Source organism: Mizuhopecten yessoensis, unplaced genomic scaffold (assembly GCF_002113885.1).
Source record: "Mizuhopecten yessoensis strain PY_sf001 unplaced genomic scaffold, ASM211388v2 scaffold10661, whole genome shotgun sequence".
NCBI lineage: Eukaryota > Metazoa > Mollusca > Bivalvia > Pectinida > Pectinidae > Mizuhopecten > Mizuhopecten yessoensis.
In genome coordinates this window covers 238,254-310,342 of record NW_018408658.1, presented here as the reverse complement: position 1 = coordinate 310,342, position 72,089 = coordinate 238,254, and the positions used below count along the sequence as shown (strand labels likewise).

General features: G+C 36.8%; 3 protein-coding genes across 6 annotated transcripts in view; all 3 read left to right on the top strand.

Moving 5' to 3' along the window:
* Nucleotides 1–19,074, top strand: part of LOC110461778 (inositol hexakisphosphate kinase 2-like) — a 26,164-nt gene extending 7,090 nt beyond the window's left edge. For all 4 annotated transcript variants that reach the window (XM_021515432.1, XM_021515435.1, XM_021515433.1 and 1 more), the window contains exons 2-6: nt 2,463–2,667; nt 5,725–5,824; nt 6,459–6,562; nt 8,166–8,341; nt 14,178–19,074. In XM_021515432.1, the coding sequence (XP_021371107.1) occupies nt 2,481–2,667; nt 5,725–5,824; nt 6,459–6,562; nt 8,166–8,341; nt 14,178–14,735 (1,125 nt within the window). In that variant the 5' untranslated portion in view covers nt 2,463–2,480 and the 3' untranslated portion in view covers nt 14,736–19,074. The remainder of the gene's footprint in view (nt 1–2,462; nt 2,668–5,724; nt 5,825–6,458; nt 6,563–8,165; nt 8,342–14,177) is intronic.
* Nucleotides 19,075–33,813: 14,739 nt separating this feature from the next.
* Nucleotides 33,814–59,115, top strand: LOC110461775 (multidrug resistance protein 1B-like). The gene is made up of 25 exons (XM_021515428.1): nt 33,814–34,115; nt 36,261–36,696; nt 37,880–38,028; nt 38,743–39,039; nt 40,538–40,709; nt 41,080–41,204; nt 42,873–43,050; nt 43,246–43,470; nt 43,770–43,895; nt 44,365–44,568; nt 45,571–45,903; nt 46,505–46,532; nt 46,996–47,129; nt 47,967–48,134; nt 48,222–48,323; nt 49,157–49,234; nt 49,425–49,508; nt 50,489–50,692; nt 51,518–51,618; nt 51,947–52,087; nt 52,701–52,857; nt 53,096–53,293; nt 53,589–53,795; nt 54,266–54,412; nt 54,529–59,115. The coding sequence occupies exons 2-25, from the start codon at nt 36,412–36,414 to the stop codon at nt 54,733–54,735; spliced, it is 4,050 nt and encodes a 1,349-aa protein (XP_021371103.1). The 5' UTR covers nt 33,814–34,115; nt 36,261–36,411; the 3' UTR covers nt 54,736–59,115.
* A 7,429-nt stretch (nt 59,116–66,544) lies between these two features.
* Nucleotides 66,545–72,089, top strand: part of LOC110461776 (multidrug resistance protein 2-like) — a 23,963-nt gene continuing 18,418 nt past the window's right edge. The window contains exons 1-4 of the mRNA XM_021515429.1: nt 66,545–66,614; nt 69,295–69,591; nt 71,593–71,764; nt 71,888–72,012. Of these exons, the coding sequence (XP_021371104.1) occupies nt 66,598–66,614; nt 69,295–69,591; nt 71,593–71,764; nt 71,888–72,012 (611 nt within the window). The 5' untranslated portion in view covers nt 66,545–66,597. The remainder of the gene's footprint in view (nt 66,615–69,294; nt 69,592–71,592; nt 71,765–71,887; nt 72,013–72,089) is intronic.

Genomic DNA, 72,089 nt, shown 5'->3' with positions numbered 1-72,089 from the left:
GTCGGAGTTTTGAGTTTTGAAATCATCCGTGATTGGATATGCTAAGCAACTGACGTAATTCATAATATACAGCGCCCTTCGAAGTACATGTACATATGTATGATTCTCACATTTTCTACTACACACTGCTCACTGGTCAAAATGTACTCCACCAAATAACTATGTAATACACAACTGTCGGTATAATGAATATCCCAGTATGTTATGTTTTTGTTCATTATGGGTGAACGAACGATTGTCAACATTTACATGTAGGATTATTTATTTACATGGTAAAATGTTGATGCGGTAGGCGATCAAGCGAGACCAACACAAAGTAAAATGGTAAAATACAAGAGAAAACATGAATACTATTTTGAGAGGTCGATGTCTGGTTTTCTCTACTGTATTTTATACACTTTGTTTACGAACGCAAGCACTTATATTTAATATCCGAATAGAAGGAATGTGCTTTCGAGCATGAAATAATGGAAGGTAACGCCAATAGTCTGTTTTCTTTATCACAGCTGCGTGAAACTATAGAAAAATACTATGTAAATCCGTGTTGAAACGTTGACCTGACTCAATTTAGATATATGAATTGAGGTCGACGTCACCGCCGATTATGATCTACAGGCCAACAGCGATCTGAAATCTATATGTAAGTTTCGCAACCTGTACAGTATCAATAACGTCTAAGTGGATTGTTATTTGTCTATTTTAGCGAGTCACTTCGCCATGTAGATATAGTATATAGCAATATACGATTACTGGGAGCCACTAGGCAGAACATTAAACCAAGTATATATTTGTGAACGAGAACAGCAAACATGTGTCTCTGTTGAAATCAACGAAAGGATTGAATGATTTGTTTTCAATGAACGCAAGGTAATTACTTACATGAATAGATTTACATTCCAACTTGATACTTGTTTGTGACTTAAACTAGAATTATTCCCTATTATTTTAGATCTTGGAGTGTCTTTGTTGTAACAAACGATATTCCAGGAAAGTTCTAACGTCATCTAAATGTTTGATTCTTATAGTGATTCGTCGTCATGCGTGGCGGGGAGAGAAGCGTCATTGTGACACTGACTTCACTGCGTTCATGACCTGTATGAAAGCCATTTCTTCTGGTTATGTTGATATATACGCTATATATCAGTGGAAATGGAAATTACACGTGGAAACACTTATAACTAGTTAATGCTGCTATATTATGTTTATGACGATTATACGCTACTGCAGTTACACTCACTGCTTCTAATTCATCAAGAAATAACAAATTCAATATAACTGAACCACAAGAACTTATGATCAACTTGAAACGTGATTATTTTCTTCTTGTATCTTTCCATCATACTCCCTAGCTGCTATTCGAGCATGGACATTTAAAAAAGTGATGACGTCATTGTTGCGGTATTTGTAATTCTAGCTTCTGATTGGTTAAAGTTGTTTGACAAAGAAATAACAGTCTTTTCCGTATTTTTGAAATTTTTATATCAAGGAATTTATTACATACAGACTGTACAAATGTAAAATGTGTGTACTTTAGTTTATAAACTTCTACTTGAAATTATGCAAAGTGCGCACAGTTTTATATAATTACTGTATAAGCACCTTAATCAATCTTGTTAATTTCTTAAGCATTTTTACGGACAGAGTGGTAGCAATTACCATATCTGTCCACTATGTATTCTGTCATGCAGGTCATACGTTTTTCCGATCCGTTAAATAAAAATGGAAGAAATACTGAACTATGAAATAAATAACGAAAATGAGAAAGGCATAGGATACAAATTCTTTGTAAGATTAGAATGAGTATATACATGTATTTTGGTTATACCACGATAATTGACAATTTACAAGAGTATAACCTAAAAAAGGAAGGGGCATCAAAACAGTGACGTCATATACCGGAGCTACTTACATACGCTGTACACATCGCCTTTCAATATGGATGTTAAGTACATATTGAAACACAAGTCTGTTAAAAGTTTGACCATCGGACCTGTTTTAATAGGTTCATGTTGTATTGACAGTCCGTGTCCTTTGTTCCGTAAGTTACCTTAGCCACTGGAATCTGAGTAATTGTTGTTACCTCATTAATGTACGTTGACAAAAAAACTGTTTCATTGTTGTGAAATAAAGTTTACTCGAAAAACACCACGGATGAAATTCCATCTGACTAAACCCCAATTGAGATAGGCTGGTCTGTTGAGAGAAAACGTCACATATGCCCATATGTTTTGCACGATTTCTCACTTGAGTAAGATATTGGTAGGGGTGAGGAACCGTGTTGCGAACAAAACCATTATACACGATTTCTCACCCCGACACGGTTTCTCACCATAAACCTAAGTTGTTGGTGAACAAATGTACTATAGGTAACTTGCCTTATTAGGGACCCTCTGTGAACGGGTTTAAGAAACATATTTGTTTTTATATCGATATCTACATTTTGTATGTTTTATTCCCCCCAGGTATGCGAGGTGTTCTGTATGATGACGTATTACAAGAATGATGACCAGCTAGTGATACTCAAACCCTTTGTCCACCAAGTCGGTGGTCACACGTGCTTGTTTGAAATCACACAGGAAACAATATGTAAACCGTACCAGGAGCGGGAGTTCCAGTTTTATCAGAACCTACCCGAAAATATGAAGGAATTCACGCCACATTACAAAGGTAGGTACACATTTACATATAGGACTATAGTAAGTTAACGTCTGCACACTGCACCTGTGCAGGCTCGGGAAAACATTGGCCTGCTACATCCCACTGTATTTTGTTTGAGGCGACTTATGCCTCCCCCGTTTTGGTTTTTCTCTGTGTCTTCTGCTTAGAGGGCACTCGGGACCCCTCTCTGTTTTTCTTCTCTCAAGTTTGTTTTGTTTGCTGTGTTTCTGTAAGCTCCTTTGGTAACCTCTTGTCAGATAGATATTTTGGGCTGTGATTCCATAGGCGCCTTTGGTAAGCTCTTGTCAGATAGACATTTTTGGGCTGTGATTCTATAGGCGCCATTGGTAAGCTCTTGTCAGATAGACATTTTCGGGCTGTGATTCTATGGGCGCCATTGGTAAGCTCTTGTCAGATAGACATTTTTGGGCTGTGATTCTATAGGCGCCATTGGTTAGCTCTTGTCAGATAGACATTTTTGGGCTGTGATTCTATATAGGCGCCTTTGGCAAGCTCTTTTCAGATAGACATTTTGGGCTGTGAATCTATAGGCGCCCTTGGTAAGCTCTTGTCGTGTTAAAAGTTTCAGGATGTAGCATCAGTATGACGTCATTAATTATGCTATTCGATATTCCAGTTCTTCACTTTTTGAAGTATGGGTTGTAATACGACTGGAGATGAGGAAGCTGGAAATTGAAGAAACAAAATACTTAGTTTGACTATCGGATTTGACTTTTAAATCAACGAAAACTTATAGAAAAACAATTACGACACCAGTTAAAACCATACCCTTTGTTTATCACACAATAGAACATCATACACATGAGTAAAGAGATTTGTTTGAAACTTCCCGAACACTGTTAACAGACGTCTGCGAGTTTAAACCACTCTGTACGTCGCTATACACGCGTATACGGCTTTCAAACATCACGTCTATCGGTGGGGCTCGATACGGGCCCATTGCTCACACCGATGCATACATCGCTTTGATTCGAATCTAAAACTGTTCAGTTGTAATGATAACAGAACTTTCAATTCATATGAACGTAATAAAACGTTTCTTACCAGAAAAGTGTATTGATCATATACTTATCTAAGTACATGTAGATGTAGTTTATAAAGTTTTGTAAAAGAATTCTTAAAGTGAGATCTACAACGCCTAATTTTATGATTTATGGCGAGCTATAGGGTCGTGTGCCATTGGAAATAAATGTTAAACTAAGAATGCTAGGTTTTTGGAATAGAATAATTAGTAATGAAAACAAACTCAGCAGCATATTACTACGACTGGCTTTACATTTGCAAAACGATGATACTCTGCCGTTCAAATGGGTTAACTATATAAAAGGCATTTTCAATGAAACGGGATTTTCTTACATATTTGATAATGAATTACAGATGCCTGATGGATTTTACAAATGCATGTTAAAACAACGGCTTATTGATCATTTTGTACAGCAATGGTTCGATGACATTACTATAGCTCATCTCGTGGGCAGTACTCACTCTATTTAAAACGGAATTTGGTATAGAAAAATATTTATTAAATTTACCAGAACATATTAGAACACCAATAACAAAACTGCGCACTTCGAATTTGAAGTTCCGCATTGAAACAGGTAGTTGGTATATAACATACCCCGAGATAATCGACTATGTAATTTGTGCGCCGAAAGTGTCCGGGATGAATTTCATTATCTATTTGAATGCAATAATATAACTATATCCACCTTATGTAACAAATATATTCCTCGTTATTAATGTACACACACAAATATTTACAAGTTTAAAGGTCTTTTATCATTATGCAATCAACGAGTTCTGACAGGTTTATCTATTTTCCTTACCAAAATGGCTCCTCTTTTGTGAATGATGCATATGTATAACTGTTAATAGTTATATAACTTGGGAATTATATGTATGTTTATTTATGTTTGCTATGTATTTTCCATTGTATGTCATATCATGTTACTATACCGTACCGGTTCTAAATGGAACTGTCCATTCTTTCAGTTATTGTACTTCATTTTCCATATCTGCAACTTTATTTCCTCATGTAACACATACTATGTGTCTTGAGTGTTAATAAAAATCTAAATCTAATCTAAAATTTCTGAAAGCAGCATCAGATTTCTAGGTCCGACCTTATTTCATAAACGAACAACTCTGGTCCAACCGGTTAACCCTTTCACCACTGTAGACCAAAATAGACTCATCCACATCAATGCATGGCAGAGTCTACTAAATGTACATAGGGGTGAAAGGATTAAACCGGTTGGATCGCGATACACGAAAGCGGTCCATACGTATTATGAGACTCCATTTAAGTCTCCCTCAGAGAAAGTGTAGAACTACCTGCCTCTCTGTCTCTATCATACTGCATGTGTATTGTAAGAGGCGNGGGGGGGTGTTCTGCTTTGTAAAGAAGAAAAAAACAATCAAGAAACCAAGCTTGGTCTGCTTCGCCCACTACAGCACCAAAGGTCTCGTTCTGATCTACCGTACTCACCATTTCGGTCTTGTCCCGCTTGGCGTCTTCCTAATGTCTTGGCTGGTGCGAGGACGTTAAACCCCAAAAGTTGACTTTACCGCATTCTGCGTTTCTTCCACGCATGCTTCTCAGTCGTGATAAGTCAATACGTCGTCTAGCTACTGAATATTCAAACCTATCTCACTGTAACGAATATGAAAATGATTGACAGTCAAATTTATTATGTATGTGCTCTATTATTTTGTTACGTAAACATTTTATCCCGACACCTCTCTTGCCAAATAATATACTATTTGGCATTAACCATTGACACACATGATAAAACAAATATATGCATCAGTAACTTCCCGCTACGGTACATGACTTATCAGATTGCCATAGATAACGGAAAACTACCAGTGCAAAAAGAGCCTGCTTTGTTGGAATATATTTGCAGCTGTGTTCTTGCTGACGAAGATTGTAAACTGTCTCGCTGAAACAGTAACGAGTAAGCTATCGTTATACACTGTGATCGATAGCTCGCCTCTCATTATGTCCTTATTAATCACAGTCATGAATTATTTGTATCTCTTCAGGCCTCGTGTGTGTCAAATGTAGCCATGACAACGACAGTCCCACGTTCTACGCTGAAGTACCCGGATATATCCTTCGGAACACAGAACATCAAAACAACGAGTAAGTCTAGAGTTATCCCGAATCAACAACGAGGTGTGCGATGAATAATGGATTGATTGAGTATTGATTATCTCTACTTTAGTCCTTTGTTTATTAAAATGTTGATGGGCTGAAAATAGGATTTCGGTTATGTTCCGTGTGCTTTAAATTGTCATTGTGTAAAATAAGTCCCTTCCCAATGTTGATATTAGTACAGATATGTAAATCGTAAACATAAGTCTATCCAAATACGAATGTTCAAAGAAATTTGCTGTTTAAGTTATGGAACGTATATATTAGATTTTTGGCTAGCATCAAAACGTATATTAAAGGACAAAATGAGTTTTTTTAATGTGTCTTTAACGTTATACTTCTATAAACCTTTAACTGTGTAGTGTATAGATTAACTGCACAGTAAACCGCAATATAATGCCACCAAGTCTACCTCCAACATATTTTAATATTTCTTTCTCATTAAAGCATCCAACTTCCTTTCAATGATTTCTTGATATATATATATATGGCTCAACATATATGACAGTAAGTATGGCGAGGTTTTGCTGTATATATCCCAAAAGCTCCATTTGTTAAACAATAATCTACGGGGCATTGGTTGTGTTTTTGTGTACTAGTTGTGATTGTTTTGTATCTACAGAGGGAGAAGCGATGAGGTGAAGTCGGGGTTAGACAATTGGAGTGTTTCCTGTATAGACCGCCAGATGCAGCGTAATGGCTTCTGGTCAAACAACGTCGACCAGAGTATCCTTTACTTTACGTAAATCAATCTTATTGCAAAACAAACGTATATTTGACAGTTTATTCACATCTCACATCCTTTGCATTACAAATAAATACATTTTGTTAGTATCAGCAACTTTAAAAACCTTACATAGAGTGAGTGTAATGAAGTTACAGGTGTGGGACCGCACAACGCACCAAAAATAGCGTGCGCACACCGTGCATACATCTGAAAGAACTTGAACGTCTAAAACTTGAACATCGTTCACACACCGTCCGCACATCGTCCACACATGGTGCGCACAACTGTGCGATTGAGCAATCGTTCGCCCCGTTGTGCGCTTCTCTCCGCACAACTGTGCGATTTGGTATCAATTGTAGATCAAAATTACGGAATGACAAAAATACGGAAGGCTTGTATCGGATTATGTGCACTGTGTATATATCTGTAATTTCTCATCACAATAATCAAGATTATACAATTTCACAATGCGTGTTACACAGTATTACAGCGACCGTTAGGCTGTCAAGAATGGGTTTGGCTCCAAGGTAACAGAACAGGTAAATAACAATTTTATGAGTGTCCGGAGTTTTACCTGACCAGTGCCTGACACACAGAGCTGATATGCGATACCGTTTGACCGTAATGAATAGTATTTGTTATTTGCATTCGTTTGTCTATAGCTCTCCTTCACCTGGATTTTCACACCCCCGGCCTTACCCGACGAGTTACGTAAGTGCCCCAGGCGGGGAGAAAACTACGGTCCAGGTACATGTACAAAGTGGTTATATTTACCTGTATACGGGATTGTGTTGTAATTTTACATGTGTCGATTAAGTTTGTTTAAAAACACAGAAAGCACAATTTCTAAATATCAGAATGTATAGACAGAAAGATAAGTTTATAGATGTTGCTAGAATATAGAAACATACGTAAACATCAAGTTTATATGTTTAACAACAGATCAAGATAAGGTAAAGAAAAGTTCGAAGCATCAATGGTTGACTTTGTTAAAGTTTTGGATGATTTAAATGGACTTTCTACCTGACAGGGTTGTGGTTAATCTGTTGACGCAGGCCTAATAGATCTATATGCAAGGGGTCGCGGTGGCCATGTGGTTAAGACATCTGACATTCTGCTAAATGTACCACTAGCCCTCCACCACTGGGTCGCGGGTTCGAGACATACGTGGGGCAGTCGCCAAGAACTGGCCGTTGGTCGGTGGTTTTTCTCTGGGAACTCCGGCTTTCCTCCACCACCACCACCATCACCACCACCTGGCACGTCCTTAAATGACCATAGCTGTTTTTAGGACGTTAAACAAAACAACCATTTATGCAAGTAACTTTGATATGGCGAATAGAAAATAAAATGCTGCGCGATCATCACAGCAGGACAGAATCATACAACTCAAATACAAAAACAGGAAAGAGGCGGAACGGAAGCGAATAGAGTCCTTGCAAAATTGGAGCGAAATTAAATAACCATTTTCCATTTTTGCATAACAAATCTCTTCATTTCTTCATAAAGCTGTTATGTTTTAAGGTATGCTATGTGAACAGAAGTCTTCAGGTAAAGCTATCCTACTGTTCTATCTGTACGTACATCCTTAACCTATCAAAGAGTTTATCATGCTTGGTAATCTGGTCGGCTCACTAAGAATGCCCTGTATACTGGACCTCAAGATGGGAACCCGACAACATGGCGACGATTCTTCAGAGGAGAAGAAGAAGCTGCTGGAAGATCGATGCGCACATTCAACTTCCGCTTCCCTAGGTCTGCGCATCTGCGGCATGCAAGTAAGTTATCCAAACCGAACGATGTCGAACCGTTTTTAATGTTGTAAATATAGAGATTTTTAGTTGCGTTTTTCGGAAATATTGAAAGGAGAATAAGGTGTTGGGGGGGGGGGGGGGGGGGGGGGGGGGGGGGGGGGGGGGGCTGTTTTAAATGGACACATCAATGTTAAATGGACATATCGAGCTTGGCGAACGTGATTGAGTTGATATCCCATGGATCATGGGGCCGTGTCCATTCAGACGGTCAGGACCGACAACTTTCTGTCAGCGGGTTATAATTCATGCAATGTCATGGGATTACAACCAAGTACCAACCAGCTATACAATACAGCGTTACATTCTTTGAGTATGACCGTTCAGCTGTAGTGTTCACTGTCTGACGGAGACTTGTGTAGGGTTATAATTACCCCACGACAAAGTAATCGGAAACATAATGACGGCCAGGCTTCCTGTCTACTAGGATGGATGTGTATCGAAGTGTTAACAACTTATGTCAACGGTTTCAAAATTTTCATTAAATGCCTAATTTGAAAGAAATATCGCTCAATCTTTTCTTCCTTTACGGATCGTCATTGATAAGTTCGTATAATGGGTCTCGATCTATTTAACGTGGTGTTAATGTCGGACACTGTATGGTTTGTAAGGAAGCATTTATTCATGAACTGTTTAATTTGCAGTTTTGTGGTTGTAAGGTATGTAGTGTTATTGGACTAAAACTGTTTGCTTTGAGATTGTAATGCTGTAGTGTAACTGGTACTTGACTCTAAATAATTGCTGTGAGATTGTATTACTGTAGTGTGACCGATACTTGATTAAATAATTGCTGTGAGAATGTATTACTGTAGTGAAACTGGTACTTGACTCGAAATAATTGCTGTGAGATTGTTATACTGGAGTGTAACTGGTACTTGACTATATAATTGCTGTGAGATTGTAATGCTGTAGTGTAACTGGTACTTGATACTAAATATTTGCTGTGAGATTGTTACACTGTAGTGTAACTGGCACTTGATTCTAAATAATTGCTGTTAGATTGTATTTCTGTAGTGTAACTGGAACTTGACTCTAAATAATTGCTGTTAGATTGTATTTCTGTAGTGTAACTGGTACGTGACTAAATAATTGCCGTGAGATTGTATTACTGTCCCGTAACCGATACTTGCCTAAATAATTGCTGTGAGATTGTAATACTGTAGTGTAACTGGTACTTGATTCTAAATATTTGCTGTGAGATTGTATTACTGTACCGTAACCGATACTTGACTAAATAATTGCTGTGAGATTGTCATACTGTAGTGTAACTGGTACTTGACTCTAAACAATTGCTGTGAGATTGTATTACTGAAGTGTGACCGATACTTGATTAAATAATTGCTGTGAGATTGTCATACTGTAGTGTAACCGATACTTGACTAAATAATTGCTGTGAGATTGTATTACTGTAGTGTAACTGGTACTTGACTCTAAACAATTGCTGTGAGATTGTCATACTGTAGTGTAACTGGTACTTGACTCTAAATAATTGCTGTGAGATTGTATTACTGTAGTGTAACTGGTACTTGACTCTAAATAATTGCTGTGAGATTGTAATACTGTAGTGTAACTGGTACTTGACTCTAAATAATTGCTGTGAGATTGTATTACTGTAGTGTAACTGGTACTTGACTAAATAATTGCTGTGAGATTGTATTACTGTAGTGTAACTGGTACTTGACTCTAAACAATTGCTGTGAGATTGTCATACTGTAGTGTAACTGGTACTTGACTCTAAATAATTGCTGTGAGATTGTATTACTGTAGTGTAACTGGTACTTGACTCTAAATAATTGCTGTGAGATTGTATTACTGTAGTGTAACTGGTACTTGACTCTAAATAATTGCTGTGAGATTGTATTACTGTAGTGTAACTGGTACTTGACTCTAAATAATTGCTGTGAGATTGTATTACTGTAGTGTAACTGGTACTTGACTCTAAATAATTGCTGTGAGATTGTATTACTGTAGTGTAACTGGTACTTGACTCTAAACAATTGCTGTGAGATTGTCATACTGTAGTGTAACTGGAACTTGACTCTAAATAATTGCTGTGAGATTGTATTACTGTAGTGTAACTGGTACTTGACTAAATAATTGCTGTGAGATTGTATTACTGTAGTGTAACTGGTACTTGACTCTAAACAATTGCTGTGAGATTGTCATACTGTAGTGTAACTGGTACTTGACTCTAAATAATTGCTGTGAGATTGTATTACTGTAGTGTAACTGGTACTTGACTCTAAATAATTGCTGTGAGATTGTAATACTGTAGTGTAACTGGTACTTGACTCTAAATAATTGCTGTGAGATTGTATTACTGTAGTGTAACTGGTACTTGACTCTAAATAATTGCTGTGAGATTGTATTACTGTAGTGTAACTGGTACTTGACTCTAAATAATTGCTGTGAGATTGTATTACTGTAGTGTAACTGGTACTTGACTCTAAATAATTGCTGTGAGATTGTATTACTGTAGTGTAACTGGTACTTGACTCTAAATAATTGCTGTGAGATTGTATTACTGTAGTGTAACTGGTACTTGACTCTAAATAATTGCTGTGAGATTGTAATACTGTAGTGTAACTGGTACTTGACTCTAAATAATTGCTGTGAGATTGTATTACTGTAGTGTAACTGGTACTTGACTCTAAATAATTGCTGTGAGATTGTATTACTGTAGTGTAACTGGTACTTGACTCTAAATAATTGCTGTGAGATTGTATTACTGTAGTGTAACTGGTACTTGACTCTAAATAATTGCTGTGAGATTGTATTACTGTAGTGTAACTGGTACTTGACTCTAAATAATTGCTGTGAGATTGTATTACTGTAGTGTAACTGGTACTTGACTCTAAATAATTGCTGTGAGATTGTATTACTGTAGTGTAACTGGTACTTGACTCTAAATAATTGCTGTGAGATTGTATTACTGTAGTGTAACTGGTACTTGACTAAATAATTGCTGTGAGATTGTATTACTGTAGTGTAACTGGTACTTGACTCTAAACAATTGCTGTGAGATTGTCATACTGTAGTGTAACTGGTACTTGACTCTAAATAATTGCTGTGAGATTGTATTACTGTAGTGTAACTGGTACTTGACTCTAAATAATTGCTATGATATTGTAATACTGTAGTGTAACTGGCACTTGATTCTAAATAATTGCTGTGAGATTGTAATACTGTAGTGTAACTGGTACTTGACTCTAAACAATTGCTGTGAGATTGTAATACTGGAGTGTAACTGGTACTTGACTAAATAATTGATGTGAGATTGTAATACTGTAGTGTAATTGGTACTTTACTAAATAATTGCTGTCAGATTGTAATACTGTAGTGTAACTGATACTTGACTAAACAATTGCTGTGAGATTGTGTTAATGTAGTGTAACTGATACTTGACTAAATAATTGCTGTGAGATTGTAATACTGTAGTGTAACTGATACTTGACTAAACAATTGCTGTGAGATTGTGTTAATGTAGTGTAACTGATACTTGACTAAATCATTGCTGTGAGATTGTATTACTGTAGTGTAACTGGTACTTGACTCTAAACAATTGCTGTGAGATTGTAATACTGGAGCGTAACTGGTACTTGACTAAATAATTGCTGTGAGCTTGTAATACTGTAGTGTAATTGGTACTTTACTAAATAATTGCTGTGAGATTGTAATACTGTAGTGTAACTGATACTTGACTAAATAATTGCTGTGAGATTGTAATACTGTAGTGTAACTAGTACTTTACTCTTAATAATTGCTGTGAGATTGTATTACTGTAGTGTAACTGGTACTTGACTTTAAATAACTGCTGTGAGATTGTAATACTCTAGTGTAATTGGTACTTGACTTTAAATAATTGCTGTGAGATTGTATTACTGTAGTGTAACTGGTACTTGACTCTAAATAATTGCTGTGAGATTGTATTACTGTACCGTAACTGATACTTGACTAAATAATTGCTGTGAGATTGTAAGACATTTGTGAAGTAGTACTAGAAATGTTTGGCGTGTGTATTGTCACGTGACAAGAAACATTTGCTGTTGTTTTGTCACACAGTTTTACTTTACTAGAAATATTACTTGTGTTATTGTACTATGTTACTGTACTAGAAATGTTCCCCGTGACCTTGTTAGCTTTGAGTATGAAGTGTTACCGGACTAGAAATGTTGCCCGTGACCTTGTTAACTCTGAGTATGTAGTGTTACTGTACTAGTAATGTTCCCCGTGACCTTGTTAACTCTGAGTATGTAGTGTTACTAGACTAGAAATGTTGCCCGTGACCTTGTTAACTCTGAGTATGGAGTGTTATCGGACTAGAAATGTTCCCCGTGACCTTGTTAACTCTGAGTATGAAGTGTTACCGGACTAGAAATGTTCCCCGTGACCTTGTTAACACTGAGTATGTAGTGTTACTAGACTAGAAATGTTGCCCGTGACCTTGTTAACTCTGAGTATGAAGTGTTACCGGACTAGAAATGTTCCCCGTGACCTTGTTAACTCTGAGTATGTAGTGTTACTGGACTAGAAATGTTCCCCGTGACCTTGTTAACACTGAGTATGAAGTGTTACCGGACTAGAAATGTTCCCCGTGACCTTGTTAACTCTGAGTATGTAGTGTTACTGGACTAGAAATGTTCCCCGTGACCTTGTTAGCTTTGAGTATGAAGTGTTACCGGACTAGTAATGTTCCCCGTGACCTTGTTAACTCTGAGTATGTAGTGTTACTGGACTAGAAATGTTCCCCCTGACCTTGTTAACACTGAGTATGTAGTGTTACTAGACTAGAAATGTTGCCCGTGACCTTGTTAACACTGAGTATGAAGTGTTACTTGGGTAGAAATGTTCCCCGTGACCTTGTTAACACTGGGTATGAAGTGTTACTGTACTAGAAATGTTCCCCGTGACCTTGTTAACACTGAGTATGAAGTGTTACTTGGGTAGAAATGTTCCCCGTGACCTTGTTAACACTGAGTATGAAGTGTTACTGTACTAGAAATGTTCCCCGTGACCTTGTTAACACTGAGTATGAAGTGTTACTTGGGTAGAAATGTTCCCCGTGACCTTGTTAACACTGAGTATGAAGTGTTACTGTACTAGAAATGTTCCCCGTGACCTTGTTAACACTGAGTATGAAGTGTTACTTGGGTAGAAATGTTCCCCGTGACCTTGTTAACTCTGAGTATGAAGTGTTAATGGACTAGAAATGTTGCCCGTGACCTTGTTAACACTGAGTATGAATTGTTACTGGACTAGAAATGTTGCCCGTGACCTTGTTAACACTGAGTATGTAGTGTTACTGGACTAGAAATGTTGCCCGTGACCTTGTTAACACTGAGTATGAAGTGTTACTGGGGTAGAAATGTGTCTTAAAGATTGTAAATTATGTGGCGTCACGTTATTTGTTGAATTTACGATTTACCATAACACAAAAGCCACGAAACTTACACTACACTGTCGCATATGAATTCTTGATTTATTTAAGCTATTAATAGACCATGCTATTCGTGCTATATTTTACATTCTCCCACACCTCAGAAGTATCATATTAAGTATTGGTAAAGTCATGTCGCGGTTGTCGTTAATCGCTGACTTTTGCTGAAGGTACTGCAATATAATTACACACAAAACAGTTTTATTCCTACATCCATTTTTGACACATGCGTTAGGTAACGCAAGTGTCTTGGGGATCGCGCATGCTACGAAATTTGCTTAACGTGGAACTGCACTATCGATACATACGCCATCTATGACTATATTTACCTTGGACGCTTAATATTAAGAGTTTTGTTGTTGACAGGTATACCAGGCGGAAACTAACAGTTACCTATCTTACGACAAGTACCACGGTCGGGCCCTAGACGATAATGGTCTTCGTCAGGATCTTCGGCAGTTCTTCCACAACAGCCAAACCATAAACATACGTGAAATTTCTCGGATGATACAGAAACTGCGCAGACTGCATCACGTGCTATCTACACAGGATACTTTTTACTTCTTCTCATCGTCGTTACTACTGTTTTACGACGGTTACATTGAAAATTATCAGTGTTCCGACCAATCAAAACAAGCAAATGAATCTTCCGAACGAAATTCTGACCAATCAGAAGAGGATTTATCCAGTAACAACTCGTCACATGATTTCCCCGATCAAATTAAAGTGGAGGAAACTGAGGACGGAAAAGTTGACCAGTCTGGTTGTGATGACGACATGGCCACTGCAGATGCCCGGATGATAGATTTTGCTCACACGGTGCTGAAGTCGGACGTAAAGGAACACCAAGGCGGTGTGGAGGAAGGCATTCTTTTTGGTCTTGTCAACCTTATAGACATATTACAATCAATCGCTGAGAGTTAAAATACCTCTCATTTGTAGGAGAGTAAAAAGTTTCTAGTTTGCGGGATTTACATTCTATATTTTGCCGTTGAAATCTTTGATTTAACCGACAGGTTTTTTCGACTATCGAATTTAAATCCTTGCAAATAAGCTTGGTGTAATTATTCCGAAATTGACTAATCGCAAAGCATGAATGATATCCAATAACCTTTTTTGAAAAGGAAACATTGAACAGTCATGTCAGGGAATGCCGACCTAACCTTAAATAGCATTGATTAGATAATCGTCATTATATTGTTTGCTCTGTGAGAAACAATATATCTGGCATTGTTAATCCATGTGTGTAGCTTAATCAGTCCTATCTCGTGTATTAGATCACCATTTTTAAGGGCTGCAACGATATATATTCCTCACGATACGATACGAATCGCGATACGATGCTTTCGATACGATACGTATCACGATACAAATATCTGCTTAAAAGGTCAACTTCATAATGATTGAGTGCAGGATGTTGTCATAGACTTCAATAGTATATACTATCGAAATATATTTTTGTATTCTTTGTAGTACTTTTGGGTATGACTGCACAGTTGACCACATCTTTACTGAAGGACATTTTTAGGGGTTTGATAAAAATTAATTCAAAATTTAAGTGCTGCTAGTGTATCAGGAGACAGGCAAACAAAACAATTCGGTACGATACACAAGAAAGTATCGTGATACGATACAATACGATATATCGTTGCAGCCCTTCCATTTTATCACAAAGCTGTATTTTGGTTTATATAATTACCGCATTAGGAGAGCATCCCCGTTATGAAACCAACCACTGTTTTGCCTTCCCTTTGGTGGTCTTTATAAATACGTGTTTACATATCAGTAGACAGGGTTTATACATATCACGTGTACAATGTGATCACCACAAACCAGTGTTCTGGACATTTATGTGTCTATGTTACTAATATACTTCCACCACTAAATGTAATACTAATAGTGTGGGCAGCATTGATGATGTATTTTTCGCATATATACGTTTTGTTAGTATTTTGAATTTCGCCACGATCTATTTTTTTTACAAGATTTTACCATCTAGAGTAAGGCTATGTTTTATTGATAACCAGACACAACTGTACCATGTCAGGTTAAACCAGACACAACTGTAACATTGTCAGGTTAAAGTTGTTTGTACGTTTTTTGTTCACTGGTTTACTAACTTTTTGCTATCTCCCTTTTGCCGATGGTGCATGTCACACGAACCAGTCTATGTACACTATGCCACTGAACAAGTAACTACTCCTATAAATCTATTGATACTTCATTTAAATCTTAACACCACTTTTAAAAACTATTACTTCGAACATCATAGATTTGTTTAGTTGAGACAAGCTTTGAAAAGCTTGGCTATCGATGATATCAAAAACATCTGACTGCCTTAACATGCCCGTGTCTGGTAAAAGTTATAAGTGATGTCCTGTTGACTTAATTCGTTTGTAATTCGTCAAACTTAAAATTTTACGCAGAACGTTACAAATAGTGAATATTAAAAAAAAAAAAAAACATGTCTAACCTGCCAATATGGGCCTGTTACGAATCAATAAAGTTTGATTCGTACCAACCTATGCCTTTTCTAAATTACTTCGTATAAGTCTGCAGTCATTATTAGTTTCTAGACCTCGTATAAAAGGTGTTGACGGTGTTGTAAAATTGCTAATGACCACCAGTTCTTGCCCTCTATGACGATTTCTTATGCTCTTTGGGTGACTTTCCTTATACCAACCAATGTTCGTTTCTTAAGACGTCCTAATTCTAAATAAAAGATAGGTTATTCACCTGAAGGTCATTGTAATGCTTAGAGACTGTAGTTACCTGGGTTACAAGTGTATTAAGCTACAGGAACCCTCTATGTAATATTGACAGGTACGGCCTTTAATGACTTTCGTGTTAACGTTAAAGTGAACATTAATACTTATACCATATATAAACCCTACCTTACCTATCGTTGATTCAATCAAGGGACCATCATATCTAATAATAATACATATTATATAAGAATGTATATCGTACGTGTTCAAATATTAAATATTGATATTTTTATTTTCCAAAGTCTTAATACATGTGATGCTATCTATCTATACACACGCTGTTATTCCTGTTGTTAGTGAGATCCGATTTTTAACCATGATATTTCAGTGTCTATCATAATTAAGTACATGCCCCCCGGTAGGGTCAATACTGACCTTCATCCATTTAACGAAGCAAACACCTTTCCTACAAAAACAAAAAGACTTTATTTTGTCGGTAATGTCTGTCCTTTTTTGTGTCTCCGCGATGGCGGTACTCTTCTGGAGACCACTTTGTCGTTATGTGCTGACGCTGTGGGAATTTGCCCTCACGTGATGATGCTGAGGGTTTGTTGTCCTCGTCTGGTGACGCTGTGGATATTTTGACCTCATGTGTTGACGCTGTGGGAATCGTGTCGTCGTGTGTTGACACTGAGGGTATTTTGACATTTTGTCCTCATGTATTGACGCGGAGGGTATTTTGACCTCATGTGTTGATGCGGATGGTAATTTTACCTCGTGTGTTGACGCTGAGGGTATTTTGACATCATGTGTTGACGCGGAGGGTATTTTTACCTCGTGTGTTGACGCTGAGGGTATTTTGACCTCGTGTGGTGGCGCTGTATTTGTACTCGTATGTTGACACTGAGAATATTTTGTTGTCCTCGTGTGTTGACACTGTGGGTATTTGTTCTCGTGTGTTTATGCTGAGGGTATTTGTTCTGGTGTGTTGACGCAGAGGGAATTGTGTCGTCGTGTGTTGGCGCGGAGGGTATTTGTCCTTAGTGTGTTGACACTGAGGGTATTTTGATCTTGTGTGTTGACGTTGTAGGTCTTGTTTCCTCGTTTGGTGACGCTGTGGGTAGTTTATTCTCCTGTGTTGACGATGAGGGTATTTTTCCTCGTGTTGTCGCTGTAGGTTTTTAAGTGCAATATATAACAAACAGTATAAATTAGCTGTCAACGATACCACTGTGGATCGATTCACATATATTTTTCAGAATGATTTTTATATGAATTTAGTTTGCTTGGGAAATTCATTGTAAGACACACTGTATATGTCAGAATCAATATATGTTGATCCGTTTATTCCTATGTTGTACGTACATAATTACATTATTACACACACAAAAAAATACAAAAAGATATCTGTTTTATCGTGGAATGGGTAGCTGCTTTCTGTAATGTATGTGTTAGTAACACGGGCCTAGGTCTGCCAGAGTTGTCTCCCGTTAATTCAGCTGTTAACTGTATTATATGTTTCGCACATATATATCCAGTTCAACCTTCCAATACATGTCATACAGCTTGCCTCTTCTTATTCGAATTAATTGATATGACACATGTTTAATTAATTCTTTGGCTCATGACCTACTTTATATACTAACCGTTCATTTACGTTGCTCTACTAAACAGGGTTATCCTACCAAGTGTATTTTTGTTAAAACTTGGATGAGGTTGTTTAACAATATAGAATTTATTGATATATAATTTTCTTTTCTATTTACTTTCGTGATGTGTTCTTTATCTTAATGTCATATTTTTAAAATTCAACTTTATGAACTTACTTTCTGGTACCAAGTTACTTTTAATAAACCCAACTTATTCAGCATCATTCCTCCCAGAAAGAAATGTATTATATTATTAGGCATGTTTATAACCTGTGATGTGTTTTTTAACTGACAAAACAACCTGAAGACTTACATTAAATTTTGTCGATAATGGTTATATAAAAATTTGTCGAATGAATAGATCGTAGGTATTGTATGGAAAAAAATAATAAAACATTTGTATCGGCCTGATCGATGCTTTAAAAGGGGTTCGTAATATAAGGTAAAAATGTGATGATTTATATTCACACGGAACATCTTGTAACATATAGCTGTAAGCAGAGAAGTTGTTATGTTAGACACGCCACCATCCTCGATAACCAGGAGTGACGCTCACTTTCACCCTCTACACCCCTGGAATAAGTCATAGCAAAAATGAAGGCATGCGGCTAGCTATTTGATTGGTGTCAGGTAATAAAAGAAACTGAACAATCATAAGACCGATACTTATCCTTTGAAGATTACAAAGGAGCGACGCCCGACTTCAAAGCCTGTCATTTTTTACCATTACGCGACCGCGGGATCTTTTGATTTACATCAAAGGACCCAAGTAGACTTCTTGTCTCAACAACAAGGTGGTGCACATTGAGACTTCAGCTTTGCTATGACTTATTCCAGGGGTGCAGAGAGCGAAAGTGAACGTTACCCGTGGATATCGAGGATGATTCCAGGGGTGCAGAGAGCGAAAGTGAGCGTAACTCGTGGATATCAAGGAAGATTCTAGGGGTGCAGAGAGCGAACGTGAGCATAACCCGTGAATATCGAGGATGATTCCAGGGGTGCAGAGAGAGAAAGTGAGCGTAACCCTTGGATATCGAGGATGATTCCAAGGGTCCAGAGAGAGAAAGTGAGCGTAACCCGTGGATATCGAGGATGAGTCCAAGGGTGCAGAGAGCGAAAGTGAGCGTAATCCTTGGTTATCGAGGATGATTCCAGTGGTGCAGAGAGCGAAAGTGAGCGTAACTCGTGGATATCAAGGAAGATTCTAGGGGTGCAGAGAGCGAAAGTGAGCGTAACCCGTGGATATCGAGGATGATTCCAGGGGTGCAGAGAGAGAAAGTGAGCGTAACGCGTGGATATTGAGGATGATTCCAGGGGTGCAGAGAGAGAAAGTGAGCGTAACCCGTGGATCCAGGGGTGAAGAGAGCGAAAGTGAGCGTAACCCGTGGATATCGAGGAAGATTCTAGGGGTGCAGAGAGCGAAAGTGAGCGTAACCCGTGGATATCGAAGATGATTCCATGGGTGCAGAGAGCGAAAGTGAGCGTAACCCGTGGATATTGAGGATGGCACGCCACAAGTGTTCACTCTGTCGTTCATAGTGTTATATTGATGGTATATGTCTTTGTCATGCAATGTAGCAAATATCATTTTTAATATGTTTTAAATTTTTGATGTCTTTTTACGGAACCAGATGTTTTAATATTATACAAAATTGTTAAACTCAATATTTTACAATTTTCCTTTTGTCACTATTTACTACTATACATCGCCTATTTTTCAATCAGTAAACTATATTAGGTACAAACTATTATACGCATCATCGTACCATTGTTCTGCTGACAATGATGCCATTGTTATTAATTGTTTGTTTTGGAAACATCCAATATTTTTTTATATTTCCTAAGGTCATGTTGCGATATTATGTACAGTGTCGCACGTATTGCCCGACTTGGTAAGTATAGTACTGCCAACACGATGCCTCTATTCGCTTTAGACAAGTACAAGTGCTTTCAAGTGCCTGAATTGAAATTGATGGATGGTTTATTATTTTAAATATGATAACTTCTATGTCTATTTTCTAACTGAAGTGAAATAAAGTCTCTAATAAAAGTCGCTGCGTTATTTTTGTCCTGGTCGACTGGTATGTTGGAACAACCCCAAATGGCTGTCTGCATCTCCTAACCTAACTGATCATACCGATGTTATGAAATTTAGGCATTTGCCAAAATAACATTACTGGATTGAACGCCTTGTTAGCTTGTCCAAATCGTGTCAATCCAGTGAAAAAAACAGTTAAAATGACATAAATAGGCCCTACGATCTATAAACACTGACGTCATGAAACATAAACTACAGTATTGGCGTAACGTCTCAATCCATCCTCCCGTTATAGATGTCTCCCTGAATATAAGGATAAATTAAGCTCCGCGTGACCTACTAGGTACATGTAAGTTATGAAATTCAGATAATGTCATTTTGTTGCATTCAGTTGCATTAGTTATCAAACGAGATTGACGTGTTTTAAATCCGGTGAACTATTTTTATGAAGACCTCGGCCTTCATGCTTAATTATTGTCTACGTAAATCTTGCTATGTACCATTTTAATAAAATATTGTACAAGTGCTTTACATTCAAATTGCATATAAAAGTTCCGATTTTAAGTGGGGGGTCGGGTTGGTTGAATGAATAGCTCCGGTCGAGGATGCTGTCGATGACTCGTTTTTATTTCAATAGAAGAAACATTTTATCTTAAGACAAGCGTGCAATGTCGACACAGTATTATTATTATCATTATTCTCTTAATTCCACCATTAAGAAGATTTTACAAACAGAATAGTGTAGTTACAATGATAAATAAGATAAGCAATGCAAATTCAAAGAGACGGTAAGGCAAAATAAGTTTACAACATAATTAGTAAACGCAATAGGAATAGGGTACAGTTTACAAAAGAGTACATACTTAATAATGTTAAGAATGAAAGTAGTATGCTTTCTTTTGGACATGGCTGTGTTTCTCATTAAATGATATACACGAAAGTATTGAATAATCATTCGAAGTATGCCTTAAGCATTTTCAACTTGGATGTTTGACAAAGAGGGGATTGGCATGTGTAGTACATGTATATTTGAAAATGAAATTAAACCCGCCCTCACCATTTGCTTGACTCTGTCGATTTCGTGATCTATTAGAGTTGCTGTGTATCCCCTGCATCGTAGATGGGACATAAGATCCGCACAGCGCTCTGAGAATACCGCATCATCTGAGACAATGCGTCTTCTTCTCAGCGCTCGGGATTATGGGATACTTTTTGTTGTATGTGGTTGGTAACAACTGGAGGATAGGAGGTACTGATGGGTGTCAGTAGGTTTGCAATATAGATCTGTGCTTATTTCTCCCTTAGTGAGTGTGGATCACGTGTCCAGAAAGGTGTTGTTTTCTTCCGAGCTGAAAACTTGTGTGTCCTGTGAAACTCGTTCGCAAAACTAATGAACTCCTCAATGGAATCCCAACCGGATACGAGTGTCCACTTAATCTCGATGTCATCAATGAATCTTAGCCAGCTGAGTGGTTTCGAGGGGGAAGCTGCAAGTAGCCTGAAATCCAAGTGTCCCATAAACACGTTGGCGGATGATGGTGCCCATGACCGTACCAATGACCTGCAAGTAGTGTTTACCCATTGAATGTGGAATTGTTCAACGTGAGAACAGGCCTCAAACGTTCTACCAGACTGTCTGTAGAAGGATGTTTGGTATCCCGTGTGTTCCACGCAGCAGGGCATGCTAAGATGCCGTCCTCGTGTGGGATATTGGTGTAGAGGGTTACAACATCCATGGATACCAAGAATGTATCATCAGGTAGATTACTAAATGGTGTCTTGTTGATATAGTCTGTAGTGTCTTTTAAGTAGGATGGAAGTTTTTCTGCATGGGGCCTCAGGTGGAAGTCAATGAACTTTAAGAAAAAAAAATATGTGGGATGGTCGAGTAGATGATAGGTCTACCAGGATTACTAGCTTTGTGGATCTTGGGGAGGAGATAGAATTTCCCTGCCTGTCGCCATCCCGATATTGTAGATCTACGGGATGTTTTTCTTACTAAATTTGTGAATCATTATCCAGTTGCTGTATATGTATATGTTGACACTTTATAACGTGATTGTTTTATTACTACTTTGCCCTTTAGAACTGCAAGAGTTGTTTACTAAAGAAAAAGACCTAATATCGTTTAGATTGGACTGTTTTTCGTTTATTATCAAAGTGTCAGATTTAACATTTCAATAATGTTTGCTGCAATCCTGAACATATCATATGCTTATTTGCTGTTAAAAAGCTATAATGTTTCGTAATGTGGCATCTTTTTGATATTTTATTTTATTTTTTGTTATCCCTCTTTTCCTCGAGTAACTTTATATGCAGCACATTTACTGTCAATGAATTAATTCTACTTTTTTGGTCATATTGATTTCTTTTGTGAACGTTTTTCTGTTCTAACTCACTATTTATTCATTATGCATATATATACATGAAGCTCTTCAATTATGGAGGAATAAAGATATGAATGAATGAAGTATCCTGCTAAAAGCTGCGTTGAGGGGATATGCAATTACAACGGCATATTTAATTTGTAACTTCTGTTTGTTTATGTATTTTGTAATATGTTATTGTCTCAGTGTGATTGTTTTTCTCTGGGCCATGCTGTGATATGTAAATTGTCATTTTCCTGTCCTGATAAAGAGGCAGATCGCCCTGAAAATTTGAAAAATGTCTTTGTCTGCACTGTCGTTATTACTTCTTTGCCCATATATATATATTATATATGTGACGAAACGTAATAAAACGACGCGAAAGAAATAATGTTATCTCTGCATGCACTGTATTTCAGGAACTCTGTAATATGGTTTTTATTCACCAATACTTAATACACATCGAATTTTTACTACCGGGAGATTAAAATACGCTAACCAGTTTCTCAAATAAGACCGCGAACATTAATCTTTCTCTAAATACCTTGATTTACTGCAGTATCTTGTAGTTACCCAAGTATAATAATGTTATGAGTGCTTCATTATTTAGCAAGACAGTTATATTTATTATTACTGCAGGATATGACTTACAACAGTTACTGTTCTGCAATTTGATTGGCTTAGACCTGCTTTGCTGCACCTAGTGTAATATTATTTAGGCTCCGAGACACCTAGAAGCTGCTGTAACATTATATAAACATGAACACACACACACACACCCACTCACACACACACACACACACACACACACACACACACACAAAAAACCCACCATAAAACAGGCATTTATTTGGGATTTCACTTACTTATATACACTATCTATTTTTAACTCACCGTGTTACTTTTGCCTGTATTGTTGTTTTTTTCCGGAAAGTTGTTCGGACTTATTTCAAATTTAGTGTATTATTTACATTTGTACCCGAAGGCGCGTGTGTAATAGCTGATCACTTAAGGTAAGTAGAGTACCTTATATTGCTTGAATTTTATTTAGGTCTTTACTCTATTCATAATACGATCGATGTGCTACGTTATCCAGTCAAAGCATTAGTATGGCCACAACTTCCTTCAGCATTATTACAGCGTGACAAGTACTGGTAGTACTAATGTACTAATGGGAACAAAATGGCATAGGGTTGTTTAAAGGAACATTGCAGTATAATTATGCGTGAATATGTCGACCTAGAGTTATCTTTCCTGATCCATAGACTTTAAGATCTTTGAAAGGTATTCTAACCTATACCTTTTGTAGTTTTCATATAAAGTAGTTTTATATAAATAAATATAATTTCCAGTGCAACCGTAATGGTATGGGATAGGGAAATTCCACCCGAGGGGTTTTCAAATTTGGTAAAACCCGAGGGGTTTTGCCAAATTTGAAAATACCAAAAGTGGAATTTCCCTATCTTACATCCTTGGGTATGAAAGAGTATTTTTCTCTCATTTGAACTACCAAAATAAGCTCAGAAAGTATGAAAATGCGATCGAACTGGCTACCATTTTGTAAATATTAATCTTTCCCCTGAGCCATTTAGATGAAAACGAATCATATAGTACCTCGTATTCGCAAACAAGGCTTGTGCAAAAAAAATCATCTTTCTGATATTTACGGTTAATATCTTGTGAATGGTTTTAATTTCATCACGTCACCTTTTTCGCATTGCGGCAATGGAATTCGTGACGTCACGTCATTGTTGAGCCATTGTGACGTCACGTCACGTGAAATGGGGTGTAAGATTTATAGATTATCACACTGCATTTTCAGGGTTTGTCGTGAGAACCCGATAATTTTTCTCATCGCGAGCACGTTGAAAAAACCGGGAGGCCACTGCAGGTGGACTCGAAATTTTATCTATGTGCGAGCGATGAGAAAATTAGTCGAACGACATACACTGCAAATACTATATGATCCTATCGTCATTGGCTTTTCCATATGCACATTCTCACAATATTTTTCCGTAACATTGTGTTGATATGTTTATGACGGACTATTTCCTTACACGGATCACCTTTGTGTGGACACTATTTCCGGTTTCGGACGTCATCTGGCGCGAGCAGACGTTCTTTTTTGAGGAAAATACGTTCCCAAGTTTTTCTCAAGTTGTTCTCAAGTCGTTCTCAACTTCTTCTCATACTGACCACTAATGCTAATGAATTTAGTATGCTACCGGTAGGTGCTATTAGGTAGTATATAGATGATAAAGAAATTCCCTACACCCCTTTCTTACCATGGACAGCTCTATCTTACACACACGGAAATGAAAGAAAAAGATACATTTAAAACTTATTCAAATATATATTTCACATTCATTCAAAATAAGCCAAGTTTTAGAATCAAAAGCATGCTGGAGATTATTCTGTTGTATGATATACAATGTAGAATAGTAGTTTGCAAATTCCATTCCATTAAAGCATTCGCCTTTAACAGTCATCACTCAGACGATTCCAATGTGGACATTGTGATTCTTGTGTTTAACAAAAGGAGTAAAAGGAGTAATTTTAACTATAGAAGTACTAAAGATACCACAGCATTGATATTTCACATTCCCTTCTTACACTCAGTATGAACTATCGAAGCTGCTTGTTTTGAACCTTCAGATGTGACTCATTCAATTGCAAATACTATTGGGTTGGGGTAAAAAAAAAAACGAATTTTAAATTCGGTCGTCTAACCTTTAGTGTAATTGTCAGATATTGGGTTTTTTTCCAGAAATCAAAATCCCTAAACCCTATTCAAAAATGAAAAAGTGATTTTAGTCAAACAATACATGTGTTAGACTAATGACAATGTAAAGCCAAATTACAAGTTGAGTAGAATCTATTAATATAGGATCCGAGTATCATACATTTCACATGAAATACAAACGAGTGTAAGATCCCTTTTATCACATAATCAAGTTAAGAAGAGCTTCGGTTGAATAAACATCGAATATATGCTTCCATATTTAAACATGCCGATGTATGTTTTACAGTTCAAAGAGTGCGCCACATAAATATATGTGATTTAAACTTAAGATTTGAAATACTTATCGTTTTCAGTTCAACCTATCTGCGAGAAGTATATTTACATAGAAACATATTGCTATTTTTTCTTTACATTTTACACCTATAGGATTTAACCAAGCTACCATGCACCCCTGGTAGGGTGTAGGATTTACGTTGCAGGCAATAACAACCTTAAAGCTTAGTCAACGCAGCCAGCATTCTTTAAGTGCTAAGGACAGTTGCTCTCAAACGTCTAACACAGTCTTAATCTGAAGAGCCCGGCTGTACCAATATTTTGACCTCCTTATTTGTGTGCTGCGTTACATATGTATGTGTTTTACCTAAGGCTCTTATCTTTGGTTTCGTGTACCGAGTTTTTGACCTGTCAGTCTTTTTAAAGGTAATGACGGTGACCCAGTTTTCGATCTAGCGAGGATTTATTGGTGAAGTATCATTAGGTATAATAGTGTAGTTTTATTATCCACGGTTGGAAATATAGGATCAGGAAATTTACATATACTACTGACCTGGTCAGAATTAATGGTCCTAATAGTTATATTACCGTTTTGTGGACCAGCTGTGCCCTGGTGGCTAGTAACAGGTCCTGATGTGTCACTGGTGTAACCTTGTGAGGTACTGATCCTGATTGGTTACTGGATACAGTGAGCTACTGAGCTTCATGAGTTACTGGTCATCATGAGCTACAGATCTTGGTGAGATACTGGTACATGTGAGAAACTGATGATCTTGGTGAGTTACTGGCCATCATGAACTACAGATCTTGGGGAGTTACTGACCATCATGAGCTACAGATCTCGGTGAGTTACTGGCCATCATGAACTACAGATCTTTGTGAGTCACTGGTACATGTGAGCAACTGATAATCTTGGTGAGTTACTGGCCATCATGAACTACAGATCTTTGTGAGTTACTGGTCCATGTGAGCAACTGATGAACTGGGTGAGTTACTGACCATCATGATCTACAGATCTTTGTGAGTTACTGGTCCATGTGAGCAACTGATGAACTGGGTGAGTTACTGACCATCATGAGCTACAGATCTCGGTGAGTTACTGACCATCATGAACTACAGATATTGGTGTGTTACTGGTACATGTGAGAAGCTGATGATCTCGGTGAGTTACTGGTTTTCATGAGATACAGATCTTGGCGAGTTACTGGTACATGTAAACAACTGATGATCTTCGTGAGTTACTGGTCATCGTGTGCTACAGATCTTGGTGATTTACTGGTACATGTGAGCAACTGATAATCTTGGTGAGTTACTGGTTACCGTTTTGTGGACCAGCTGTGCCCTGGTGGCTAGTAACAGGTCCTGATGTGTCACTGGTGTAGCCTTGTGAGGTACTGATCCTGATTGGTTACTGGATACAGTGAGCTACTGAGCTTCATGAGTTTCTGGTCATCATGAGCTACAGATCTCGGTGAGTTACTGGTACATGAAAACAACTGATGATCTTGTTGAGTTACCTGGCCATCATGAGCTACAGATCTCGGTGAGTTACTGGTACATGAAAACAACTGATGATCTTGTTGAGTTACCTGGCCATCATGAGCTACAGATCTCGGTGAGTTACTGGCCATCATGAACTACAGATCTTGGGGAGTTACTGGTACATGTAAACAACTGCTGATCTTGGTGAGTTACTGGTTACCGTTTTGTGGACCAGCTGTGCCCTGGTGGCTAGTAACAGGTCCTGATGTGTCACTGGTGTAACCTTGTGAGGTACCGATCCTGATTGGTTACTGGATACAGAGAGCTACTGAGCTTCATTAGTTACTGGTCATCATGAGCTACAGATCTCGGTGAGTTACTGGTACATGCGAGCAACTGATGATCTCGGTGAGTTACTGGCCATCATGAGCTACAGATCTCGGTGAGTTACTGGTTTTCATGAGATACAGATCTTGTTGAGTTACTGACCATCATGAACTACGGATCTTGGTGAGTTACTGGTTACCGTTTTGTGGACCAGCTGTGCCCTGGTGGCTAGTAACAGGTCCTGATGTGTCACTGGTGTAACCTTGTGAGGTACCGATCCTGATTGGTTACTGGATACAGAGAGCTACTGAGCTTCATGAGTTTCTGGTCATCATGAGCTACAGATCTCGGTGAGTTACTGCCCATCATGAACTACAGATCTTGGTGATTTACTGGTACATGTGAGCAACTGATAATCTTGGTGAGTTACTGACCATCATGATCTACAGATCGTTGTGAGTTACTGGTACATGAAAACAACTGATGATCTTGGTGAGTTAGTGACCATCATGAACTACAGATCTTGGGGAGTTACTGACCATCATGATCTACAGATCTTTGTGAGTCACTGGTACATGTGAGCAACTGATAATCTTGGTGAGTTACTGGTCATCTTGAGCTACAGATCTTGGAGAGGTACTAGTCCTAGTGAGATCCTGATTCTTATGAGTTACTGGTCCGGCTTAGCCACTGTTCCTGATATGATAGTTGTCAAACTGAGTTACTGACCTAGTGAGGTACTGGTCCTGGTTAGCCACTGTTCGTGATGAGATAGTTGTCGATCTGAGTTACTGACCTGGCGAGGTACTGGTCCTGCTAAGCCACTGATCGTGATGTGATAGTTGTTGTACTGAGTTCTGACCTGGTGAGGTATTGGTCCTGCTTAGCCACCGTTCCTGATGTGATAGTTGTTGTACTGAGTTCTGACCTGGTGAGGTATTGGTCCTGCTTAGCCACCGTTCCTGATATGATAGTTGGCGAACTGAGTTACTGACCGGGTAAGGTACTGGTTCTGCTTAGCCACTGTTCGCGATGTGATAGTTGTAGAACTGAGTTACTGACCAGTACCTCACCAGGTCAGTAACTAAGTACGACAACTATCACTGCTGGAACAGTGGCTAAGCAGAACCAGTACATCACCAGGTCAGTAACTTCAGTAACTCAGGTCGACAACTATCACATCACGAACAGCGGCTAAGCAGGACCAGTACCTGACCAGGTCAGTAACTCAGCTCGACAACTATCACTGCAGGAACAGTGGCTCAGCAGGACCAGTAACTCAACAGGGTAAGTAACTCTGTACGACCACTATCGCATCACGAACAGTGGCTAAGCAGGAACAGTAACTCACCAGGTCAGTAACCCAGTTCGACAACTATCATATAAGGAACAGTGGCTAAGCAGGACCTGTACCTTACCAGGTCAGGAACTGAGTTACTGACCGGGTAAGGTACTGGTCCTCCTTAGCCACTGTTCCTAACTGGTGAGTTACTGGTCCTTCTAAGCCACTGTTCGTGATGGGATAGTTGTCGAACTGATTTACTGACCTGGTAAGGTACTGATCCTGCTTAGCCACTGTTCTTGATGTGTTAGTTGTCGAACTGAGTTTCTGACCTGGTGAGGTATTGGTCCTGCTTAGCCACCGTTCCTGATATGATAGTGGTCGAACTGAGTTACTGAGCTGGTAAGGTACTGGTCCCGCTTAGCCACTGTTCCTTATATGATAGTTGTCGAACTGAATTACTGACCTGGTGAGGTCCTGGTCCTATTAAGCCACCGTTCCTGATGTGATAGTTGTAGAACTGAGTTACTGACCTGGCAAGGTACTGGTACTGCTTAGCCACTGTTCCAGCAGTGATAGTTGTCGTACTGAGTTACTGCCCTGGTGAGGTCCTGGTCCTATTAAGCCACCGTTCCTGATGTGATAGTTGTTGTACTGAGTTCTGACCTGGTGAGGTATTGGTCCTGCTTAGCCTCTGTTCGTGATGTGATAGTTGTCGTACCGAGTTACTGACCGGGTGAGGTACTGGTCCTGGTTAGCCACTGTTCGTGATGAGATAGTTGTCGATCTGAGTTACTGACCTGGCAAGGTACTGGTACTGCTTAGCCACTGTTCGTGATGTAATAGTTGTCGAACTGAGTTTCTGACCTGGTGAGGTATTGGTCCTGCTTAGCCACCGTTCCTGATGAGATAGTTGCCGAACTGAGTTACTGACCGGGTAAGGTACTGGTCCTCCTTAGCCACTGTTCCTAATGTGATAGTTGTCGAGCTGAGTTACTGACCTGGCAAGGTACTGGTACTGCTTAGCCACTGTTCTTGCAGTGATAGTTGTCGAACTGAGTTACTGACCTGGTAAGGTACTGGTCCTGCTTAGCCACTGTTCCTGATGTGATAGTTGTCGAACTGAGTTACTGACCTGGTGAGGTACTGGTCCTGCTTAGCCACTGTTCCTGATGTGATAGTTGTCGAACTGAGTTACTGACCTGGTGAGGTACTGGTCCTGCTTAGCCACTGTTCCTGATGTGATAGTTGTCGAACTGAGTTACTGACCTGGTGAGGTACTGGTCCTGCTTAGCCACTGTTCCTGATGTGATAGTTGTCGAACTGAGTTACTGACCTGGTGAGGTACTGGTCCTGCTTAGCCACTGTTCCTGATGTGATAGTTGTCGAACTGAGTTACTGACCTGGTGAGGTACTGGTCCTGCTTAGCCACTGTTCCTGATGTGATAGTTGTCGAACTGAGTTACTGACCTGGTGAGGTACTGGTCCTGCTTAGCCACTGTTCCTGATGTGATAGTTGTCGAACTGAGTTACTGACCTGGTGAGGTACTGGTCCTGCTTAGCCACTGTTCCTGATGTGATAGTTGTCGAACTGAGTTACTGACCTGGTGAGGTACTGGTCCTGCTTAGCCACTGTTCCTGATGTGATAGTTGTCGAACTGAGTTACTGACCTGGTGAGGTACTGGTCCTGCTTAGCCACTGTTCCTGATGTGATAGTTGTCGAACTGAGTTACTGACCTGGTGAGGTACTGGTCCTGCTTAGCCACTGTTCCTGATGTGATAGTTGTCGAACTGAGTTACTGACCTGGTGAGGTACTGGTCCTGCTTAGCCACTGTTCCTGATGTGATAGTTGTCGAACTGAGTTACTGACCTGGTGAGGTACTGGTCCTGCTTAGCCACTGTTCCTGATGTGATAGTTGTCGAACTGAGTTACTGACCTGGTGAGGTACTGGTCCTGCTTAGCCACTGTTCCTGATGTGATAGTTGTCGAACTGAGTTACTGACCTGGTGAGGTACTGGTCCTGCTTAGCCACTGTTCCTGATGTGATAGTTGTCGAACTGAGTTACTGACCTGGTGAGGTACTGGTCCTGCTTAGCCACTGTTCCTGATGTGATAGTTGTCGAACTGAGTTACTGACCTGGTGAGGTACTGGTCCTGCTTAGCCACTGTTCCTGATGTGATAGTTGTCGAACTGAGTTACTGACCTGGTGAGGTACTGGTCCTGCTTAGCCACTGTTCCTGATGTGATAGTTGTCGAACTGAGTTACTGACCTGGTGAGGTACTGGTCCTGCTTAGCCACTGTTCCTGATGTGATAGTTGTCGAACTGAGTTACTGACCTGGTGAGGTACTGGTCCTGCTTAGCCACTGTTCCTGATGTGATAGTTGTCGAACTGAGTTACTGACCTGGTGAGGTACTGGTCCTGCTTAGCCACTGTTCCTGATGTGATAGTTGTCGAACTGAGTTACTGACCTGGTGAGGTACTGGTCCTGCTTAGCCACTGTTCCTGATGTGATAGTTGTCGAACTGAGTTACTGACCTGGTGAGGTACTGGTCCTGCTTAGCCACTGTTCCTGATGTGATAGTTGTCGAACTGAGTTACTGACCTGGTGAGGTACTGGTCCTGCTTAGCCACTGTTCCTGATGTGATAGTTGTCGAACTGAGTTACTGACCTGGTGAGGTACTGGTCCTGCTTAGCCACTGTTCCTGATGTGATAGTTGTCGAACTGAGTTACTGACCTGGTGAGGTACTGGTCCTGCTTAGCCACTGTTCCTGCAGTGATAGTTGTCGAACTGAGTTTCTGACCTGGTGAGGTACTGGTCCTGCTTAGCCACTGTTCCTGCGGTGATAGTTGTCGAACTGAGTTACTGACCTGGTGAGTTACTGGTCCTTCTAAGCCACTGTTCGTGATGAGATAGTGGTCGTACAGAGTTACTTACCCTGTTGAGTTACTGGTCCTGCTTAGCCACTGTTCCTGATGTGATAGTTGTCGAACTGAGTTACTGACCTGGTGAGGTACTGGTCCTGCTTAGCCACTGTTCCTGATGTGATAGTTGTCGTACTGAGTTCTGACCTGGTGAGGTACTGGTCCTGCTTAGCCACTGTTCGTGATGAGATAGTGGTCGTACTGAGTTACTGACCTGGTGAGGTACTGGTCCTGCTTAGCCACTGTTCGTGATGAGATAATGGTTGATTGAGTTACTGACTCTTGCGAGTTACTGGTCCTATTAAGCCATTGTACCTGATGAGAAAGTGGTCGTTGAGAGTTACTGGTCCTGTTAAGCAACTGTTCCTTGTGAGATAGTGGTCGTACTGAGTTACTGACTGGTGAGTTAGTGATCTGTTAAGCCACTGTTCCTTGTGAGATAGTGGTTGTGCTGATCATGAGTTGCTGCCTCTGGGGAGTTAGTGGTCCTGTTAAGCCACTGTTCCTTGTGAGATAGTGTTTGTGCTGATCATGAGTTGCTGCCTCTGGTGGGTTAGTGATCCTGTTAAGCCGTTGGTCCTTGTGATATAGTGGTTGTGCTGATCTTGAGTTGCTGACTCTGGTGAGTTAGTGGCCCTGTTAAGCCGTTGTTCCTTGTGAGTTTGTGGTTGTGCTGATCATGAGTCGCTGACTCTGGTGAGTTAGTGGCCCTGTTAAGCCGTTGTTCCTTGTGATATAGTGGTTGTGCTGATCATGAGATGCTGACTCTGGTGAGTTAGTGGCCCTGTTAAGCCGTTGTTCCTTGTGATATAGTGGTTGCGCTGATCATGAGTTGCTGACTCTGGTGAGTTAGTGGTCCTGTTAAGCCATTGTTCCTTGTGAGATAGTGGTTGTGCTGAGTTACCGACCTGGCGAGATAGTGGTTGTGCTGAGTTACTGACCTTGCGAGATAGTGGTTGTGCTGATCATGAGTTGCTGCCTCTGGTTGCACTGAGTAACTTACCCTTGTGAGTTACTTGTATTGATCGATGCAGTATTTTCTTCCTGACAATTTTGATACGTTCTATGTTTAATCATTATTTAGCATATTACCATTCAAGTTTTTCGTTTTGGTGAATATTTTGTTATATTTACCTGACAAAGTGGTATTGACCTCAACTTGGCTAATTTTACTTTCTCATGTTTATATAACCACATTTTCTTCTCAACAAGAGTCCATATATGTATAGATACAGATCAGTATAGAGGGTCAGAATTACTAATTGTGTGGTCATATACACACTAAAATATAAGTTCCGATCCGTGTCATTTAAAACATATGACGGACTTAAATATGTCCATCTACTGATGACTACGTCCAAAGCATCTTAATTATGAACATAGCAACAGTTGTCTTTGTCTCCAGCTGTCTCAAAGCTGAGTACATTTAAATGGGGGCCATTAAATGCTTCTGTATGGGAATGAAGGGGGAAAACAGTTGTAAAGATGAGGTAGAAATACTTTTAGCGAACGGCAATTACATTATATAATAAAATACTATATAGTACCTCATCAAAATTCAAAATTAGGATTGACTGGCCGATATATGCCAGTGCAGAACTGCAATTCATGATAAGTAATATAATCAACTTTGTTTATTATATAACAGGAAAAAAATTAACGAAAAAAGCAATAATTAATTAATATTCAAGATATTAAATTAAAATAAAACGCTCTATATCTGCAACAATTCATTGTCCTATTTCATGACCTTTAAGTTGGAATTGCGTGGTAAGAATGTTTATATTTATTTCCTACTAACCAAGTATATATGTAAATGATATCATTTAGTCACGTATACCGTACCATTCTATATTTTGACATTTTAGGGATTTGAATAATTCGGTTTATTTTTTAGGTCATGTAACGTTCTATATTTCGACCTTTTCAATAGCGTCCCCTTTACGAACTTATCGAACAAAAGAACAAAGGATTGTCAGAGAGGTATAAAACCTTAAAATAAACAGCATTCTATTCATGGCCGATCCCTGTGACCAGGAAACTTTGCTATAGAAGAACGTACACCCTAATTTTTAAAATCCCTGGTCAGATTTCTAATATTGTCGTTATACTTCACTTTATTGTGTAGTTCGTCGTCTCTCTGTCCTATATATTGACAGCCAGCTGGGTTGTAACCGTTTAAGATTCTGGTCCGACTTGAATGCACACGATGATGTGTCATATATACAAAAACTGTATATGATATCGTCCTAGATTGTGACCAGCAGAGGTATCGTGTATCACTTTACAGCAGGAAAGTTTCCAGAATACAGATTTGTTCATCTCTGTTGGTGTTGGCTACAGGTTTGGGGTAGAAGGTTAAATAATGAACAGAATATTCAAATAGAAGTTGCATCATTTACGGTACGTATGGATTAGGTATAAAAGCCAGCATAACTAGTCTGATTTTAACCAGCAGTGGGGTACGTTGGAAATACTGTTTACCTGACACACTGTGTAGTGAAGGTAAGATTTATTGACGTTATTTAACTACTTAACTGTTTGTTACTTTATTATGAAAGAAAAAAATTCATCTAAGATTTTGTTTTAAATTAGGTTGGGACAGATTTTGTCAAATCTTGACCACTAAAAAATCTAAACTATTGATGAAAAACCCCAGTAGTTACATACATTTATGGTTATTTAAGGGTTTTTTTTTTTTGTATTCTAGTGCTTGTTCAAACTTCAATATGAATAAAACGGTACAAATTCAGCTTTACGTAGCGATTTATTGACTGAACAGATTTGTGTATGAAAGAGTGTGTATATATATGTATACGTACATGTTGTAATAGCTAGTATGGTAATACTGCCTGTCCCTTTTTCAAACAATTGTTAAAAAGTCATAAACACATGAAATTAACACAGCATGCATGTATACCCCCGTATATGAAGTGCCTGGGAAAGATTTATAATGACACAAGACTTGTTTACATAAATCTGGACCTACCGGGTAGTAAATAATATACATTTATATATATTCGAAATATATTAGGACGAAAATTAATTTAATGGCCCAATAAGTTAAAGTAAGTGTTTTTGCATATATTTAATTTAATTTTGACAATGTAATAATTGTACGTACACTATAATATGGTAATTATTCAATATTAAGCAACATAACCACATGTTAAGATCTTTTTAAAAACAATGAGGATCTTCAAGTAGAACTTGTGCTTTTAAAATGTCTGTCGTCTGTATTCTACCCTGTATTACAATTAATATCTTATCCCGAGGTAAATAGAGAAGATATCAGTATCGTTAGGACTCGTGTGTTCCAGAGTAATGTGCATATATACCTGCTAGCCACGTACATGTACATATTCGCATTAAAAAAGGCTTGTGTACCCATGCTTTTAATTGTTTCCACATGACTGAGTCTCTTTGACACATATGTAGGAAGTGTGGCGGGTTATAGCAATGAAGTATGGGGTTTCCATACAGCCCCTGACATTGAGAAGGCACAATTAGACTTTAGTAAAAATATTCTTAAACGGTCGACACCAAATGCTATGGTATACTTTGAACTAGGGAGGTTTCCGTTGTCCCTCCTTCGCAAATTAAGAATATTTAAATACTGGCGTAAGTTAACCTCTACCAACAATTGTATTTTAAAAGGATGTTACGAGTATTATATGTACAACGAATGTGAGGCTAATCATATAAAACTGGGTTGCGAAAGTCAAACACGAGCTGGGCTAATTAGGTATGACGGACATTTGGGCTTCCCAACATATTATAAATGTAAGCAATTTTATATATATTGTAAAACAACGTTTGTTAGACAATTTCAAGCAAGAGTGTGAGAATTTGTTTGTTTCGTCGCCAAAATGTGTATCATACAGGCATGTTGTAGATCACTTAGCATTGCGAACTTATCTTTCAAAACCAATTTCTGCTAATTATAAAAAAAAAAATAATATCGTTAGATTACGTTTATCTTCACATTGTCTTCTTATCGAATCAGGCAGACACAGAAATGATCCACGTCAGCTTCGAACTTGCCCTGAGTGTCTAAATGACATCGAGGACGAATATCATTTCATTTTAAAATGCCCCTTCTATAACGATTTGAGAACCAAATATATTAAAGCCTTATTATCAAATAAATCCCCCCGTCTTTAAATTAGTTATATTTCTATCATTATTAAATACGAAGGAATTATGTAATTAAGGAACATTTGTCCATCAAGCAAACATATTGCGAGCAAATTATTCAGTAGATTAAAATAGAATGGCATGGAAATAGTTATTGTAATTAAGTTTGATGCAAATGCTGTATCTATAAACTGTATCAGTTTACGATCATTAATGAATTACGAAAGAATTACATCTGTCAACAATATCCATCCGTGCGTGCTAGTCTGTCACGACCTAGTGACGTAATGTTCTCCAAAGTCCGATACAATTAAACAACGCCTTACACTAAACATGTGAAACCTGTCCGGCTTTTTTGGATTCAGCATAAAAGTAGAAAATAACTGTAAAGTATAACTTCTGTAAGGTTGTCGTTGAGGTACATATAATGAAATTACTTGTTCGTTTGATGCGAATATTTATAATTTGGTTCATTTATTTGTTTAAAATATATTTTCTTCATTTGTTTTCCAGAGAATCAATGTTTAGATGACTAAAGGCGTTCGGGAGTGTTATTTAAAGAAAAAAAGAGTCCATATTTTGACCTTACTGTGTTAATGTTGGTTAATTCATGCTTTCATAAAAGATATAGTTTACACGTTATCCCACTACCAAACAAAAGGCGATGACGAGGGAAAGGTCACAATTCAATGTAAACGGAGTCAAGCGTGGCGGAGATGTGGCATACAATGGCGATTCATATGGAAAATACATAGTTAACAAACATGACGAGGCACCTCAAGGACAAGGGGGGATTCTATCCAACGGACACGAAAACAAAGAGAGGACTCACGACGCGAAAGAAAGACATGTCCCTATTCCAGATGTAAAGTTTGAGAAAGACGAAGCAAGCCAACCAAAAAGAGAAACAGACTCAGATAATGGACTGAAGATTGGAGTCTTTGGACTTGTGAGTTAATTGTTACATTGTAATAAACTGCCGTTCTTAAGTGACCATAGCTGTTGATGGGACGTTAAGCAATAGTAAACCAAACCAAACCAAACGTAATAAACTATCGCACGGGGTCTTCAAGATTAAGAAATAATACACCTGTAGCTTAGGTGCTTCGGACAAGAACTTAGTAGGAATCAAGTATGATTATAAATTTAAGGATACATTTAACAAGTTGATATTGTAATGTGAGTTAGAGCATTTCATCATTACTTGATGAATATAATATGTTATGCGTACATGTACAGTGATCATAACGAACGGAAACATATAGAAGTGTTTCAAGTGCTCAAACTTTACGGTCACATCAACGAACTGAAGAGTGATTCAGTGCACACATACACACATGCACGCTTACACAACACACATGGAGTCACGTACTTAAATGACCTCAGCTGTTTAAATAGGACGTTAAACAAAATAAGATTAAACCAAATCTTGTGACGCTTGTCCAGGAAATGTCCCTCTCAAGTTTAGAGCATTTAACCTGGCCACTACACTACACGTGTGTGAACTAGACACAATTTAACATAACAAATGGAGTAAAAATCTTATCAATACAATTTACAAACGTTTATCTGTAAATGCCAAATCCAAATATTGTCTGATACTTAGTGGATTATATCGCCAAACACCTATATTGTTAAATCAATTTCAACAGATTTTATTGACTTTGTATATTTTAATTGGATTGGACCCCAGGCTAGGCCTATTTAAGTCCATACTTAACTTTTTTTACAATCAGTACATATATACCGTCATAACAATCCAAAAGTGTAGGGGAGATAACTCCAATTTAGTTAATAATATTTAATAAATCATGTATACTTGTTAACAACCAATCCTACTTAAAATCCACGGACTATAGGCCGAAAACTCCTCGTGTAAACACATTGGCCATCCATTCACTGGATACACAGGATAAGTTACCAAGAAATAAACATTTTGTAAACTTTCAGAATATGATATGATTTCATAGGGGAGATGTAGCTATTTTTATCTTTTGGTATGGTTCTTTACACTCATACCGGCCTTTATTTTGTCAGCTATATCTCTTTGCAATGTATAAAGAGTGACTTGATACGAGCCATACTCGACGGTACTGGTCAGGGTGACTAAATGAGCCCCTTGTATGTTGTAGTTCCGGTACGCGACGTGTATAGATAAGGTGTTGCTATGTATTGGGACTCTGTGCGCTGCCGTCAGTGGCTGTTGCGTCCCATTAAACCTCTATGTGTACGGCCAGGTAGCCAACGCATTGATCCTGAACGATCTGTTCCAATCTTTTATGTGAGTATCAAACAATACAATATGCTTTCTGATTTCTTCCTTGTTTAAATTACATTTTGATACGAAATGCGTAGTAATCTTACATACCAGTGATATACGTAGCTCGTGATAAGAATATATAACAATGTTTATTTAAAATGTTGCATATTTATGAGCATCTACGATACTTTTTCACCTGGATTAAGCAGATCTGGTATGCAAGTACGAGAGGTAGGTCACTGTGACTTTGACCTGTGACCTCCGTTTTTGTTAGGAACTTTAATTTTTTTACCACTCAGTATAAATTTATATTAGGTATACTTTTTGATTGCGAAGTTTACAAAATATAAATCGCTTTGATGGATGTTTTGTTGATTATATATGATCTCATTCGTTGTAAAAGCTTATCGTCTATATTCTTTCTAATGGAGTAACTTTTGGTATGTAGAGATATCCCAAGACAACATAATTCACTGTTTCAAAAGTAAGTCAATGTGATCTTTATTTTGACACCTGACCGCAATGTTTGGAAGAAATAATTGTAATCTGGATTGGTGTCTCACTCGGTAAATACATAAATCATTACCGATGGGGGTTGCCTTGTGTACAGTACATATGATATATCTTAAGTGAAATGTTGCAATCTGATAAATGAATATTGTGTTAAAAACATTTTTTAATGAGTTCTGTAGTAACAATATATTCACTCTTCAATTTCAATCAATTACATTTTAGATCAAATTTGAATGGGACTTTCCCGCCGGACAACTTTACGGCACCCAATGGAATGACGTTTGGTGAACTGAAAGAGTACGAAGACATTTTTAACATAGCACAAGGGTACGCCGTCTGGTTCTGTCTGCTCGCTGTGGGTGTGTTTATATTTGGCTCTTTGTCAGTGATGTGTTACAGCTCTACAGCAGAACACCAGATCTATACGATTCGGCAGCAGTTCTTCCAGTCAGTAATGAGACAGGGAATCAGCTGGTTTGACATGCATGACAGTGGAGAGTTGAGTTCAAGGTTAACACAGTAAGTATACTCGCTTTAAAAGGTTCATACAGTAAGTATACTCGCTTTAAAAGGTTCATACAGTAAGTATACTCACTTCAAAAGGTTCATACAGTAAGTATACTCGCTTTAACAGGTTCATACAGTAAGTATACTCGCTTTAAAAGGTTCATACAGTAAGTAAACTCGCTTTAAAAGGTTCATACAGTAAGTATACTCGCTTGAAAAGGTTCATACAGTAAGTATACTCACTTTAAAAGGTTCATACAGTAAGTATACTCGCTTGAAAAGATTCACACAGTAAGTATACTCGCTTTAAAAGGTTCATACAGTAAGTATACTCGCTTTAAAAGGTTCATACAGTAAGTATACTCGCTTTAAAAAGGTTCATACAGTAAGTATACTCACTATACAAGATTAACCCAGTATGTATATTCACTTAATGACGTTCACACAGTAACTATACTCGCTTAACAAGGTTCACACAGTAAATATACTCGCTTAACATGGTTCACACAGTAAATATACTCGCTTAACTTTGAATGCAAATCATGACATTCTCTTATTCAATATGGACTACTGAAAAGAGATTCTAGTAAAATGTTCTCTCTGTGTCTCCATACATCTGTCGGTCCATACAATGTTCTCTCTGTGTCTCCATACATATGTCGGTCCATACAATGTTCTCTCTGTGTCTCCATACATCTTTCGGTCCGTACAATGTTCTCTCTGTGTCTCCATACATTTGTCGTCCAAACAATGTTCCTGTGTCTCCATACATCTTTCTGTCTATACAATGTTTTCTCTGTGTTTCCATACATCTGTCGGCCAAAACAATGTTCCTGTGTCTCCATACATCTTTCTGTCTATACAATGTTTTCTCTGTGTCTCCATACATCTGTCGGCCAAAACAATGTTCGTCCTATGTCTCCATACATCTGCTGGTCCATAAAATGTTCTCTTTGTGTCTCCATACATCTATCGGTACATACAATGTTCTCTCTGTGTCTCCATATATATGTCGGTACATACAATGTTCTTTCTGTGTCTCCATACATCTGTCGGTCCATACAATGCTCACTCTGTTTCTCCATATATATGTCGGTCCATACAATGTTCTTTCTGTGTCTCCATACATCTGTCGGTCCATACAATACCCTCTCTGTGTCTCCATTCATATGTCGGTCCATACAATGTTCTCTCTGTGTCTCCATACATGTGTCAGTCAATACAATGTTCTCTCTGTGTCTCCATACATCTGTCGGTCCATACAATGTTTTCTCTGTGTCTCCATACATGTGTCAGTCCATACAATGTTCTCAATGACTGGAATATTTAAATGTTAATCCTCATCAAACTTTATCCTGAGTTTTTTTATTGATTAATATAAAATTATGGTGTAGGACTGATTCTGTTGTGATGATTTAACGAGACTTTCAAATTGTTCCGAAAAAAATGAAGATGTAGTCATGCCTCTGCAATTTAACTCAATCTGACAGTTTATTGTTGTTTATCATAGGGATATTCATTTGATATCAGATGGTATCGGCGACAAGTTTGCGACCATGATCCAGTGGTTTACTACGTTTGTAGCTGCCTATATTATTGCGTTTCTGTCGGGGTGGAAACTTGCCCTGGCGACGGTTGGCTTCTGTCCAGTTATCATTATAACAGGGGGATCCTTAGTAAGGGTAGGTACATTTTATATTAAGGAAATGCGTATCTTGTAGTACGTTAATGTACATTTTGTAGTAAGGTTATGCATATTTGTAAGTAAGAGTACGTTAATTTTGTAGTATAGATTTGCATGTATTGAGTTGAAGGTGGTAGTATATTTTGTACAGTGTAATTAGAGTAAATACATTTGTAGTAAGCTGGCATACATTTTGCAGTCAATGGAAGTAATTACGAACATTTTGTAGTAGGGTATGCATATTTTGTGATATTAACCCTTTAAAGTTAAGATTTGTTCTCTTTGGGACCAGAATATTTTGTTAATTTGTTCAGATGTATATAGCAATACAGTTTATTGATACAAAGACGCTTTTGATTGCTACACAGTTCATGCGCAATTTAGCCAAGGAAGAATCCGACGCTTATTCCAAAGCAGGTTCTGTAGCAGAGGAAGCCCTAGGAAACATAAAAACAGTGATGGCCTTCAACGGACAAAGCAAAGAGTGCGCTAGGTAAGACAGGTAGTCTAGCAGGGGAAATTACTCCCGTAGCTGTAAGCGAAATGTGTAACCATGCTTATTCTTACACTGAACATACTTATTAACTTCTACGCTACATTGATCGTCTATCCAATGATTAGTTTAGCGCCTTGACGCCTACCTTACATTGATCGTCTATCCAAAGATAAGTTTAGCGCCTTGACTTCTACGCTACATTGATCGTCTATCCAATGATAAGTTTAGCGCCGTGACTCCTACGTTACATTTATCGTCTATCCAATGATAAGTTTAGCGCCTTGACTTCTACGCTACATTGATCGTCTCTCCAATGATAAGTTCAACGCCTTGACTTCTACGCTACATTGATCGTCTCTCCAATGATAAGTTCAACGCCTTGACTTCTACGCTACATTGATCGTCTCTCCAATGATAAGTTTAGCGCCTTGACCTCTACGTTACATTGATCGTCTATCCAATGATAAGTTTAGCGCCTTGACTTCTGCGTTACATTGATCGTCTATCCAATGATAAGTTTAGCGCCTTGCCTTCTACGCGTCATTGATCGTCTCTCCAATGACAAGTTTAGCGCCTTGACCTCTACGCTACATTGATAGTCTATCCAATGATAAGTTTAGCGCCTTGACTTCTGCGTTACATTGATAGTCTATCCAATGATAAGTTTAGCGCCTTGACTTCTACGCTACATTGATAGTCTATCCAATGATAAGTTTAGCGTCTTGACTCCTACGCTACATTGATCGTCTCTCCAATGATAAGTTTAGCGCCTTGACTTCTACGCTACATTGATCGTCTCTCCAATGACAAGTTTAGCGCCTTGACCTCTACGCTACATTGATAGTCTATCCAATGATAAGTTTAGCGTCTTGACTTCTACGCTACATTGATCGTCTATCAAATGATAAGTTTAGCGCCTTGACTTCTACGCTACATTGAACGTTTATCCAATGATAAGTTTAGCACATTGACTTCTACGTTACATTGATCGTCTATCCAATGATAAGTTTAGCACCTTGACTTCTACGTTACATTGATCGTCTATCCAATGATTAGTTTAGCGCCTTTACCTCTACGCTACATTGATCGTTTATCCAATGATAAGTTTAGCGCCTTGACTTCTACGCTATATTGATCGTCTATCCAATTATAAGTTAGCTCCTTGACTTCTACGCTTCATTGATCGTCTATTCAATGATAAGTTTAGCGCCCTGACCTCTACGCTACATTGATTGTCTATCCAATGATTAGTTTAGCGCCTTTACCTCTACGCTACATTGATCGTTTATCCAATGATATGTTTAGCGCCTTGACTTCTACGCTATATTGATCGTCTATCCAATGATAAGTTAGCTCCTTGACTTCTACGCTTCATTGATCGTCTATCCAATGATTAGTTTAGCGCCTTGACCTCTGCGCTACATTGATCGTTTATCCAATGATAAGTTTAGCGCCTTGACTTCTACGCTATATTGATCGTCTATCCAATGATAAGTATAGCGCCTTGACTTCTTCGCTACATTGATCGTCTATCCAATGATAAGTTTAGCGCTTTGACCTCTACGCTACATTGATCGTCTATTCAATTATGAGTTTCGCGTCTTGACTCCTACCTTACATTGATCGTCTATCCAATGCGAAGTCTTTCTTCTTCTTTTTTGTCAGGTACAATAGTCACCTATCCCATGCTAAGTCTAATTCTGCCAAGAAAGGGGTCTTGGTAGGACTCAGTGGCAGTGTACTTTGGCTGTTACTGTATGGAGCCTTCGCGGTTGCATTTTGGTACGGAATCAAACTGATACAGGACCAGGAAAGTGGATTTGATCCAGGAAGTACGCTCACGGTAATGTCTACTTTCAACCACTTTATTTGTCCTTCACCAAAGTCAGGAAGTTCTAATTTTGAATCCCCTTTATAATAATGTCAAATACGATGTCAGGTTCTAATACAACTTAATACACGTAGATAAACTGAGAGTAATGTTTTTTCGGTAGAATGAAATAATTGCATTATTTATGGTAACATGTACTGTTTGTAGGTTTTTCTTGGGGTAATGATTGGGTCTATGTCCCTCGGAAATGCCTTCCCCACTCTCGAGATTCTGGCTAATGCCCGTGGAGCTGCACAAAAAGTCTACGAGGTCATTGAACTTATCTCTGAGATAGATCCTGTCTCAACAGAAGGCAAAACACTGGAGAATTACGAGGGTAACATTGAGTTAAGGGACGTCTTCTTTGACTACCCTGCCCGTCCAGATACGCCGGTAAGATCGAGTTCGTGCTCTGCTATTTCTCATTGTTCTGAAACCATTACAAACTTCATTTTGTAAATTTAACGAATATTAAAAAGATTAAAAAAGATACTACTGTGCTGACTCGCTAATGATATTTACAATACAATCAAACAGGAGTTCTAGATATGTACTTCCTACACAAAACTCTTACAGGTTTGCGACAATCTGGAACCTTTCTTCAACTAAATTTATATTTACTAATATTTTGTTGTTACAATACATTAGACTTGGTAACATTTTGTAGAAAAGTATTCATGCCAAATTGACAGGTACTGCAAGGCATGAGTTTAAAGGTCGGCGTGGGTCAAACAGTGGCGTTGGTTGGTTCGAGTGGATGTGGCAAAAGCACAGTGATACAGCTGCTGCAGAGGTTCTATGACGCAGAGCTTGGTCAGGTAGGTGACATATCTGGTGTAGGTATTAAACACCAATCTGATGTATTACATTTGTGGTATTGTTTTGTATCGTACATAGTAGACTACACAAAAGAGAGTTAGTTGACGCTGCTGCTTTTGTAATCCAATGGTAACGGATCGTCTAAAGGAAAAGGTGCCCAAACGAACCTCTCTTTAATACCACTTTTGTACATCAGTTTAATAGTGTAGGTTTGGCTGGGTGACTATAGTATTGCAAAGGCATAATAATTATGTTTAATGGATATTTACATTTCTTACTATTTTTCGGAACACTTACATGTAAGACATTTATTTTAAATCTCTTTACCTTAATAACCACTGCTAATGGGCAAAATTCTTTCTTGACATTTTTTCTGCATCGACTGGCTACATTTATACATAAGCTTGCTTCGTATCTCTAGCGAATAGTTATAGTCACCTATTAATGACTGCAGTGCTGATACAACAGGTGTTGCTGGATGGTCATGAAGTTAAAACGTTAAACGTAAACTGGCTACGAAGACAAGTTGGCGTGGTCAGTCAAGAGCCAATTCTATTTGCCACCACAATCGCTGAGAACATTCGGTATGGACGACTCGAGGTCACCATGGAGGAAATCAAGACAGCTGCTCGGGAAGCCAATGCTCACGAGTTTATATCTGAGTTTCCAGAGGTGAGTTATAACTTACAAGCCAGTATGGCATGTCTCCTATGTCATAGGTCTGAACTTCCAAGGTTGAGATCTTACTTACAAGCCAGTATGACATGTCTAATAGGTCACATATATGCTTCCAGAGGTGAAATCTTACTTAGAAGCCAGTATGGTATGTCCTGTATGTCACAGGTCTGAGTTTCTAGTGGTGATATCCTACTTACAAGCCAGTATGGCATGTCTAATAGGTCATAGATATGAGCTTCCATGGGTGAGATCCTACTTACAAGCCAGTATGGCATGTCTAATACGTAATATGTATGAGCTTCCAGAGGGGAGATCTTACTTACAAGCCAATATGGCACGTATCATAGGGCATAGGTCTGAGTTTCCAGAACTATGATTTAGCTCACAAACAAGTCTTACATGCCTCATAGGTCATATGTCTTAGTTTGTAGGGCTAACATCTAACTCACAAACCAGTCTGGTATATACATTTCATAGGTCATAGGTCTGCATTTCCAGTGGTGAAATCTTACTCACAAACCAGTTCGGAATATCGCATTGGTAATTGAATATTGGTTAATTAATAATTGAATGACGTTTTCAGTTAACTATTCCTTGGCAATATCATGGACGTGTTTTAATTGAGTTATTTCTAAGCTAAATGTATACCAAGACAACACATAATTACATGACGTGTTTGACTTAGACATCACTCACATAAATCTACCTCAGCACTTAGTATTATGGTTCAGAATTATTAAATAATAAAGTAGTTTGATAAGTGATTGGGTCTGTCAAAGCTGTATCACCAGTGCTTGTAGATCCATGCTGTTTGAAGAATGTAAAAAAATATGAATTTTATAACAAATGCTATACAATGTACAAAAACTTCGAGGAAACACTCAAGGGGCCGGCTCTGCATGTTTTGTTCGACATATTTTTAACAGGAACGTGCGGGTATAATATTATAAAATAACAACGATGAAATCATACGATACTGTTATTATGTTACATTAGGGCTATGAAACGTTAGTGGGAGAGAGAGGTGCCCAGATGAGTGGAGGACAGAAGCAAAGAATAGCCATCGCCCGGGCCTTAGTCAGAAACCCCAAGATTTTACTACTCGACGAGGCTACATCAGCTCTAGACAACGAGAGCGAGGCTGTTGTACAGAAAGCGCTCGAAAAAGCTCAGGAGGGACGAACAACCATTGTCATTGCCCACCGTCTGTCGACCATACGTAATGCAGATATTATCTATGGCATAGATGATGGACGAGTGATGGAGCATGGCACACATGATGAGCTGATGCAGGAGGAAGGGCTGTATTGTCATCTCGTTAATCAACAGGTATTTACACACATGTTGAGTCGCCATAGATCACTTCTTTTAGTGGGTAAAATAATACCGAAGCCTTTTAGCTTTTAGATTTAATGACTACAGGTTTGCTTTACCTGCAAATATTATTAAAGACACTTAAATTGACATGAATGTGGCTCGTTAGACCACTCTGTCCATCCCAACTGTATAACCCTTGTGGAGTGTTATAACTGAAACAATTGTCTATTTAGTCCAAAATTTTACTGCTATGAAAATGTTTTAAACAAAACTTCTGACACTTCAGAAAAAGTAACAAAAATGAGCTACATGATGCTTCCAATATTTGCCAAAAAAACTATCACGGAGAAATATTAAATTGTATCATTGTGAATGATATATTCACAAAGAGGTGTATATATGTTAATTTCATGCAAATTTCAGATAAATATTTACCTTATTTGTTTTACAATATCTGAGTATGTGAATTATCAATTGTCCTAGTGAGAACAAATTTGACAAACGTTTCTGAGTGCAGTACTCAGCCGTTGATCCACTGAGAGCTCTCTTTGTCTTACACAATATCATCATCATAGCTACAAATGAGAATTGAATAAATATAATTTTGTTTCAGAGTCACAATTCGGACGTGGCTGAAGAAGGTATGTCTATTTAATTATGTGACTATCAGGCCGATCTTGTGGTATACCTTTAAATGACTTCCAGTAACTTATAAATCGCAATTTGTTTTTAATATGTAATTAACTCCTGTTTATGATTACCGCCGCTTTGTTCATTAATGGAGTGTCCTAAACAGTGGTGTCCTCAATATAGAGATCACATAGCGTCAATATTTGGTAAATGTCTGACTAGCATGATGGATGGTTAGGTCTGTATGTTATTACACGTATGGTTTTGTTACAGCTGCCTTTGTATGTCAGCTGGTGAGTTATCACAATTACGGATGCCATTGGGTCTGTTGGAATGTCAATTAATATTACTTATGTGTAGGTATCTGCAGATATAATATGACCTTAAATTTAGCAAAAGCAACGCTGTAAAAATAACAAATTTGGTTAATGTGACTGAATAATGCTTTAAATTTATCGTTTACTCATACTTCAGTGGCTGATGAGCTTGAGTCTAAGTTGTTTGATGTCAATGATAAAAAGAATGATACATTCACCGACGAGATTCACCCCAATTCCAAGAATAACAAGAAGAGGGAATTGGTGTTAAATCAGAGAAGGGCATCGACGGTAAGTGAGAGGAAGGCATCAACGTTAGGTCAAAGAAGAGAAAAAGTTAGCTTATGTGATACTGGAATATAACCACGTAGTCAAAAGTATATGCGCTATAGAAAAGTCTTAACCATTTAGTATGTGAGTTTGATATATTAAATACGATTAATTAACTTTAGTGAGTTGCGAACTCGGACATTTATCTTTGTTTTTGTTTATTGTTGACTGTCTTTCTCCCAAATAACAAAGTAAAGTATTGACAAATTGGTCCTGTGGTGAATATATACTGCCCTGGCCCATAGACATTGTGAGTAGTTGTTCAACCATGCATGTCGATGATTGAGAGTAGAACATACATACCAGCTGTTAAGCTACTAGTTAGGAAACAGTTAGTTAAAATTTCTATGCTAAGAACAGTTAAGCAATGCTAAATGTTGAGGTTTATATGTACTACCAGAGGACACTAAATCGACCATGATATACCTGCTGCATTTTTCATTACATGGTGCCAATTATTCAATACCTTACTTTAAGCCTGAGCGCTGGGCGCTCACAAAAACAGTGAACGTTATGGGTTCTGTCCCCTGATCAAGACAATTCAAAGTACTTTAAATTGGCAATAACTACACTGCACATAACGTTCAGCTTTAATGTTTCTGTTCTAAGGATCGTTCAGTATGGAGTCATGTTAATATGACTTGAATATCTCTCGTGATCTTATGCAATTGTGGTTTGTTTCAGTTCGGTTGCAATTAAAAGAACCAATACATGTTACAATTTTTCAGGAATTCTAAAAAAAAAGCAGGCTACACCTTTTTGTTTATGATAAAACAACTTTTACTTTGTCATGTTCAGACAGGAAAAGAAGAAGATGAAGAAGAGGATGTCCCGGAAGTGTCTGTAGGAAAAGTTCTTCGTATGAACTCGCCAGAATGGTACCTAATTCTAGGTGCCTGTATGTGTTCCACATTGGTCGGAGCTATACAGCCCTCCTTTGGCCTCGTCCTGGCAGAGTTTCTCACTGTAAGTTCATCTCGAGTTGTTTCTTTCTGTCAAATCGTCCGATTTTTTTTTTGAGGTAGAATTATTGCTTTATTATGACTGTTTTAGGTTTTCACAATACCCAAAGAGGAGCAAACAGACCAGTCCAACCTGTTAGTTGGCATTATCATGTCCATAGCCGTCGGCAACGCTGTTCTTCGACTGTGTATGGTAAGAATACTTCACTATCCTAAATTTATTTCACCTTCTTCAAACTAGTCATGGCCGACAGTTAACATTGTTCAATAATGAGATTATAGCATGTTAAATTGATAAGTCACAACACTTTCAGCAGTCGTTACTATGCGAGGTGTTCACGTTTTACCAGACATTGATTAGTTATATTGCAACAACTTATAGCCTCATGACTCTCATCTATAACTGATTATTAGTTAATATATCACGATATGAAGAATCGTAGGAACAAGGGCAAATTATATTGAAAAACATCGTTGTAGTGTTAACTCGTAGGAACATACCTGATCTACCATAGTGCTGAAATATGTATGCAGTTACACCTTACATTTGAAAACTATCAGTTTAATAATATTTCCTTTGTCATTTCAACATACGAGGAAACAACTTCTGTAGGCATAGCCTGCTGTTCAATACTATTGCTTTCATAAAGACATTAGAAATTATTATTTATTTGTTATTAAACATTATCTTATTATTTTCTATAATTGAAAATGTCCTCGGATATTTATTGTGAAAATACGACACTTTTTCTAGACATTAAATGAAGATATTACAAGACGTTTCCAAGTATTTTTATGGTGAAATAACAGCGCTTTCCGCGTTCAATTTCGACACACTCATTAACATTACATTGCAAATTGTAAACTTTACTGTGTTTATAATGATACTACAAACTGTTTGAATTTGTGCAAAATTTAATACTAAGTATTCATTTTAAGTATTCTTAAAAAAAATGACCAATTTTAGTAAAGGATATAACTTGTCCATCATATGTTGATACGTGCTATCCTTTTGTATCCCCATAGAGCATATGTTACTCCACAGCTGGTGCAAGGTTAACCGCACGGTTCAGGACACTTGCATTTAAATCTATAATGTGGCAGGTAAGTAAACGATTTACATTAAGTTGAACTAAATTTTTACCGATTTTTTTTAAAATACTGCCTTTAAAAGAGTAATTATCAATAAAACAATCTATGATTTTAATCGCTATCCGTCTTTTCTAATCATGATCGTGATGCGTGCATGTTGATTAAGCATTTAAGGTTGATACAAAATTCTGCTTCTAAATAGGACATTCCATTTTTTGACGATCCCAAGAACCGTGTAGGAACCCTGACAACCAGACTGGCGCGTGACAGTGGCTTGGTACAGGGGGTAAGTATACACTGTGATGGTAGCTTGAAATAAAGGATACATGATTGTACGTGGGGAGGGATGACATCTTGGTTCATTGGAGATATTCACTGTGATTGTATCTTGGTACGGGGAGATATTAATTGTGATGGTATCGTGGTAGAAAGGAGATATTGATTGTGATGGTATATTGGTAGAGAGGAGATATTGAGTGTGATGGTATCGTGGTAGAGAAGAGATATTCATTGTGATGGTATATTGGTAGAGAGGAGATATTGATTGTGATGGTATCGTGGTAGAGAGGAGATATTCAGCGTGATGGTATCTTGGTAAAGAGGAGATATTCAGCGTGATGGTATCTTGGTACGGGGGCAGATATTCAGTTTAATGTTATCTTGGTACGGGGTATCTTGGTACGGGGAGATATTCACTGTGATGTTATTTTGGTACGGGGAAATATTCACTGTAATCGTATCTTGGATCGGGAAGGTATTCAGTGTGCTGGTATCTTGGTACGGGGAGATATTCACTGCGATGGTATCTTGGAACGGGAACGTATTCAGTGTGATGGTATCTTGGTACGGGGAGATATTCACTGTGGTGGCATCTTGGTAGAGAGGAGGTAATTAGTGTGATGGTATTTTGGTACAGATAAGATATGCATTATGACGGCAGCTTTATACCTGGATTATGTTTATATTGTGAATGTAGTTTAATATAGTAGTGGTGTTAACTGTGTTGATAGATTGGTGCAGGGGCTGGGTATTCATTGAGATGGCTCCTTTGTACAAGATAGACTGTTTCAGAGTAGATATCCATGATGCTAATAGCTTAGCATAAGAAAGACTTTTTTTATGAAATTAGTTGCAGTTGATCTGTAAATAGTGTTAGTTTACGCGTACCTATTAGAAGTATAAATAATATGTCATAATCGAACTTTAAACATTACACGCAGTTTAAATGTTATTATGAAAATGTTCATGTCTTCTCATTGTTTCCAGGCTGCAGGCAACAAGCTTGGAGCAGTCCTGGAGTCTCTAGCAACTGTTACCGCCGCTCTGGTCATTGCATTCATAAACAGCTGGAGATTGACCCTCGTGGTCTTGGCATTTATGCCCTTAATGGTTTTGTCAGGTGTTGTACATGGAAAAATGTTGACAGGCTTTTCTAAGGGAGATAAAACTGTCACTGAGGAGTCCGGCAAGGTAAATACATAAGATGGCAAAAATGAAACTCGACTGTAAGATTTCCTCAATTATCCATATATCACGAGATCCAATGCACAAGTTCACATCACATCACAACGTAAATACATAACGAGGTAAATACACAACAATAACCATTACAACACAAACGTCAATGTATTTAGAAAGTCAAGACATCAAAGCACTAATTACATCACAAAACAAATAGCATCACGATAGTCAATACATCACCATAGTTATAACATTTATAGACTGTATATAATTGTAGTCAATGCTGTACTCATTAAACATATTATCTCTTTGTTTTGTCAAATTAATTTAAGTAGAATAACTAGCTTAGTTACACAAGTCATGTGTGTGTGTTAATATTTGAAACCATTTCATTTAAAGGTCCTTTACATTTGGCCTGTAGCATTTAGTATAGGCCACTTTCACCTTGGTTAAATTGACAAGCCAGGACCAATGTTGTTAAGGTCGTAAGAGTAAAAAGGTTAATATGTTTTCAACAAATATCAATTAATTAAAGTAATAATATATAGGTGTTTCGCTAGCAATCATGTTTGGTTTAATAAGTAGACCGTGACCCTTGTTAAAATTCAAATATGTAATATATCATTACACACAACATTGAATAGCCAGTGAGCCACACAGGTTCTTTACTTGAATACAAGTAACACTACTCGAGTTTGTAAATCTGCATCTGAATTTCTAAGCAAATGTAAACAAAAGTTAAAATTACGCTTAAAACAACACACTACTGTAAACTGTGTTAAAATCAAGACAGTAGTTCTTTAGAGTGAGTAATACTTTTTTTCGATCTTACAGCTTACTAGCGAGGCCATCAACAACATACGCACAGTAGCCTCCCTTACCCGGGAACAATCCTTTATTGACAAGTATAATAACTTCTTGAACGCCCTTTACACGTAAGTATGAAATATCCTAACATGAAATATATATGTAATTTACTGCATCTATATCATACATACAACTCAAAGAGACACGTGTTGTCTTTAGCCCTTACCAAGTAGGTCTATTTAATAATTACCATCTTATCAATTCTTTGTTTGAAGGGCTTCACTGTCCAAACTGTACTCAAGATAAATTGTGTTAACTTGTAAAATGATCCTGTTTTTTCTCGTTTTTGACTGTTTTATCATATGAAAAATAGGGAAAAAAATATGCAGGATGAAAAGTGTATATAATAGTAATTGGAATCTTTACCAAAATTCCAATACTTTGTTGAAATTTCAGAAATGGTAAAAAACGAAGTGTGCTCCAAGGGGTTATGTATGGTCTATCACAATCAATTATGTTCTTTGCCTACGCTGCTACGTTTACGTACGGAGGTTACCTTGTACAGTACGAAAACCTGCCATTTGAAAGTGTGTTTAAGTAAGTAGACAACTTGTGTTACATGTGTTATGCCGTTTGTTTGATATGCATTGATAGACTTCCTCTTAAACCTCGACGAAATTGACCAGTTCTTGTTCGGATTCGTTTTCGTCCCAATGTGTAGTAATCCTGTATTATACCCCGACCAAAATGTTAGTAGGTTAAAATATCTTGTTTTTCAATTGACGTTGTTTTTGTACACTTGAACAATATTCATTTGATTCCAAATTTTTTAATAACTCTTCACTCTTTTGTCTCAAAGGAAAGGTGATACAAATACTAGAAAATTAAAAGAAAAAAACCCATCATACAAGTAGAAATGAAACAACATATCTACGTACTGATTTTTTCTACGTCATAAATATGCTATTGTTTGAATTTGGAATGTATGCTTTAATGTACATGAATTAAGATTTTTGTTTGATAAAATGGCATATGTATTGGGGTATATACTATTCTATTTATATTTGTCAAATTTACGCACAACAGAGTACTTATATCACGGATACCTACTTAGCCAGAGTTGTTTACTAGTGTTAATCTAGATTTTTAGATGTATTTGTTTCTTACAGTATTTATTACTCAGTGATATGCAGTATAATTGTGTCTGTAGGGTCTTCGCTGCTATCGTTTTCGGTGGAATGTCTGTTGGAAGACAGAGCTCCTATGCACCAGATTACAACAAAGGCAAACTGGCCGCATCTCGCCTATTCCAGTTAATAGAGATGAAAGCAACAATAGACACAGCGAGTGAGGAGGGTAGCGTTATGGTGAGTAGCATTGTATTACACACAATAGATACAGCGAGTGAGGACGGTAACATTATGGTTAGTAGCATTGTATTAATATTGTTTAGACATGCTAACTTGATCAATATTTTAGATAACCTCATTGATGCAGCAATGATTTAACAGTTGATCTGGTGAAAAAAATCTGGCAGAAGTAAGGTCGATTGCATATCTGATATAGGTTTTGTTTTGTATGATGAATTAACGTTTATTATTTCAGACTGAATTTCGTGGCAGTATATTACTCGATGGCGTTCATTTCCACTACCCAACTCGACCGGAAGTTGAGGTACTGCGTGGGTTATCCATGATTATCCAGCCGGGGGAGACAGTGGCCATTGTGGGCACGAGTGGTTGTGGTAAATCTACTACGGTACAGCTGCTGGAGAGGTTCTACGACCCGGAGGGAGGATGCATTGTAAGTAATTCATTGATAGTGTCCAACACGTTTTACATTTACCTCAAACAGTAGTAATATTGCTGTCAAATATTTTTCTTTTGGACAGCGGTTATCAGAATCGCAGAACACTCATATACATTCGACACTGTTATTGTTAAGATTGCAATTACAAAAAAAATGAGTTTTAACTTTTGTGACCCTGACGAACTAACCATCAATTATTAGGTCCCAATTGTAGAGTGCCATATCTTCAAATTGTTATTAAACCTATCATGTTCCAAAATGTTAATTTGGATAACCTCCCCTCTCACAGCTGGCAGACGGTAACGACATAAAATCTCTGAATCTGAAGTGGTTCCGCAATCAGATAGGCATTGTTTCCCAGGAGCCCTGTCTGTTTGACTGCAGTATTGCAGAAAACATAGCGTACGGAGACAACAGCAGGATTGTACCGATGGATGAAATTATCTCAGCAGCACGAAAAGCCAACATACACCAATTTATTAACAGCCTGCCAGATGTAAGAACTTTACTGATATATAGGATTAGTAACTGTTACAAATTACTGATATAATACATATCTGTAACATTATTCCGGCAAATCTAATTGATGACGTTTACATGTTACTCCTCATTTTTTTTTTTTTAATATTTTTATGCTTTATCAGGAAACATTTTCAAATTTTCTATCATCTGAACACGATTGGCATCACCTAAGTTATTTTCGAAACGATCTTAATGTGACATGGCCTTAAGATTTGTTTTCATCATAATTATAACAAAAGCGATGAAACTTTACACATTTGTTAAAAAATTATCAGGAAAACGGAAGATTTAGCACGATCTGATTGCTTGTTTCGCAAGTGACTTCATCACAATATTACTGAAAAAGCTTATGGACGATACTAACATATTAAGTAGAACAAATATAATTCGTTATGTATTGACATGGAAAGAAAGTTTAAATATGTAAACAATTCTGTAACATAGGGTTATGACACGAATGTTGGAGATAAGGGGACACAACTCAGCGGAGGGCAAAAACAAAGGGTGGCCATAGCGAGGGCACTTATACGCAACCCAAAAGTGTTGCTCCTAGACGAAGCTACCTCAGCACTCGACGCAGAAAGTGAAAGGGTAAGATGCTATTGTTAATTTTATATTAATATTCAGAAGTATTGAACTTTTTTTGATGACATTTTTAGTGGAAATTGTTTAATAAAAAAACAACCTGATACTTGTTTTTGATACAGGTCGTACAAGAGGCCTTGGACAAAGCACGCGCTGGTCGGACATGCCTTGTCATTGCACATCGTCTCTCCACAATACAAAATTCGGACCGCATCGCCATTCTCCATAAAGGTGAGGTAGTAGAACTCGGCAGTCATTCTGAACTACTCGCCAAGAAAGGAATTTATTACAAACTCAGCCAGCATAACAACAAAAAGACTGAATTTTAAAAAAGCGTTGTATGCATGTAATGAGCATTATGAGCAAACATGTCGTCTACATAGAACTAAATGCTAGCAGAAAAAGTTGATGGCGTTTTATTGTATACGTTGACACCAAGTAGTATTCATGTGAAGATAAATTCTGAGTGTTGTTTCTATATTAAGGTACGTTTTATATTGATACAATTGCCGCCCTTAAATGGTTTTTAATCTGAGGACACCGTCTTCATGTGACCACAATTGTTGCAAGGAGGCGACACCATGAAAAAACGCTCATAGTTATGGATTTCTACAACATATCTATTTATTTCCCCACTTGTACGCATGCACAAATGAACGCGCTATTCCATAGTCGGCGGACTTCTATGAACACTTAAAAACGATTATTCAACAAAATTGTTTTTGGTAGAAGCGAAATGATTTCGAATTAAAAAATAATTTATAATATATATTCAGACATACACACAGGGAAAATATACAGGTCTGTCATTGCCTATTTTGCTTATTGAAATTATTGGTATTGGTCGTATATTAAATAATCAAGATTGTGTATACAAATGTAGCTAAGTTTTAAACAGCTCAGGGCTGCCTATTACCAGGCAATCCTCATTAGAAGAGAACATTTTAATTGGTTAATATTCAATACATTTTAAGTACACAATGATCCTGCTATCGAGGCTCACAGTTCAGAGATGTTTGGTGCGAAAGATTGCTCATCAGCACACAGTTCCGGAAAATTTATGATAACTATTTATTTGTTCAGCACATTGTTTAAGATATGCACGACCATTTAACCATCCACCTTGTAATTGTGTGCCGTTATTTTAAATGTTATGTACATGTTATTGTTTTTGTTTTATTTATTTTTCCTCTTAATTTTTGCCTGCAGTAGAACGTATTGATCCGTTTTCGTTGTCATATCACGCCGACAATTTATTGTAGAGTTTAAGGAATAGGATATAAATGTTGTTTACATAAGAACAGCTGAATGATTTTTGTTTATCTTGATATAAAGTTTGTCTTCGGAGCGGAAGCATTTTTGTCATCACACGTTGTCTTCAGTCTGTCAGACTATTTTTGTCTACAATATCTCTGAGAGAGTGTAAGGTCTTATTTGATATAACAATGTCTTTCCAAATATCACCAGAAGGTAAAGAAATGTCATATATTTATCGCATATGCTTGTTTTCAGAATGACAATTAAGGGGCAAATAGGGGTACTTTTTCTTTTAAAGATATTAGTTCATATCAGAATCATAAAAAATGATATCCTTCCCCAGTCAGAATTTAATGTATTTTTTCTTTAATTTACGCTTTTGATTATCTTGTTTGGTAAAGTGTGGTTGATTACCTTGTCTTTACATTAAATACATCAGATGGTCAAGCCGGATTATATCAGACCTGTTCAACTTGGTACTGTTGAGCTTATACAGTTGGTCAGAGATTTACATCTTTCAATAATATTTATTAGATTTTGAAATGTCTTTACCTCAGCTTAACATTAGATTCAACCTGAAATAGGTTATATGTATGTTAATAGGCATATGGTCAGACCAGCTTGTTCATATAGCAATATTTCTGCAAAAATATTTGTATATGTATAGATGTTCAATTTTGTGTAAATTTAGACTCTTTCAAATCAAACACCGCTTATAATCTGTCTGAGCCATGCCAGTGGAACAGATTATAATTTTGATAAAGCAGCTAAGTAATTTAGAATCTTTTAAAAAGAAAACAATGACATAAAAATCGCCACAACTTCACAGGTAAATTTAAACTGCGTAAACTTTTGTATATTGTTGTAAGGCCATTTTATTACTTTATGTCTATATTTCTTTCACATTTAATCATATATAAATCCGGCAATTCTTGTTGATTTTGCGTTACATTACCATATGTCAATTTATTCAGTGCCTTGCCTTGATAATTGTTTTCGTTGTATTATTAAATGACCATTTGGTTCCTCAGGTTTATCATTTTAGAGCCAGTATATGTTGACAACTTTTAGTTATTCACATTTTCCATGGTCTTGCCTTGAAATTGAATGATTATCTTGTATTATCTTTTGCAGTTCAGGTATTAGTTACTTTCAATATCTTCAGGGTAATGGTGTCTTGCCAATACTGCATCGGGAGATAATTTCGAGCTGAATTAAATTTCACTATTATGGGCCTTTTATTTCATTTTCATTTTACTGGTAATATTTATATGACATATCTAGAATGACACTGGGAAAATCAATGTTGGGTTGTCGGGTGGCGCAGTGGATATCGCAATTGTTGTAAAATAGAATAAAAATAAAATATTTATATTTATAGTCGTATTACGTATCCTAACTGATAATGGTCATAGTGGTATGAAATATAAACACTGGAACAGGTAGTAGATCTATTAAAAATGAACGTCGAGACTGGTGTTCAATTCGAGTTTGTAAACTGTAGTGAGTTCTTGTGTGTTTACTTAATCATAATATTGGAGCCGCAATCTATACTTTTTATGTTATCGAATAATGATTTATTTTATGCAATGGTCATTTCATTGTCTCTGTTAATGTTTTCTAGATCTGACAATCGTCATGAGGACCCTATTGACGGTCAAAGTCAATGTTCTGTATCTTGTAATTGCTAGAATCAATTAAAAATCATGTACATCAACTAATATTTCGTAAGAATGTTTTTAATCTGTACTTTAAATTTGATTTGTTTTCAATCAGAACTCCGTTCTCGAAACATATTATTGTTATTTATTTGCTAGCCGTGTATGTATACATATAAAAGCAGGTATCTGCATTACTCCTCAAAAAAACATATTTACATACAGCTTCTCACCTGTTATATAATCCATGGCCAAATTAAGCTACTTTTGTAACAGTAGTTTGGCCTTTAAGAACATCAGGTATTTCTACAATGATTGAAGACTTGCGCCATCTACTTTATAACCCTTATTCCGTTTTCCTTTTATCCAAGAAAGGTTTCCGTTGATTCAGCTCGATAACGAAAAAGAAATCAGCTTAAAATCGTGTAACAAAATGGTATTGAAACAAGTACCTTTACCATCAGTGCGTAATATTTAACTGTCAACATGACAAAATATCTAAATACAAATTTCAAAACATCCATGATAAATGAACTATGATGCCTTCTATAACAATAATAATATAATGGATGGATGGGATAAATTAATTAAAAATTCAATTCAAGGTTAATTGTTATAGATTCTGTATCACTTCATGAATTTTGATTAATAATATAATGCTTTAAAAGTCACCAGTATACTGTCTAGCACGAATCACACATAAGTTGTATTATATAAATGACAAAGATCACAGGCATACTGTGTAAGGCAGCTATACCTATTATAAACTATAGGCATCCTATTGAAGGAAGATATATCTAATACAAACTATAGGCATGCTGTGTATGAATCAAAAATCACAAGTATAATATTTACAAGTACAATCATTTCAATGATATTATCAATAATTTTCACGATAAGGCTACGTATATAGTTCCACTATATGAATGAATGCTTTGCTGCGAAGAAACTTATGACAAGGTTTATGTTGTCATAAGTTTCTTAAGGACAAAACAAAACGGACACACGCTTTTCTGTGTGATCTAATATTTTCATATCGTTACAATCCTATTTTGTGATCAGATGTTGTTTGCGGTTCATTTTATTAGCAAATATGAAAATTGCGTTATCTCTTATTGTATTTTGTTATCAAATATATGTATACCATTTATTTTGTGAAACCTTGAGTACTCTTTGATTTGGCACCAGACACAATAGCAGGCTGTATTTGATTTGTTATTTGTATACGTTTTTATGCCGTATATCTATATCAGACATTTCAATTGTTTACAATATCTTGTGTGACCAGTTATTTGTATGCAGCATGTTTTGTTATTAGTCATTTATATACAGATTGTTATGTTATTAGATATTTGTATACGGTATACTTTGATATATGACATTTGTATACTATATATTTTGTCCAATGACAATTGAATGAGGTTAATTTTGCTACATTTGCTCAGCAACATATCATTGAAATGCATAGAATATGTGCTTCACGTTAGCCCAAGTTGAGACGTCACCGATCTTATTGTTAAAACACTGACTTTGTAACTGAAGCATGGAATACAACCATTTTGAAATGTAAATATAAGTAATGTATGTTTTCCAAAGGAAGTATAATTGTCGACCACCACATACTGTAATTCCTGACAAACATACATCCAACCTTATCATGTTTTATTAGGTCAATCAGCGGTAGCAACCTCTTTTGTATGATTACTAAATCATTTGTGAAATATTTAATGCGTATGTATCGTATATCATTTAACATTGGTGTACGGTATATTTTGTGTTCAAACATTGAAAATAAACATATTTTTATTTTTATATTGTTTGGTTGTTTTAATGTATAAGTATTGTACATGTATCTTAAGAGTTAGGTTGGTATAGTTTATATATGTATAGTATCTCGATGTCTCGGTATGCTTTCCAAACCTCTCTTGTGAGTATATAATGTGATCTAAACGTCTAAATATCATTCAAAAGTCTGGTATGTGGGTTAATTTTGTGATCTCAACTTCTGTGCATTATTTGTAAACTAGCCAATAGTAAGTTTATTCATCTATACACTTAAAGGCTCAAATGATGTTTAGTGTTTTAATTAATTATATAAAAAGAAGAATAGCACATTTAAAATTTGGTGAATGAAACAGTATGCCAAAAATGATGACACTGCACTATATAGCTGTTCGTAATTGTATGGACTCATCGGACTTAACGTAAAGGTGGAAATCGAAATCGGTATAAATTACTGTTGAAACAGAAGAGGATGTTGATGAGATACACTTAGATACCCTGAAACTACACGAAAGAGATAATTGTGGCCTGGCCATCAAGGTTACGGCAAACCTCAAAGACTAAGTGATATACCAACAGAGTCTAACACCTTGGATCTTGAGAGATGCATGTAATTGATACAGTATAACGAAATGAGTTACGCTGCATCACACAGCCTTTTATAGATTATAAACGGTTTTATTTTGAATATTTGTTGATTTAAATCAGTTTGAAAACGTTGAAAATGCAGACACAATATAGGACATATTATCGCATACAAACTTGTAGTTTACAATACAGCTTAACTCGATACCAAGGACACTACATACACTTCTATTGCTTGCCTTGATCTTGCTATTGGCCTGGTGTGATACTGGTAGCAATGGTGAGGTACTGATCCTGATAAGTAACTGGTCCTTGTATGTTAATTATCGAGATCGAGGCCCATACAAATGGCAAGGCTCCTGGCTAGTGAGTACAAGTGTACCTGCTCCTGCTGAGTAACTGGAAGGACGCTGGCCCGGCATAATTGCTATTACTGCAGGTTTATCCCTAGCTAAAGTTGATATAATTGTAACAATATATAAACGTTCTGAACCTGGATTATCTAACTTAAACTTAATTTAAAAGGAAATTCAATTGCAAAATATTTTCAAACATGAAGAAATTCCACTAAAATGGAATAAGAAATAACAAAAATACAAAAAAACAATATTGATAAATATCCATGTGAGGTTCATCACCCGATGTAGTTAATTAGCTGTTTTTCAAAGGAAACTGAGGTGAATTCATCTTTTTAAAGTGATATCAAATGAAGAACTAAAAAAGAGTGATTTGAATAACTTTGTTACGATGCACAGAAGTAGAAAGTTGTGTTGTCACCGGTAAATATATACACGGGCCGATCAATATAGTAACTCAGAGTTATTCATTGTGAGGTCAGAAGTAATGTTTTAGTTGTGGTTTGACAAATACCAGTAGGGATCCGGGTCATTCAAAAACATGTGACAAACTAAAATATGTTCATCTAAAATGTACATGTACCAGTGTTTACTTTAAAGAACCCGAACTGTAGGATTAACAAAGGTTGTCTCCTGTTATCCTGCTTCAGCTGTTGCAATGCTAAATATAATTTAATTCAGGTCAGTAAATATTTCTGAATGAGAATTCCGAAAACAATAATTAACGTTAAGTTTGATATACTCATATTTTCATTGTAACCACATTAACATCAAAATGAATTAATACGTACATATTCAAAAGTAAGACTCAAAAAAGGGTTAACTGGTCAATAATGTTTTTGGCGCAGGGACAATTGAAATACAATTAGACAATTAATGGTATTAATATTGTACATGTATATCATTTATAGTGCGAATATGGGTTAATGAAATAGAAGTTTATACAGACAGTAAATAAATGAAAAATACATAAATAAAAACATATCACTTCATATCTTCATCAATTCAATATTCGATATTTTGACTTTTGAAAAATGCAGTGTAAGAATTTCCCGATGTTTTCAAACGAATTTTATATGTCAATGGCATTATTTAGTCAAGTGTACAACACCATCACCGAATCTGACCTTGAAGAAATCTAAATACTCAAGATTTTGTTTTCTGTCATGTAATTATGCTGCTTTCGTATTTTTGTTACCAGGCCTTTACATAGTAGCCCCTTATCTATTAAACAATAGAAAAAGGTTTGTAAGAATGGTTTGGAACCCACAACAAGTGAATTTAACATGGTCGTTTGTGTTAAAATGGGTGCATCTTTCACACAAAGATCCCTGGTCATATTTCTTATCTTGTCGTTTTATTTTTTCTTTATGTTCGCTGCCTCTCTGTCCTATATACATGTTATGTTTCATTGTCGGCCAAGATTGTCACCGTTTAATTATATAAGCTGCTGGTCCCATGTGAATGCACGTATGTCGTATACATCAAGTTGTCCTAGTTTTTGAACTACATATGTATCACTTTACAACATTACCTTCGGTGTAGCTTACAGGTTTGGGGTGGTAAGTCAACTAATGAATAGAAAATTTACTTTGAGATTGTATAATTTTAGTAACTTAAGAATTAGGTGGTTGCTGTCGAGGGCTAGTATAACTTGTCTATTCTAAACCAACAGTGAGATGCACAAGTCCCGTTCGGATAGATGGGCATGCATTGCAGATATTCCTGTTACAGTACAAAGGTAAGATTCAACGATTCATGCTGTTGTTTTACCTGTTACCTTAATTTAAAGAATATATATCATATAAGAATAGTTTAATTAAGTTAAGACATTTTATTTTAGAATCTTCGCCACCGATTTTTTTTTTTTAATTCTGCTTGATTATAATACCTTTAGTTTCATTCATTTATAGCTTATTAAGTTTCGTTTATTCTAGTACTATTAAAATGCATTATGTATATGACTATACAACACTAATCATACATACCAATTTATATCATTAAACAAATGCTTAAGAGATATCTATAATATATATTCCTGTAGCAATAATCAGTATGATTAAACCAATTATCCTGTTTTAGAAACCTTGTGTTAAACAAAATTATAATTACTTGAAATTAAGATAGAATATATTGCTCACCTGAAAGGGAGAGCAGTAACTTATATAAACCCGATATTAGTAATAACATAACACCTAAAGTATACATAAGGAACAAAACGTATTCACACAATTTGGCTTCCTATTAGTAAGATCAATATTTTCAAAGATGTTGGGGGCAATGAACAAGTGTACTGAACGATTGATAAGGGACTATCAACTCCAACAACCCAGGTGGAGTATAAATTGGTCTGGGGTGGATGTTGCGGTATCTGTGCTGTAGTATTCGAGTAAAGTGGCACTATAAATTATGCCGTTGGAAGCACGGTCTCACTACAAATAGAACACATTACATCTCCAGCACGCACGCAGGCGTAAACACATGGAGAAATATTAGCCAGGTGTCATAGGACTAGTAGTTAGCTAACAAAACCACATGTAAATTTCTTTTTTTTTAATGAGAATCTGCAATAAGAATTCTCGCACCGAAATTGATATTACAAAACAAACTGCATACGTGATCCGGTTTTCTGCAGCAGTCCTTATACTACCCTTTAGTAGAGGTCACAAGTCATCTGATCCTGCAGTGACAAAAACATAACATCAGATTAGTGATGCCGCGTGTATTCAGGGGTTATATATCTGCTAGCCACATACATGTACATATATGAAAAACACCTGTACGCATGGGAGATTATGCAGATGACAAGTTCACTGCTCACTAGTGTATTTATAGAAAAAATACATTATTACATTGTATTCATTTCGATGACGTAGCTGTGTTGACGGTGTACAAGGCTTTTATGTACATGTACCTTGCGACATTTCATTATTCTGTATTTCAAGTGATGATGTATATTATATCGTGGACAACCAAAAACACATGAAGTGTTCAAATTAACTCTTTTAGAAAAATGTTAAAAAGTCTTCAACTTTCAATTAAAAAAACACAGCTTCGCTCGGCTGTCAATGTAACAATGATTACATTTTGAAGATAGGGTACACACATTTTGATTTATAGGAATAGCAGGAAATACAAAACAATATATGAAATATGTCAGCATTGACAGCATTGGCTCCGATGCCGGTACCCCTGTCACTGCTAATTAACCATATAGCGTTCTCCACAGTCCAATTAAATCGAACAACGCTTTCCTCGTTATATTTGTAAAGTGTTTTCGGCGTTTTGGATCCAGAATTTATGTGAAAAACGTTTATTAGGTTGTCTCAGATAAATAGAATGACATTGCTTGTTAATTTGATATGAACATACTATGATTTTGTTCTTAATTTATTTGTACAATATCATGTGTTCCTTCTTTCTTTCTTTACTTTGTTAGGATATCAGGATTGTAAAAGTGTTTTATTTTCATCTGACTGTGAAAGGTAGATAATAATAATTTTAGACACATTTACAAGTGCGACCACCAAACAACAGGCGATGACGACAGACATATCACAACTCAGTCTAGACAGAGCTGTACCTAGCGGGGATATGGATCCAAATGGCGATTCACATGGAAAACACATCGTAAACCAACATGACGAGACACCTCCATGGGGAATTCTGTCTCACGGACATGAAAACATAGAGCAGAACAACAACGCTACAGCAAACCGTGTCCTCTGTCCAGATGTTGACTTCGAGAAAGACAAATCAACTAAACTAGGAGAGGAAATAGATACCAATGATGAAATGAAGATTGGAGTCTTTGGGCTTGTAAGTTCACAAGTTTTCTAATGGAAGACCACCACAGTCAGGGATATCTCGTATCATCTTTAGATTGATGGGGTTAAGTGCTAAAACAGTAGGTCAAAGTAGGTCAATAAGTTACTTTGATCTTCTGTCACGTATAGTACCATAGTGTCATAATAAGTTGCCTGTCGCATGTCGTAGTGATTGACTATCTGGTTACTTACACGATATAAACATGAGACACAGAGTCCGAATAACTTTGATACAAAAATTGTAAAAATTATTTCTGTGATTTAACATTGTTCAGTTAATTTACACATTCATGCTAGCTCTTAGGGACATTTTTCTTTAACAATAATAGTTATAAGCAGCTTATCTTTTAAATCCTTTTTATCCTACAGATTAGGCTATCTGTTCTTCATCTTGTTTCTATAGATGTAGCTTTTAGCTGATAATTGACTTATGCCCTTACAGGTAAAATATTTCCTCTAAGTATAATCCTACCGAAAGGTAGGTTCAATAGAACTTTCTTTGATATTTTGAATGCAGACATAAGGATTCAAAAACAACTTTTGAAATATTATTCACGGTATACAAGCAATCTGATTTCGTTCAATAAAATTGCGACACCATAGTTATGGCAAATGTTGTGGGCCGATACTCCACCAGCAAATTCGTCCACCTTTTTACCTGAAAATAGAGTCAGCAATACGACGTCAGGAAACAGAGATCACAAAATGAATACGTTTATGCAGAAAGGCAAACAAAGCAATCATTTACTGCAACCTATTGCGATTTCGTCCATTGATGACTCATCATTGATATTAAAGGCATAAAACAATAAAAATGATTAGTTTAGATATTCAAAATAACATAATGCACAATCATCCCTAAACGTATAAATGATATTCACTATATACCAGTTCTTAAATTGACCATATAAGGGAACGAAATATCAAATACTAATTACACAATGAATACAAGGCTTTATAGATGAGCAAACTGTATAGTACCGCATATAGGACATATTTTAAAGGTTAATTTTGCAATGTGAGTAAATGCATTGCAGCATCATATGATGACAGAATTGAAACTTCTTGTCTGATTTTTCTCAAGTTCCGATCATTTATGAAACGTCAATAACCAAATATTTACAAGTAAATAAGCAGTCCAGTACTTCAAAGATGACTCTATCTTACTCTCATATTTACGTTTGCTCTGCCTACTTTCTTTACGATACAAAGATAATGCAGTACGTCTATAACATCATTTTGGTCAGATAGCAACTGTTATGACGTCATCGATATGCTTCTGAAAACAATAACATACATGCTTCATAAATAAATAGATGAATAAATAAAATGAATGAATGAATAAACAAATGCAAATATTTAGGGACTGAGGGTAGGATAGTGAAATGACGAAATGAAACGTAACGACTCTATCACAATACATAGGTAATAATGTAAAGTTGTAGGTGATCGGCACTAATTTTTTTTATTTATTTTTTATTTATTTTTCAGATTATTAAGTACATTTGTAATAGCTGAAAATATCACACACACTAATCTTGCTTCCACTTTCACACAAACAATTATTGATTGTCATTTTAATATTTTTTTCCAATGTTAACATTTACATTGCATTTGTATAAGGAAAGCAGAAAAGGAAAGGTAAATAAAAAGAAAAATAGACAGAGGATGAAAAAAGACAAGGACAAAACATAGATAGACAGAGAGAGAGACAGAGAGAGACAGAGAGAGATGTCAGGCAATCAGTAGTGAATATCTATATATCTATATGTATGACTAGCATAGGAAAACAGGAGGGAGTAAAGAGCATGTGTTGTCAGCTGCAAATGTCAATATATGTATAGTAATAGCTAAACAAAATATCTTGATGTCTTATGGATAGGAAAAATGGATACAAAACAACTCATATACTAGTGTCCAATAATATTACATATTATAATTGTAAACAGTATTCTTAAAATTGTGTAGTATAGTTGTCCTTGATTGCTATTTTAAGACCATTTATAAAACATTTGTTTGTAGGCATATTGCTGAATAAATATATTGTTTCATAATCAAAATAATTGTACTGTCTATAGGTGTTCTCATTCCATCTTGATTATATAGTCCAACGATAAAAGTCTCCTTATTGTAAATAAAAGGAATCATTAAAGCATCTAATAAAAACTCAAACTTTTGTAACACAACCTGCACCTTAACACATTCCCATAGGGTATGTTCTATTGTTTCACTATCAGTTTTACATAAGTTACAATAAGGACTATCAGCTATTCCTGCCTTAAATAAGAATGAGTTTGTTGTCAAAATGTGTTGATTGATTCTGTATCGAAGCCACTGTAATTTTGAATGATGATCGGCACTTATTGTTATACACCTATTGGATACGTTGATATGGCTGCAACAATAACACATGCCTTAATCGTCTTTATTCTCTCAACTATTTCAACGTATGTGATACGACCAGAACATTATTTACTTAACCGTGCATCATTGCTTGTGTAAGATAACATAACATTCTTCATGATACTCGTTCAATACTGAAATATCGATTGCACTGGATATGGTGATGAAATGAGCGATTGTATCTTCTGCAGTTCCGGTACGCGACGTGCACAGACAAGGTGCTGATGTGTATTGGAACTCTGTGTGCTGCTATCGCTGGTTGCTTGGCCCCGTTAAACCTATTGGTGTACGGCAAGGTAGCCAATGCGTTGATCCTTAACCAAATGTTCAAAATGTTTGTGTAAGTATAAAACAATACATGTGTTCTTGAAATATTTCCTAGTTAAATAATATTACGATACGAAATGAGTCGTGATGTTACATACAAGTGATATACGTAACATGATATGAAAGTATATAATCAAATATTTATTTAATAAGTGGTTATATTGTTTTATCAGTAATATATATATATATATAAAGAAAACATTGAGAAGTCCTTGTGTTGGAATTAAATATAAAAAATAGAACAAAAGACAGAGATAGCGTCTCTAGGCCTTTCTCGGGTTGATTCCCCGTTCATCAGGAGACTGTTTATTTTGAAAACAGGTATTGTGAGGTCATAGTTGTTTACACAAGAAAGTATGACGTCATCAATAATGCAAAGTCATTATGACGTCACAGAAGGCATACACATAAATCCATGACGTCAACAACAATACAAGCTAAATTGTGACGTTACATTACTTAGACAAATGCATAACTTTATGATCTTACCAACAATAAAAAATACGGGAGATACAAATTGTTTCATTTACGGCAACAATAAAATATGAACAATAATATTTAAAGCACAGCAATTGCTTAAAGCATGACACGTTGAATTTAATGTGAACTATTCAGACTGGGTTTCAACAGTTTCATTAACTCCGACTCCTTAACTTCCCTCTTTATCACATCAGATGAATGCATTTGGTAAATAGGGAACACTTTGAAGTTATTGTTAGCACAGTTATGAATATGTTTGTTCACTTGTAAAAATCTAAGGTCATCATGGATTGTTTGTTGCTTGTGAAGAGTCATTCTTTGACGTAGTTCACGCCCAGTTTGGCCAATATAAAATTCCAAACATTTAACACACACTATAGCATATATAACATTCTTCGACTTACAATTCATACTAGAACGTACAGTGAATTTAAATCCATTTTTGAAAACAAAAGTAGAACCTTCAATAATTATTTTACATGTTCCACATCTGGGCGAATTACATTTAGACACAATAAGTTCAGCTTGATTCGTTTCAAACTTGGAAAAACTCAATAGCCTTTTGAGATTTTTGGGTTGTCTTTTACTATTGATAATTCTATGTTTAGCTAAAACATTTTTCATACGCACGCTAGTTCTCTGCAAGTCATCGATTTTGGTTTTTACAATAGGGTACATAGCAAAATTATGTGGATTGTATGTAGATACAAAAGTAATAATTCCTTGGTCATCGTTGGCTTCTACACGGGATGTGAAAGGTCCCTTCTCTATAGCTCTATTTACACCGCTACGAATAATCTCGTCCGGATAATGCTGCGACTTCAGGAAAAACATTAGTTCTTTAAGTCGCACATCCAGCATATTGGGGTCACTTACAATTGTCACAATTCTAGATGCGAGATTAAAAGGTATATTAATTTTAATATGTTTAGTATGATTTGAATAAAAATCTAAGTAATTATGAGCATCAGTAGGCTTTGAATACAAATCAGTTGCAATATTATTATTTTCTAATTTAACTAAAACATCCAAAAAGGGTAAAACATGTTCATCCATTTCCATTGTGTAGCGTATAGCCGGATGCAGAGAATTAATTTCCTCACTTAATTTGTCAATACACATATCAGAAGGCCATACAATAAAACAATCATCTAAAAATCTAAAAAAAAATGTTTTGTACATATTCTGAAAACACTTTCCCATATATACATTCTATATTGTTGTAGAGTTTCTCTTCCAAATAACCTAACACAAGTGTTGCATAGGTAGGTGCCATTTTTGTACCCATGGCCGTTCCGTTTATTTGTTGGTAGTGATTGCCATCAAAATAAAGGACATTTCTTTTCAAAATAACTTCTAAGGACTTGATAGTAAATTCATGAGAAAAACGATTATCAATCTTATCTGGATGTTTCTTAAGCCAATGCAAAATAGCTTCAATTCCTAAATCGTGTGGAATATTTGTATATAAGCTGACGACGTCAAAAGATACAAGTTTAGAATTGAGAGGAACAGATTTTGGCAAATGTTTGTTATATATATATATATAAATTATGTAGGTATGGCAGAGTGCATAGCATTACACATGTAGTAGGTTAATTAGGCCGATGCTTTGACCTTCGACATGCAGCAGCATATCCTCCATACCGTTTTACCAAGTGTATCCAAAGTCACGATGCAGGTACACTACATGAAGGTTAAGTGGAATGTACAGAAATAAGTCACTGTGATGTATGCTTTGCCCTCTGACTTAAATCATTAAAACAGATTTTCCGGAGCATATCTCATTTATTTTTCCACCAGGAGTTATCAAATTTATTATGCACGTACTCCTTTAAATCGTGAAGTTAGGAGTACAATTGTGGGTCACTTTGACTTACGCTTTGAGAATTTGTTCTGTGAACTTATGTTTACCTCTGACAGTAGTCTTTGAGCAAAATGTTATAATCTATATCAGGATAGGATTTACAGTAGGTTGATTCTGAGATGGGTGTTTATATCTATAAATAAAGATTACATTAACGGTGGGGACCTTTGGATAGATTTGCAATACTTTTCCTTGTTAACGTATGCTATATATTTAGCGGAATTACTCAGATATAGAACGTTAAAATCTTATCAGTATATGGTGTGTTTAAAACTTAAAATTATTTCTTCATAAGTTCTGGAGGTACAACAAATAATCACTGAAATCTTTATCAATTCATTTTTAGATCAAATTTGAATGGAACTTTCCCGCCGGACAACTTTACAGTACCCAACGGAATGACGTTTGGTGAACTGAAAGAGTACGAAGGAATTTTTGATATAACACGAGGATACGCCGTTTGGTTCTGTCTGTTCGCTGTGTGTGTGTTTATCTTTGGCTTTGTGTCAGTGATGTGTTACAGCGCTACAGCAGAACACCAGATCTATACGATTCGACAGCAGTTCTTCCAGTCAATAATGAGACAGGGAATCAGCTGGTTTGACATGCATGACAGTGGGGAGTTGAGCTCCGTGTTCAATCAGTAAGTACTTTCACTGTAAAATGGTCAAACAGTAAGTATAATAACTTTACAATGTTCATGATAAGTGTACATATTTTACAAGGTTCACACAGTAAGTATAATAACTTTACAATATTCATTGTAAGTGTACATACTGTTGAAGGTCACACAGTAAGTATAATAACTTTACCATGTTCACGATAAGTGTACATACTTTACAAGGTTCACACAGTAAGTATAATAACTTTACAATATTCACGGTAAGTGTACATACTGTTCAAGGTCACATAGTAAGTATAATAACTTTACATTGTTCACGGTAAGTGTACATACTTTACAAGGTTCACACAGTAAGTTTAATAACTTTACAATATTCACGGTAAGTGTGCATACTGTACAAGGTCACACAGTAAGTATAATAACTTTACAATATTCACGGTAAGTGTACACACTTAACAATGTCCACACAGTAAGTTTAATAACTTTACAATATTCACGGTAAGTGTACATACTTTACAAGGTTCACATATGTAAAATGTATATACTTGCTGTGTGGAAATGGTCATGTAAGTAAACTTACATTTTAATGTGAGTGTACTTACTTGTCATGTTAGTATACTGACTGCGTAATCCTTGTTATATGGGTGTACCGTCATGAAAGCCTCATGGCAATAGTCCTTTTTAAAGCGAATTTGGAGTTTTATTTAACCAAACAAGGTACACTTGTTATTTATAATTCTTTTATTGTTTCAAATTTCATCTACTATCCTTTAGTCTTGCACTCTTGTTCCATGAAGAGTGTCAGAAAGCTAGAAACGATACAAGAAAGAGCTTTAAGGTTTATACATAATGATCACAACTCATCCTTCAGACACTTACTCTGTATTACCAACCGCGACAGGCTTCATGTAAGGCGTCTGAAGGAAATGTGTTGTGAGGTTTTAAGAATTATAAACAAAAAACATGTCCTGAATATATTTATAATATTGTAAATATCAAGATGTCTAATTATGACTTCAGGACAGAAAATACTGCAGAGGTGCCCAGGGTCAACACTGAAGTATTGACATAAATCGTTTGCTTTTGAGGGCGCCCGGGTGTGGAACAGTCTCCCAAATGACTTCCGAAAAGTTGAAAACTTCAAAGAATTCAGGAGGCTGGTCCATTCCTGGGATGGACCCATCTACCTTTGCAATATCTGCAAAGAGTGATACTTCATACTGTGCCCTGGTTTCCTCAGCCACCTGACATTTTGGATTTTGTGATACTTTTAAGGTCTTATTTCATTTCTTATATGTTTTAATTCTATCCTGTATTTTTGCAGCATCTTATTTGTATTTTAATTCCATATATTCTAAAATATTTATTTTTTTACAAAACTTGATACATTTTGTGAATTGATTTCGGTATCATTTTTATTTCACACTATAATAGTGTATATTCTGTCATTTTTTTCCCTAAGTCCTAAGTAATTCTTGTGTGATATACAAGTATTCATTCACTATTTGCTATGTCTATTATTTACTTATTCTGAATACTACTTATCTGTGATCACATTTAATGCTTTTCATATATTACCACTATTTTTAAATATTTATTGTTCCAAAAGGGTCATATTCCAGGGGCCTTCGTAGGTAGGGGACTCCCAATCACAAATAAACCTGGGATATGGATACCTGTTTTTCTGTGATGATTATAACCGTTTTTTTATTAATATATGTGATTATCTCCCTTTACTTGTAATATAATATGTTATTGTTATTTTACAATTTTTTTTGCAATAATAGCTCTCAAGAGCTAATGTTCTTTCTTTACCTGTATGCGACGTTAAATGAAGATTCTTGTTTCTTGTATCTTGTATCCTGTATCCATACGATGAAATATTAAATGCCGTTCCTCAGCAAACTTTGTCATAGGGTTATATTGTATTAATTGTTGTTGAATTATTTTTGGAATTTGAACGTGTATTTAAGCGTCTGCAATTTAATTAATCTGACAGTTTCTTTTTGTTGTTTATCATAGGGATATTCATTTGATATCAGATGGTATCGGCGACAAGTTTGCTACCATGCTTCAGTGGTTTACTACGTTTGTAGCTGCTTATATTATTGCGTTTCTGTCGGGTTGGAAACTTGCTCTGGCGACGGTTGGCTTCTATCCAGTTATCATGGTAACTGGGGGATCCTTAGTTAGGGTAGGTACATTTTATAATAAGGAAATGCGTATCTTGAAGTACGTTAATGTACATTTTGTTGTATGGTAGGTACCTTTTGTAGTGAGGTATGCATATTTTGACCACATTTTTATTGTAACATAGGTCATGGGAAATTTGGCCAAAGAAGAATATAAGTCGTATTCTAGGGCAGGTTCCGTAGCAGAGGAGGCCATAGGAAACATAAAAACAGTGATAGCCTTCAACGGACAAAGCAAAGAATGCGCTAGGTAAGACAGGTAGTCTGGCAGGGGAAGTTACTCCCGTAGTTAACAGCTGTTTTTATCATGTGTTTCCAAACTGTTAT

Coding starts and splice junctions, on each gene's coding strand:
- LOC110461775 (XM_021515428.1), top strand. CDS start 36,412: ATGACGAGGGAAAGGTCACAATTCAATGTAAACGGAGTCAAGCGTGGC. Junction 41,205..42,872: donor CAAAGCAAAGAGTGCGCTAG/GTAAGACAGGTA, acceptor CTTTTTTGTCAG/GTACAATAGTCACCTATCCC. Junction 46,533..46,995: donor TTCGGACGTGGCTGAAGAAG/GTATGTCTATTT, acceptor CTCATACTTCAG/TGGCTGATGAGCTTGAGTCT.